The 60,000-nt window shown below is 39.6% G+C and overlaps 1 long non-coding RNA gene across 1 annotated transcript; it reads left to right on the forward strand.

Annotated features, from left to right (window-relative positions):
* Positions 1–20,910: 20,910 nt before the first annotated feature.
* LOC306860246 lies at positions 20,911–31,805 on the forward strand. Its single transcript, XR_013783368.1, has 3 exons — positions 20,911–20,970; positions 23,329–23,483; positions 28,644–31,805. It is a non-coding gene; the product is annotated as an uncharacterized lncRNA (long non-coding RNA).
* Positions 31,806–60,000: the final 28,195 nt, after the last annotated feature.

Consider the following 60,000-nt stretch of genomic DNA (forward strand, 5'->3'; position numbering starts at 1 on the left):
CGATAAACACGTTAACATCGTTCGCGGGCGCGGGGTCCGTCTCCGCACAACACCATTGGATCAACGCCACTGTGTCCGACACGAATGAGAAATGTTTTATGTCATGGCTGTTTCCAAATATTTAACGACTGAAATCTTCAGGTTCAGTTAAAAGTTCACTTGTTGGTAAATTACACCTAAGCCCGAATCTCCCCCAAAGAGCATTTAACAAATATTTATTTATAGATCTACGGGCGGGGTTAAGGGCGATTTTGTCGATGTCCAGATGAACGCCTTCCTTCTCAAAATAGGCTTTGACGTAGCACTGTTTTTCGTCATCTGTCACCACGTGCGGAGGAAAACCTGAAGCCTCTTGTTTGAATTTGAGAAACGTCTTAACGTAATCGGTGAATAAACTGTCTGAGGTCTGCGGAAAATGCCACACTTCCACAATTTTGACAACCTTATATCCTTTAACTACGGCGTGTGTGAGTTCTACGCTCGTCCAAACCCCTGAAAACGCGCGCTCTTCTTCTCTGTGTTGACAGCGCTCCTGTAGTTGCTGCTCTGCGCATGTGCGACACAGAGCAAACAATAGTTTCCCCTGTGACGATTTAAAGGGGATGAGAGGATGTAGCAGTTTATGTGGGGGTAGTACAGTACATTTAATAAGTCCGAAATACGACTCGATCGGTTCAAAATCTTTTAAAATTATTTCAGGATGACCGATCGGGTAAGTTTTACGCGACTGTACGAAAGGATACAGCGACGTAAAGTCCAGATATGAAACGCGTTCGCCCTCTGCGGTTTTATGATAAAGTTTTAGGGCATTCGTCCGGCCACCAAAAAGCGATTCCCGAGGGTTCAGTCGTTCAGGAGGTGTGTAATTACTCATAAAAGCCATAACATCAGGGTCGTTTTGTTTGGCTTTCTCCCACTGGCATTCCCATATAGTACGAACTTTGAGATTGTAAGTTTTACGTAAGACCTCCATTTTATTATCAGACTGTCTTCTGAGTACACCGTAGGGTATTTTTGATACAGGATTTAACTCGTTAGGGTTGAAACGGCAACAATGACCGTGCCAGAAACATCCCAGGAATTCCAAAGCTATTCTATCTCCGTTAATCTCATAGTATCCGTCCACATGATAAGCACCAAATCCTACTTCTCCGTGATTTAAGGCATGATGAATATCAACATTTTTGGTCGCTTTAAGGTATTCCAACCACTGGATGGACGGGGTAGAAAAAGCTTTGTACTGGTTAAGATACGCCTTTCTGTGAGTTAAGGCTACGGTGTCTTTGGGTAAAAAAAGGGTTTTAAACACCTTCATTGCACAACCGGCAAGCGTTACACAGCCAAAGGGATCCACGTTTGTGCATTCGATAAATTCCCTTCTGTATTTCATACAGCCCTCTCGCAACAAAACAACATCGTTCTTGCAATACATTGCGAGTTGTTTTTTGAAGTCAAACACCTGTCCTACCACGCTCTGGTACCAGCTGTCGAATTTGATCTGATCAGAACCAGACATCGTACTATATCCGTAATATTCTTTAGGCGGATACACACCTACATAATCTGCATTTTGCAAACGATTAAAATGATGGGGAAAGAAACCTTTTTCGTCTGTGTTTAGGTTTAGAGCAGCTGTCATTTTGGACAATTTCATAGACAAAAAATTGTAGCTGTCAATATATCGCTGTTTAAATGCGTGATCGTACATATAGGACAGTCTACATCCTTGCAGTATGATTTTTGGCGTCAACCCCTGATTTGTAAAATACTCCAGCAATATATAAGAATCGAACCCCGATGCGTTGTGAGCTATAAATGTAAAGTCAGCATATTTTGCCCTTCTGAAATGTTTAATCAGCTTGTCTATACAGTCGATACCTCCGGCAGTAAACTCCTCACCGTCTTGCGAAATGGCACACACGTAATTTGCTACATGTTTACCATTTTCGTGCATTGTCTCAAAATCATAATAGATATACTTTTCACTATGCTCGTCAGGTTTTAGGGGTTGTATATAACATGCGTGATGCCCTTCATCTACCAGAATCTCGTTGCAATTCGTACATTTGGACGGCGCGCAGACATGTGGTAATAGTTTATCGCCTGACCATTTTGTTCTGTATTGTCTGCAACACTTATCGCAGTATTTCAGGAGGTCACACCTAGATCGCCCACCGTCGATTTGCGGTTGTTTATGCATTTGATAACAGAAGTCAGATCTGCAATATTTCATGCAGTCCTCACATTGCAACCATTTCTTAGCCTGTGTGAAGCATTGAGGGGTTTTACACGTGTTACATGTAAATTTGCAATAATGTAAGTTAGGATCGTTAAAGCCTTGATAGCAGTACTGGCAGACATACCCGTATCCTAAGAATGCTTTCAAGTTTTTTATCATGTAGTAATGATCCTCGTGTAGATATAAATGCACGGTGTTCTGATGGGTTTCATTTGTGTTTTTATACACATCCAATTTACCTGAACACGATCTGTGAAAGATTACTATTTTCAAGTCTAACATCATTTCGAATTTATATACGTCATGAAAGGCAATTTTATCTTGCACCCCATAACCCAACGTTGTGTGTATGTCGTCGGCTATTCTGTACAACTCCTGGTCAGGAGTATGCGGGTTTAAAAAATGCGCTAGACATATACTGAAACACATATTGTCTGATATATTTTTTGGGATGAAAAGATTCATCTTATTTTTTTGGATGACCATGTTATGTGCCAAATCGGTTCATTTTCTACGACCCCCTCCTCGGTTATTTCTCGCCACTGATACGCATAACTGTAGTGCAGAATCGGCCCCCACGTCCGCGTTGCTTTGAGCGGCTCGTTCGATCTGATCGAGAAACGTAGCAACGTCGTGGTTATTATCCGGTGTTAGAACCGCATTAATCGCTGTGGGGAGACTCTCTCCTTGCAGAGACACGTTCATAAATCCGTCTTCACCACCCATCAGTCGTGAAAAATCAACGATCTCGTTCAAAATATCTTGCAAAAAGATATTATACGCGGCGTAATCATCAGTGTCAATTTCACGGAAATTTAAAGTTCTACGAATTTCTAATCCGTTAAATTTCGGTCTAGAAATAATTGTAAAATCACCAACACGTCCTCCTTCATTTATTAGTCTGTCTCTAAAGTTTTGACTGAGACCCATTTCTGGAGCAAACCGATCATAACCTGAGGAGTCGTCGTTAGACGGACCCGCGCCGGTTTGTTCACAGTCGTTTATAGACATACCTAGCCATTCATGTTGAATATCTACGAGTTAGTGTAATCTTTCGATCATGTTAAGCGAATCTGGTTGTAACATCTGTAACTGATTACGAATCAGATCACGTAATTGATCTGCATTATTTTGAAAATCGCGTCTGGGTCTCGATGTTCTCTGTTCCTCCTCTGACTCATGGTTATGCAAATCGTCGTGACACCTTTTACTGGTCATTTTGAAAATTTATTTTTAAATCAGTAAATACAAAAACAGTCCAACCTTAAAGACAAACGCACCCTCTTGAAAACATCACAATGGTTCACAACATAGCATAAGCAGATATGTCAACCGGTTGTAAAATGAATCAGAAACAGATAATAATAACCAGATACAAATCAATACATATGAAATGTTGATGATATAAATCAAACAATCAATGATGAGAAGAATTTGTCATACAAGCTAATAACACGAATAAAACAATGATAATCCGTTGTCAATAACAAATGGTGATTTTTGTATGAAAAATCCGATACATTTCACCATGAACTAGCTACTAATAACACGAATAAAACAATAATAATCCGTTGTCAATGACAAATACTAATAATTGTATGAAAAATCAATACCTGTAACATACAAATAATGTAAGATATATATAAAATATATATATATAGATATATATATATATATATATATGTTTTTTTTTTTTTTTTATCTTCCACCCATCATTCGATCATGCAATTCTACTAACATTCTTTGTAAAAGATTCAAACGTTCAGATATCAACGATAAGGCGTTAACAGTAAGAGATAATTCCACCTGATGGTCACGGACAGATTCCGGTACGTGGATCATAGCGCGTTGAAACTCTGAATTGATTATACAACTGTTCGTGACAGTTTCTCCAAAATTCAGCCGCGTGTCTTAAGGCGTCTGTATGTTGTTGCTGGCATTCGATTACGTTTCTTAAAATCGAAATTACATCACCTTGACTGTTAGATGCAATCTCTTCTACTTCCCGGTATGATAAGGGCTGTCCAGCCAGGTCGAAGAGTCTCTCAAAGTATCGGTTAAGACGGTTCAGCGCCTCGCGATCAAGTCTCCTATTTAAATCACATTCACGGAACAGTTCCTGGGGTAAATCCTCCTCCTCCTCCTCCTCCTCCTCAGCTTCCGAATCAGCGAACGAACCCTGATCCCAAGCATTAATCATGGAATCAGTCCAGGCTGTTAAGCTTCCTTCATCATGACCTTGTTCTGAAAACAAAAGAATAACAATAATGCTTTTATTAATTTATTAGATAAAAGCGGAACATAAGAATAATCTGATTTTCTGTTTTAATACATACCATTATTTTCTGAAGTCCTTAAAGACTTGTGCTTGGCGCATCAGCGTCCTGTTCCGGTAATCTCAGACGTTTTACCCCTTGACCGCGACCGTATATTGGCTGGCTGGGAGAACCGGTCTCTGTCCTGCGCCCACTCTCACAGTCGGTAAGCGTGTGAACTCTTTCTGTTGAACAGTCACCGTGGGAGGGATCGGACTGTGTGACATTATCTGGTTCGTGACGTAAATCCGTTCTCACCGCAACCTCCTCTGCCGCGACCCCGACCTCATCAACCCCTTCGGCTGTCAAATCATCAGAGACCGTTTGAGACCCTGGAACTTTTTTTAAGATGTTAAGAAAAAAAATCTGTATAACTCACCATTAACTCCCACGTCGTCACCACGTATAAATAGTTGTGCTTCATCAACTGTATAAATGATAAGGATTGTTATTACCCTATTATGGGCGGTTATTAGATGTTAAACTGTTCAATAGCCAAATGTAAAGACTTACATATATCTTCAAGGATTTGTTCCAAACCCTCGTCAAATTCGATATTCTCGAAAGTATCTGAAGATAATAACATAGTGTTAAACAAATATACATTAAAATATTCATTTTAAACAAAAATATCATCATAAATATCATCTGTGAACAAAACACAGACTTACCGTCGTAATTGTTAGCCATTGTCCTTAGGTCGGTGAGGTATTTTGTTGTCGTGGGAGAAACAGAGTTTACAGATAATGAAGATGTAATAGACCGTGGTTTTTTAACGTTTCAGGGAGTGTGACGTTTTCAGCAATTGTATCATAAACCGTTATCGTAAAAAAAAAAAAAAAAGATTCTGACTTTTGTAATAAATCTCATCAAAACAGTCCCGCTCAAATTCATCACCCGCAGTTACCCGTCTGGTCTTCATCAGTTTACTGAACTCTGTTGGAGATGGGTTGAAACGGATTTTAGATCTTTCTTTTTTTCTTTACAAGATAATTAGTTCGCGTTATCGTAGACCCTCTCGCGTGTAGACCCTGTTCTTCCCTTATCTAGAAGTGTTTAAATTCGACGAGAGGTTTTAACCATCAAAATCTCAGAATATCTGTTTATTGATCTCGTATGATGTAACCCATCCGTTCAAATACACGTTTGAAGCAGGGACTGATTTAATTCTTATGTCGGGAAGAAATAAAACTAGGTAAAATTAAGTAAATTAAAGATTGTTTTCCTGCAGCATACGCCGTCGTCTTTGTGGGACATGTATTTAAGTTTGTGGTTACCGCCTTCTTTGACTATCTCATCACATCCTAAAGGTTAGTTTAAAGTCGTATTCGAATAGATTATAAATTCATTATAAATACACAATTCTCAACTACATCTAACTTCGCCAGACGTGTGTCATGAAAAGGTTCAATAGGTCACACTTCCTTTGACCGGGTTGGGAAGTTTTGTCTAAACCTTCGACAGAGACGCACAGACACAGAGGCAGGCGTGCCTCATAAATGCTTAAAGCGGATATCCTTTGATCGCTGAACATGTTAGAAACACCATCTGTTTTAATCAATGGACCGCGTTCTAACAAAGTTTATGACGCCAGATCCCCTCAAAAACTCATTAGATTGCAAATCCCCAGAAACTTTAGCTATTTTACAAGGAGTCTGTTGATCAGATAACACCGTTTCAGTGCCCGTGCGACCAGACGCGCAGCGCACTTTCTCATTCGGTCGCTCTGCGTGAGACAAAACATTTACATTCGTAAGATGTTGTAGAAAAAAAAAAAAAAAAGTTTACCACCCCTCTAATTATGACTGAAAATCCAAAACATTTGCTATCATTTCAGTTTCTTCCCGCACGTGTATTTTAACCGACACAGCACACTAGAAGTTTTAAGATTGACAATATCAAAGAGTAAATAAATAAAAGGTGTTAAGTGTGAATAACTAAAATAAAATAAAATAAAACAACACTTTCCTGCGGGTTAGAGGTGAATGTTTAAAAGAAGACTTGTGTAACCTCATTTTTAAAACGAAAAAAGTCTGGGTTATACCACGGCAGAAGAGTGACAAATATCAAAACCCTATTATAGGAATTAAGACGCTTAAATAAGAACATTTTTCAAACAATGTTTTTGAAAACAACATTTTTCCCCTGTGGGGCGTTTGTTTAGAAGAATCTTAGTGAAAAGTTTTATGATGAATGGTGAACGGTTTCATTAATTGAGAAACGATAAAGGTTTATTAAAAATAACTTTGTTCTAATGTTAAAACATTACTTTAATTCTTTTAACACGCAAATCTTCAGACCGGTCTGTCCTTACAGCGTTAGAGGGCGGTGATGTGGGTGTGGCCTGACAGCGGCCCGCAGCTCATTCTCAGTTTTGACACCGAAGCGTGAGGTTGTGTAAACGGACGCTGCGTAAGATAGACATTTGTTTAACTTTTCTAAGTTGGGACAAAGACTAGGTTTTCAATTGTAATGTCAGAAGATTTTTACAGCTATCTTATACTGTTGTTTAACGGTCTGATATTTTTTATTTCACTTCACGGTAAGAGAACTCGTCTCTATATTATTTAACTTTGTATCTGTTATAAAGTCAAACTTTTTTTTTTTTTTTTTAAAGCAAGACATAGTTTTTTGATAAATATCTTATTGTTTTAACTAACCCGTCCGATTCTTTTTTGTTATAGATAAACGAACGCGCTCGCAACTCTTCTATTTATTTAACTTTGTCAAACGAACTAGTTTTTTATGAGGGTAATAAATCAACCATTTTGACACAACGTATACTACCATCTCTCTAGAGTGGCTTGAATTTCATTGGAGACTGCTTGTCTTCTTGCCCTTCCCATTCCTCTTCCTCCACCATGATGTTGTACTCATCCTCTTACTTCTCCTCCTCTTTCTCCTCCTCCTCTTCTTCATCTTTCTCCTTCTCCTCTTCTTCTCTGTATGCCTGTACTTCACCAAATCTGACTCAGATGTCAAAGCAGGGGAATAATGTTTATAGTTTAGGGAAATGGGTGTGCTTTTTTAAAAATAGCGTTAAGGAAATTTTAGTTCAAAAGCCTGGTTGTTGTGTTCTAGCAATTGAGAAAAAACGTTCAAAATTAGTGTGTGAAAATAGAGCATTTTAAGTATATTATGGAAGTTCACTTTTTTTCACCTGGGCTTCCATGTAAGGTCCGTCCGTCTTTCAGATCCAAGTGTTGCTTCCAAAGCAGTTGAACAGTAATCATAGTTGTCCTATTAAATGTTCATCCTTGTCTCCATTTATGTTGTGATATTCAACTCAATAATTAGACTTTGTTGACGCTTTATCAACTTTAATCAACAACTCTCAAATACATGTTCACTCATGTCTCTCTGATATCATTCTCATTCTATTCTCACTATATCACAACACTACAAACCTCAACACCTGAGTGTGTGCCCTATATGGGAATCGGCTGTAAACTATATATTTGCATAACTTCAATCACCTGTTTCTCATTAGCAATGGAATAAAACACAGGGGATGTATTTGTGTTTCAATTCACCATATAAACATCTGTTCACTTTGACTTTACCCTATGAGTTAGGTTTAGAACATGACGTTATCTGTTCTATGTTCTCTGTTAGATGTTAGATCTATCTGTTAGATGGCGCCGCTGATGGCAGCTATTGTGCGTTGCTCTTCAGTGTTCGTGTTGTTTTTGTTTGTTTTTCCTGTTTTTTGTTTTTCAAATAAGATCAGTTTTACCAGGGATGATCTGCTGTACATTCGGCAGAACACACCACAAAATCTTCTACCAGTTTTTGATTTTTCGGACGTTTTGCTGGACATTGTAGTTGGCGGAGCTCTGGTCAAACGCTTCAGGAGGAGGCGCAGATGGGGTAAGAGAGCCGGAGCGCTCGTGGAACTTCGTCAGCGCGGATTTCGAACAGCGTTGCCTAGCATCCATCTGGCGAATCTCCGCTCTCTACCCAACAAAACGGATGAACTCCTTCTGCTCTCCTGGACAAACAAGGACTTTTCTAACTCTGCTGCTCTGTGTTTCACGGAAACCTGGCTGAATGGCGACATACCGGACAGCGCGATTCATCTGCCTAATTACCAGCTGATCAGAGCAGATCATTTACATCAATGAGAGGTGGTGTACAGATGTAACTGTGTTAAAGAAGATGTGCTGTTCAGATCTAGAAACGCTCTTCATTAACTTCAAGCCGTTCTATTCACCGCGGGAGTTCTGCTCGTTCATTCTCGTGAGTGTTTACATTCCAATGCAAGCACACGTGAGCTCAGCTTTACAGAAATTCGCCGATCTGATCACAGAGAGTGAGCAAAAGCACCCAGACTCTGTTTTAATCATTCTAGGTGACTTTAATAAGGCAAATCTCTCCCGCGAACTGCCAAAATACAGACAGCATTTGTATTTACATTACATGTCCCACCAGAGACAGTAATATATTGGATCACTGTTACACAACAATAAAGGACGCATATCACTCTGTTCCACGAGCAGCTTTAGGACTCTCTGATCACTGTTTGGTTCATCTTATTCCATCCTACAGGCAGAAACTTAAGTCTGCAAAGCCTGTATTAAGATCTGTTAAAAGATGGACTAACGAAACAGAGCGGGATTTACAAGCCTGTTTCGACCTGACTGATTGGACTGTTTTTGAAGCTGCTGCAAATGATCTGGACGAGCTCACAGAGACTGTAACAACTTATATCAGATTCTGTGAGGATATGTGCATTCCTACCAGGACTCATTTAACCTACAACAACGACAAACCATGGTTCACTGCCAAACTCAGACAGCTCCGTCAGGCCAAAGAAGATGCTCACAGAAAAGGGGATAAAGTCTTGTACAAACAGGCCAAATACACACTGGAAAAGGAGATCAGAGTGGCAAAGAGGAATTATTCTGACAAGCTCAGGAAAATATTATCTTCCAGTGATCCTGCTTCAGTGTGGAGAGGATTGAAGGATATCACCAGTTACAAGACACCATCCCCCAGCACTCAAGGGGACCCTTGAGCACGAATTGAGTTGTTGCCCAAAAGCTCTGGGGGAAGGCCGATACCGCTGGCGTCATGATCAGGTGCTCAAGACTATCACAGAGAGCATCTCTAGTGCTGTTTCCATCTGCCAAAAGTCCAGACCTAGGAAGCAAACCATCAGCTTCATTAGAGCCGGAGAAAAGCCAGGAACAAAGAAAGGAACATCGGGGCTTCTTCAAACTGCACAGGACTGGCAGCTGTTAGTAGACCTGGGCAAGCAGCTCAAGTTCCCTCAGCATGTAGTTAAGACCTCACTCAGACCTGATATCATCCTGGTATCTGAGGCAACAAAAAATGTTGTCATGCTGGAGCTCACCGTGCCATGGGAGGAGCGAATGGAGGAGGCCTTTGAGCGGAAAAAGGGGAAATATCAGGACTTAGTCAGCGACTGCCACGAACAAGGCTGGAAGGCAAGGTGCTTGCATGTAGAGGTAGGGTGCAGAGGCTTTGCTGGACAGTCCCTCTGCAGGGCATATACTGCACTCGGCATCACAGGCGAAAGGAGGAGAAGAGCCATCTGTAACAGCACAGAGGCAGTGGAGAAAGCCTCTAGGTGGCTCTGGATTAAGAGAGCTGGTTGAGCTGCCAGGGCACAAGCTGAGGCTTGATCAACCTCAGCTGGGTCGCCTGAGTGAGGGTGTCTGATGTTCGAGAGTCCCGAAACACCCGATGACCTCAAGATACATCACTGATGATGTGCCCTGGTGCATCAGAAGATGTATCATCACAACAAAAGAGAATCAACACCTGGCAGACGACTTAAACTAGTTCTTTTGTCGTTTTGAACGATCACCCTACACCCGCCCAGAACACCTCTTCACACAACCATTCACACCTCCAGCAACCCCTCTCTCTGGTTTTGGCTTATCTGAAGGACATCACTGGACCCTTACTGGACCCCCTGAAGTTTGCCTACAGAGCAAACAGGTCTGTGGATGATGCAGTCAACATGGGACTGCACTTCATCCTGCAGCATCTGGACAGACCAGGGACTTATGTGAGGATCCTGTTTGTGGACTTCAGCTCCGCTTTTAACACCATTATCACGGAAACCCTTCAAAATAAACTAAGCTCTCCGTCCCCACCTCTGTCTGTCAGTGGATCAACAGCTTCCTGACAGACAGACAACAGTTAGTAGTGGTGGAAATTTTGATTCTTTCCAGAGACTCGTTCATTTTTCGTTCGTTCACCAAAATGATTCGTTCAGATTCGTTCACTAACTCGTTCAGTGACCATTTTTCCATATTACACAAATACGTCAGCATGTGCGGCAAAATGTGTTGTTCAACTAACGTATTTACTTGTTACAAAATAAAAACCGATTTGGCTTCATTAAAAAGTGTGCCCTTCTCATTAAATGAATAAAATAAGTCTAAATAAGTGATCAAAGTCATTACTCTTTTTATCTTTTAAATTACACTCTTTTCGGATGACCAATGCACAAGTGTTTTTTTATTTGTTTGCATACTAGGCTAGTTAACATTTAATTGTTTAGGCAGAGATTTACACGTTCAAATCTGAGATTATGTTAAACGAGGAGTTATTCTGTATGTAAAATATGAATATAAACAAGCGTGCACAGTACGGATACCTGTGCTTTGCATCCGCTTTCTGCTGATTGATGAACTAGATTGACAGAATGGCCGACCTACCCGGTCAACGAACTAGGTATAGCTACCAGTTCGTTCAATTCGTTCACGAACGGGAGATCTCTCTCTCGTTCAGACTCAAAACAGAGCCATCTCGGTCAATGATGCTATTATATTCGTTCGTTCGTTCGATCCAACCAATTACATGCCCCTTCTAAACCCGAGCTGAAATGTTATTTGCTGACGTGAGTCACGTGACGCAAATGAGATGGGATGACGTGACGCAAATAATCAATACTGCCATATTTTTTTATGTTTCACAGTTTTTAAACAAACAAAAGTGCATGACATGACTAACATAATGAAATATTTTTTTATTTAAAAGTATGTAACTGTTCAAACATAAAACAACAATAATATAAATAAATAAAACAAAATGATAAATAAAAAAATAAATAAAACAATAATATAAAAAAATAAAACAAAGAACCAGTTGTTCGAACGACGAACGTAATAATGAGACGAGATGTATGTATGTAACAGTTCATTTGACTCTTTCAAACTCAAAGCAACTCAATGAAGGGCGTATTCGTTCACTAGATCCAACAAATCACATGCTCCGTCCTCGTATCATACTCGAAGGCTATTGGCTCGAGGTTTAGTCATTCTTTGACAGATGAAACGGTCCAGAGCTACGCATGCGCGCAATAGCGGCGCGCTGCGGTGGAGGGAGGAATTTCAGTGAACGAGAAATATGAGTCAATGGATTACGTTAACGAGAATGATTCGTTCACCTAAAAGATTCGTTCAAAAAGAACGATTCGTTCACGAACGTAACATCACTAACAGTTAGTAAAGCTTGGTAAATTCACATCCAGCACTCGAACCATCAGCACCGGAGCTCCTCAGGGCTGCGTTCTCTCCCCACTGCTCTTCTCCCTCTACACCAACGACTGCACATCTAAAGACCCCTCTGTCAAGCTCCTGAAGTTTGCAGATGACACCACACTGATTGGCCTCATCCAGGACGGTGACGAGTCTGCTTACAGACAGGAGGTTAAGGAGCTGGCTGTCTGGTGCAGTCTCAACAACCTGGAGCTTAACACGCTCAAAACTGTGGAGATGATTGTGGACTTCAGGAGAAACCCCCCTGCTCTCCCCCCACTCACCATCATGAACAGCACTGTGACTGCAGTGGAGTCATTCAGATTCCTGGGCACCACCATCTCTCAGGACCTGAAGTGGGACATTCACATTGACTCCATTGTCAGGAAGGCCCAGCAGAGGTTGTACTTTCTTCGCCAGCTGAGGAAGTTCAACCTGCCACAGAACTTACTGAAACAGTTCTACTCCGCCATCATTGAATCCATCCTCTGCACCTCAATAACTGTCTGGTTCAGCTCAGCTACCAAATCTGACCTCAGAAGACTACGGAGGGTAGTCCGGACTGCTGAGCGAATCATTGGTACAACCCTCCCCACTCTCCAAGAACTGCAGTCATCCAGAGTGAGCAAAAGGGCTGGCAAAATCACTCTGGACCCCTCACATCCAGCACACAACCTCTTTGAACTGTTACCGTCTGGTCGACGCTACAGAGCTCTGTGCACCAGAACGACCAGACACAGGAACAGTTTCTTCCCTCAGTCAATACATCTCATGAACACTCAATAATAAACGTGGAACACACAACTAATACATTATCCATTCACCACACTCACTCACTCATTTCATTTTTATTTTTCTCATTTACATTTCTAATTTGCACATACTTGACCTGTACATACATAGTTGTCTATATTATATATTGTTTATTTTTATTTATTTTATTTTTTCTGCTTTGTACATTGGTTATTGGCTATTTCTTGTTATTTTGTTTTTATTACCTGTGTCCTGTGCTGTTACTGTCTTTCTGTTGCACTGTGGAGCTTCTGTCACTACAACAAATTCCTTGTATGTGTAAACATACTTGGCCAATAAAGCTCATTCTGATTCTGATTCTAACATACAGTGTGTAAGCATTTGTAAATTTGGCAGGAAAAATCCATTGTTTTGGTCTTGGTTGAACTTGAGTGTAAAATATGTTTTACAAAGCATTTTAAATTTGTGTTAACTGTATGCATTTTGTGTCAAAGCAACAAGACGTATTAATTGTATAGCCTACACAGACAGATGTGTTAACTGTGTTAAGAGTTTAGGAAAAATGTTAAAAGTGTTGAAAAAATTGTCATAGCTATCGTAAAATCTGTAAATACTAATGCAAATGAGGGTAATTAATGGCATGCAACAGGTAATGAAATCAAATCAGTGACCATGGTGACAGGCAGGCAGGAAAACAAGCTCAAAACGTTACTGTGCCAGGGACATGCCATCACCGCTTTTAACTAAATTTTGTCTTTTTTTAAAGTCGATTTGGACTTTTGGGACAATAATTTACGTAAAGCAATCAATGAGCAAATTTCCATAACCACTGAAAGGACTTCAATTTCAGTCTGTTCCTCCTACAAAAGATTATTGTTCAGTAAAAAGATCTCATAAAATTCAATGATTTCATATAGATATTTTTATGTTACAGATAGTGCCATTGTAATAACAGAAATTATAGTGAATAGGCCAATTATACTGGTCAAATCTTTCAAAAGCAATTTCAAATATGAATCCTTTTTAATTGGGCATCAGAGAAGATACTGTATGTGAAACACCTAGTCACTCTCAAACACAGAAACACACACACGTTCCCATCAACTTTTCTTCATCTAGAAGCACAGCATTTCATCTTCATTCACAGTGACACTGGAACAGAGAATGTATTCATTCAGACTGATGGAACTGAACAAGACTCATTAATTTGATTTGAATAGAGTGAATGGACTTTTGTGTGTGAATGTGAATGTGTGTATATACATTCACATTTATGTGAGAACATCTATGTGTAATATACAGTTGGGCAAAAAAGTATTTAGTCAGCCACCAATTGTGCAAGTTCTCCCACTTAAAAAGATGAGAGAGGCCTGTAATTTTCATCATAGGTACACTTCAACTATGAGAGACAGAATGGGGGGAAAGAATCCAGGAAATCACATTGTAGGATTTTTTATGAATTAATTGGTAAATTCCTCTGTAAAATAAGTATATGGTCACCTACAAACAAGCAAGATTTCTGTCTCTCACAGACCTGTAACTTCTTCTTTAAGAGACTCCTCTGTCCTCCACTCGTTACCTGTATTAATGGCACCTGTTTGAACTCGTTATCAGTATAAAAGACACCTGTCCACAACCTCAAACAGTCACACTCCAAACTCCACTATGGCCAAGACCAAAGAGCTGCCGAAGGACACCAGAAACAAAATTGTAGACCTGCACCAGGCTGGGAAGACTGAATCTGCACTAGGCAAGCAGCTTGGTGTGAAGAAATCAACTGTGGGAGCAATTATTAGAAAATGGAAGACATACAAGACCGCTGATATCTCCCTCGATCTGGGGCTCCACGCAAGATCTCACCCCGTGGGGTCAAAATGATCACAAGAACGGTGAGCAAAAATACCAGAACCACACGGGGGGACCTAGTGAATGACCTGCAGAGAGCTGGGACCAAAGTAGCAAAGGCTACCATCAGTAACACATACGCCACCAGGGACTGCTGAAAGAAAGAATGCTGAGTTGCATCCAAAGAACACCATACCTACTGTGAAGCATGGGGGTGGAAACATCATGCTTTGGGGCTGTTTTTCTGCAAAGGGACCAGGACGACTGATCCGTGTAAAGGAAAGAATGAATGGGGCCATGTATCGTAAGATTTTGAGTGAAAACCTCCCTCCATCAGCAAGGGCATTGAAGATGAAATGTGGCTGGGTCTTTCAGCATGACAATGATCCCAAACACACCGCCCGGGCAACGAAGGAGTGGCTTCGTAAGAAGCATTTCAAGGTCCTGGAGTGGTCTAGCCAGTCTCCAGATCTCAACACCATAGAAAATCTTTGGAGGGAGTTGAAAGTCCGTGTTGCCCAGCGACAGCCCCAAAACATCACTGCTCTAGAGGAGATCTGCATGGAGGAATGGGCCAAAATACCAGCAACAGTGTGTGAAAACCTTGTGAAGACTTACAGACCACTGTCATTGCCAATAAAGGGTATAACAAAGTATTGAGATTAACTTTTGTTATTGACCAAATACTTATTTTCCACCATAATTTTCCACCATAAATAAATTCTTTAAAAATCCTACAATGTGATTTCCTGGATTCTTTCCCCCCCATTCTGTCTCTCATAGTTGAAGTGTACCTATGATGAAAATTACAGGCCTCTCTCATCTTTTTAAGTGGGAGAACTTGCACAATTGGTGGCTGACTAAATACTTTTTTTGCCTAACTGTATACTCAAAGGATCAAACGTTATGAATATTAGATTTATCTTTGTCCTCATTTCTAAATATGTATGTATCAATATATAGCCATATATTGTCAATGCATATATTGCTGTATACTGAAAAATATAGGCACTAGTTTCCAGTATATGGAAATGTATTGTTGTTATCTTAGCACAGATAAAGTGAAAGCATTACTCTAAACATGGTTTTTGTTTATTTCTTTTTCACGTTTGAATATGTAAACATCATTTAAATATGTACATATTCAAATAAGAAAAAGTGGATTCACCTGTGCAGGTGTTTTACACACAGCCGACCTTGTCAAAAGTGAAACTGTTTCAACAGGCAACGTTTTGTGAAAAAAAAAATATCAGGAGAGAAAAGCTGTTAGTGTATATTGTGAATGACACACATGCACATCTATTGGATCAGAAATACAGAGAAAAAAAACCCCTGAAATTTTGTGAAAGATTATTGCAATTTAAAATAACGTGTTTCTATTTTAATATACCTTAAAATGTAATTTATTCCTGTGAATCTAAGATGAATTTTCAGCATCATTACTCCAGTCTTCAGTGTCACATGATCCTTCAGAAATCATTCTAATATGATGATTTAATTTAGAAATTAGAAATGAATACGTTTACTCAGCAAGGACGTGTTAAATGGATAAAAAGTGATAGTAAAGACTTATATTGTTAGGATTTATTCAAAATATAAATCTTTTCTGTTCAAAGAAATCAAAGAAAAAGGTATCACAGGTCCCAAAAACTGATAATAAATGAGCATAAAAGAATGACTTCTGAAGGATCATGTAACACTGAAGACTGGAGCACTGGCTGATGAAAATGTAGCGTTGTGTCACAGAAATAAATTATATTTTAAAGAAAGCAATATTAGAAATTGCAATAATATTTCACAATATTGCATTTTTGTACTTTAGATCAAATAAATGCAGTCTTGATGAGCATACGTGACACCAGTAAACACAAATTAAAATCTTACTGACCCCAAGGCTTTTGCAGCCTGGGTGGATTATGGGATAGTTTCTTTTAAGGATCTTTACATTGATGGCACATTTGCATTATTCAAACAACTGACTCAAGTTTTTAATTCGCCACGGTCACATTTTTCCAGGATTTTGTCTGCAAGAATTTCTCTGGGTTGCCTTGGATTTCACCCTCTGCTCTGATTGATACCATTTCCAATATCAATCCTTATCATAGTGGAGCCATCTCTAAGATTTATACAATTTAGGGATCTTAACATTGAGACATTGAAACAGAGACCTGGCAGTTGGCTTTGAAACGTGTCTATACATCATTTGTTGCTCGTCACGGGGTTGTACAGTGCATAGTCCACTGGTCAAAATGTAAACTAGCTCGTATGTTCCGTGGCATTGATCCAAGTTGTGACAAACGTCATGTAGAACCAGCTAATTTAACGCACATGTTCTGGGGTCTCATGTATAAACCTCTCCGTAGATTTCATCCTAAAAGTGTACGTACGCACAAAAGCTCGATTTTGCATATGCACAAAAGTTTTCAGATTTTATAAAAGCATGCGTATGCCAGAACACCATTTCCATGCATATTCCCATCCATGTGACACCGTGTTAAAATAGTTCTCAGAAAAATAATTTAGAATAGACTTGATCTCATTAATTTCCACTGGCCAAATAATATATTAAAAAATTCAAATTCAATTAATGCAGTTGTGCTGATAAGGTGAACATCTTTTAGCTACTTTTAGTGGAAAAATATAGGCCTATATTTATTGCAGTGTACAGTGGTATTTTTCATAATGTTGTGGAGATGCTTTCACACGACATCAACACCGCCGTACAGCTGCGGTTGTACAGTAAGCTATTGTCATTAGACATATTCAAACTGGAGAATGGTTGTTCTGTTGATTTGATATGTGTTTGGTTGTGCTTGTTTTATCCTGTGGATCATTAAGGAACTCTCTTGGATGATACTCCTTTGTTGTGCACCTTGTTTAACACACCAACCCGTGACAAGATAGCAGACCTTCAAATTGAGTTTAGTTTGGCGATGTTTTTCTTTTGTTTCATTTCCTTTTTCCACCCCTGTCCCAGAATGGACCTGCCAGTCATCCAGATCCTATGCCTGGAGCAGTTGGACCATTTGCTGGAGGACTACACCAGGGACTTTCTCGTTTTTTCTGGTGTGCCTTATCCACTTCCCGGACCGCTCGCTCTGTGTTTTCTATCACACCAGCCTGAGCGAGCGGTGTAAGGCACACCTGGAGAGCTTGGAATCTGATTGATTGCTTGCTTCTGTGGACAGGTTGTCTTTTAAACAGGTAACAAGCTGAGACTCCCTTTAAGAAAGTGCTTCTAATCTCAGTTCCTTACCTGTATAAAAGACACCTGGGAGCCAGAAATCTTGCTGATTGATAGGGGATCAAATACTTATTTGACTCATTAAAAAGCAAATCAATTTATAACTTTTTTTGAAATGCGTTTTTCTGGATTTTTTTGTTGTTATTCTGTCTCTCACTGTTCAAATAAACCTACTATTAAAATTATAGATCATTTCTTTGTCAGTGAGCAAACGTACAAAATCAGCAGGGGATCAAATAATTTTTTGATTAAAAAAATTAGTCTCTGATTTTTAATGTCCACCCTATTTTGTGTTAATTTCAAGCCAGCCATATAGTTATTTTATTCGTTAAGCCATAATAACCGTTAACCGACAAGATTATGTTAAATTGCAATTAAATTCAATTTAAATTGATAGGTGGCTTGACCCGTTACAAATACCTAAATTAGTTTTCCAGGGATTAATTTTATAAACGCAAAAGCAGCATAAACAACATGAACATGAGGATTCACGCATCTGCAGCGCTTCTGTTAACGGAGAAAAACATAAGCTTTGTGTGCAAATGATCTTATTTAGTTGAAATGTGCAAAATACACATTTTATTCCACCGCTCAGGTGCTAATGGTATGAGCCATTCAGGGCTTTAGCCAGGGCTTTATAGTTACCGAGGTCCCAAAAAAAACACATAAAATAAAAAAATCATATAAAAAAATGTACGCCCTCTTGTGGCCTCAGGAGACAAGCCAAAACCTCCCCTCCCCTAACTGAAATTATGCCTTTTTAAATTAAATTCGAATTTAGTTTTTCAGCCATTTTGACAGCCCTGATGTGTACATTTTAAGACATTTGAAGGCCATACAATAGAATAACAACTTAAAGCCTTGTCAGTGGGTAGCATATTGTTTGTCAATACACAATCTTTGCTTTGAGTCTTTTCACTTTTCATATTTGTCAGGGAAATAAACCATTTTCTTAGACAAGTTACATTAAAGGCTAATGTTATATAAATTCACAATATTTGCACATTGATTATTAATCATATGCCTAATATATGATGAAAACAGGTTTGTTAATACTGTTTATTGTCCCCTCACTTTGAGTTACAAATGACATTAATCATATCAATATAGGGCTATTTTCCATTCAAAATGGTAAAATTAGACAAAAGTTTATGTTGCATTTCTTGATGATTTTTTTGTCAGCTGTTTAACATTTCAATCATAAAACAAATGTCAAATATGATACGTTCGGCTACTTACATCTTATCTCGCTCTTTATGTCCATTATAAATATCTAAAAATTTACTTTATTGTCTTGTTTTCTGAAAAATTATCAATTTTACTGGTTTTTGCTAAAAACAAACAAAAATATCTGTTAATGGGCCAAGAAAAATAATCCTATTTAGCCTTTGAATTAAGATTTTTTTCATTGCGGAAGTGCTGCTGACGATGATCTGAAAACATTAAGACAGCAGTATATTGTGACTAAAAACACATTATGAGGACAGTGTTGATATGAAGCATGCTCCTATTTAGCCTAATTAAGAGAATAGACATTTCCATGGGTCTCATAGGCTATTCTGATATATCTAGATACCACCTAAAATGTTTGCTTGTGCGTTATTTCATTCACAGCGCAAATGTGTGTAACAGTGGATTAAAGCCCCACGTTTAAGCATGGGTGTAGAATACACAGGCGACGTGTCCCCCAGGCAAGTGTGTTCATGTAGAAGTAGAAAGGGCCAGTGTGAATACATCTACATTTATTCATATGCAAAACTAGACGATGTGAACATCATGGAGGCTAAACACTCTAATGCATTCATACCTCTCTGAATCACTGGAACCGGAGGAGCAACGAGAGACGACCCGTTAAAATGAGACGGAGAAGAATAAAAGCATTAAAAGAAGCGGAAGATCATGTTGTCCATTGCAATGACAAGACCGACGCACTGGAGGCCAAACACATAAACGATTATAAAGGTAGGTTTGTAGAAACTTATAGATGTTGTTGTGACTGGATTGCTGAAAGCTAATTATCCGTGATTAATCACTAACGTTACGGCATCCTTCTCTAGCCTTAGCTGTCTGAGTCTGGCTGTGAACCAGGGTTTGTCATTGTTACACTGCCTCCAAAACTTTCTTCCGTCATGAAAAAATTCAGATCAGGTTCGATTTTCTGTTTTCGCATCTGTAGCATGCATTTTCATAGGAAAGGATACGGAAAACGCATGCGAAAATGACGGACTCAGTGTGAAAGGAGCTTTCCTATTGATTTCATTAAAAATCTGTGAAATTGTCCATTTTGAATATATTTATACTTTACATTTTTATTACTTTTGCTTTCATTTATCTTATTATTATCTTCTAAAAACGTTTTTTGCCATTGTATACATTTTTTTTAGGTATTTCATCAACTTTAAATATGCGCTTAATATTTACACTTAAGTGCACATTTTTTTCATAACCTGAGAATTTTACATTTTAATCTAATTTAGATCTGGTATAAATCATTGCACCAAAACAGTTTTTTTTAAGACAAAATCTGACACTGTTTCATTAGCAGTTCTTAATATTTTTATCACATCATTGGACAACACATATCACCAATAATTCAGCTCTTTTACTATGTCATAATAATTCAGCTCTTTTACTATGTCATAATAATTCAGCTCTTTTACTATGTCATAATAATTCAGCTCTTTTATTATATATCATAATTCAACTGTTTTATTATATATCATAATAATTCAGCTCTTTTATGTCATAATAATTCAGCTCTTTTATTATGTCATAATAATTCAGCTCTTTTATTATATATCATAATAATTCACCTCTTTTATTATATATCATAATAATTCAGCTCTTTTATTATATATCATAATTCACCTCTTTTATTATATATCACAATTCAGCTCTTTTATTGTATATCATAATAATTCAGCTCTTTTATTGTATATCATAATTCAGTGCTTTTATTATATATCATAATTTATCAGCGCGCGAACAGGACTTTTATTTTGGTCTGGTGATGTGACGTCATAAGCCTGCGTCACGCTCCAGCATCAGAGCTGCAGAAAGGTTTGTGTTTTTAAATCATTTTGTTAATGTGCTTATCCATATAACTTACACCGTTCAATCAATTCACAAGCAGTGCAGAAAGAATTATTGAGGGCAACACTGCAATGCTTTATTCTGTTGTGATATTTAATCTAATCCTGTATCGTGAATCTGTTTAGTGTGAATAAATTCAGTCCGAAACAGAGGCTGTTTCTCAATTCCAAGAACGGACTTGCGTTCTCGTGGAGACCGGTCTTGCCAAGCTTCCTCGGAAGGACGCGAGAACACAGAACGCACACTTATATGAGAACTGAGATGTGCTGCGTTCCTGCTTAACTGACCGCATAGTCTCAGCATAAGCAGCGGCCAATGAACAATATTACACAATGTCATATTAAAACATTTCATACTATTATAGATATTACTTTCATATAATTGTATTGTGTTTTATTTTACAGCGTTATATGTTTTACTGTTAAGATTCATTTTAATATGCCAATAAAAATGCAGACTTTCTCCGGGTCTTATAACTTTATTAAAATTAACCAAAACAAAACGATAAATGTTTACTTTCAACTTGAAGAGCCGTTAAGTATTTGTGAGAGCGAGTTTAAAGCTTACAGGCTTCCGTACACCGGCCACCCACAGCGTCTTCTGGGATTTCTAACGGCTCGATTCTCTCAAGTCTGCACTCGATGCATCCTCAGTTTCAAGAACACATCCGGGTACTTTCATGCATCCTCTGTACTTGCGTTCTTGAGCATTGGAACTGAACTTCGACGGTTAATGATGACGTAGAACGAGAACAAAAGGACGCAAGATCGCTGAAGAACGCATATTGAGAAACAGCCAGAGCTTTTCAGAAACTCAATTGATTCACAAAAATGATTCAGTGAATCGACTCTCTTGAATCACCGCGCGCGAGACACAGCTGCCCAAAACAACGAAAGTGTGATGATAACTTTTACAAACCTGCTTTTAGATCAAAGTGTGATATATAATAGAATTAAAAAGGAAATTAATTCCAAATATAAGTCATAACTATATACAAAATGTCTGTATAATGTGTTCTTTTATTTAATTGTAGTGCTACTGAGTGTTTTTAATCAAGTGATTTCATGTGATTAACTCTCACTTTGACTCCCTTACTAGTGCACTGACCACTGAACTAGTGAGCTGACCACTGAACTAGTGACCTGAACACTGAACTAGTGAGCTGAACACTGAACTAGTGCGCTGACCACTGAACTAGTGCGCTGACCACTGAACTAGTGATCTGACCACTGAACTAGTGACCTGAACACTGAACTAGTTACCTGACCACTGAACTAGTGAGCTGACCACTGAACTAGTGCGCTGACCACTGAACTAGTGCGCTGACCACTGAACTAGTGCGCTGACCACTGAACTAGTGAGCTGACCACTGAACTAGTGATCTGACCACTGAACTAGTGATCTGACCACTGAACTAGTGAGCTGACCACTGAACTAGACCTGACCTCTGAACTAGTGCGCTGAGCACTGAACTAGTGAGCTGACCACTGAACTAGTGCGCTGAGCACTGAACTAGTGAGCTGACCACTGAACTAGTGCGCTGACCACTGAACTAGTGCGCTGAGCACTGAACTAGTGCGCTGACCACTGAACTAGTGCGCTGACCACTGAACTAGTGCGCTGACCACTGAACTAGTGCGCTGACCACTGAACTAGTGAGCTGACCACTGAACTAGTGCGCTGACCACTGAACTAGTGACCTGACCACTGAACTAGTGAGCTGACCACTGAACTAGACCTGACCACTGAACTAGTGCGCTGACCACTGAACTAGACCTGACCACTGAACTAGTGAGCTGACCACTGTGAGCTGACCACTGACCTAGACCTGATCATTGAACTAGTGCGCTGACCACTGAACTAGTGCGCTGACCACTGAACTAGTGCGCTGACCACTGAACTAGACCTGACCACTGAACTAGTGCGCTGACCACTGAACTAGTGCGCTGACCACTGAACTAGTGAGCTGACCACTGAACTAGTGACCTGACCACTTAACTAGTGAGCTGACCACTGAACTAGTGCGCTGACCACTGAACTAGTGAGCTGACCACTGAACTAGTGCGCTGACCACTGAACTAGTGCGCTGACCACTGAACTAGTGAGCTGACCACTGAACTAGTGAGCTGACCACTGAACTAGTGCGCTGACCACTGAACTAGTGAGCTGACCACTGAACTAGACCTGACCACTGAACTAGTGCGCTGACCACTGAACTAGTACGCTGACCACTGAACTAGTGCGCTGACCACTGAACTAGTGAACTGACTGAGATGCATTCAGTATTTAATCTGCATTGTTGTTTTCTCTCATAATATTGAACAGGAAAGTGTTGAAACACACAGAAAAACTCCTGCTGAAGCGACTGAGATATATGTGACTCACGATTATAAAGATGATGTTTATTAAAGAGGAGAGTGAAGACATACAGATCGAAGAAACATTCACAATCAAACAAGAAGAGACTGAGGAACAAACAGGTTGGTTTTCATTCTCAAAGCCGAACGCACTCATTTGATCCTTATTAAAATGTCCAGCTCTACAGAAATGAATGATGTTTTTGAAGAATGTTGTAAAGACAGATGTAAATTAAAGCGTTGCTGGAGGACTAAATTCAGTCAAATACTTTAACAGTTTTGTTAATAATGTGTATAACCAGATGTATCCAATGAATGCAACACTTTCACTTACCTAATCTCAGGTGGATGTATTTAATGCGTAAATGAACAACTAGTTGAAGGCACAAAGGAATGCAGTGTCCTGTCTTTGATGGAAACATGCTTTCCTTAAATGCAGCTCTCACGAGCTCAGTAGGAGGAAAAAAGAAGACCCAACAGCGACCGGTTTCACATGTTGTTCCAAACATGTAAGACCTTTGTTTATCTTCGGAGCACAAATTAAGATATTTTTGTTGAAGTCAGAGAGCTATCGGAGCCTCCATAGATAGCAACGCAACTGAAATGTTCCAGAAACGTAGTAAATACATTGGTAAAACAGTCCATGTGACATCAGTGGCTCAACTTCAGTTTTGCGACGCTACGAGAATACTTTTTTTGTATGCAAAGAAAACAAGATTTCATAATTTACTCAACCATTCTTCTCCCCCAAGTTACGTCTTCCGTCATTTTGGAGAGTACCTAAAAACGTATTTGACGTAATCAGCGTTGTTTTCGTTCGGGGGGAAAGCGCGCGCATGTAATCTGTGTATTAACTGTTGTTTACGCTTAGGGGAAAGTGTGCGTTTTATTTTTGGTTTTGTGCCGGTATTGGTATATTTTGCATGCTAGTGATAGGAATCGATCCCTTGATGTGATTGGTTATTGCTTTGTGACTTAGCAAACCGAGGGCTGTTTCAAACGCATTTCTACGAGTGCCAATGGGAAACTACAGTTTTAAGGAGAAAATACTCAGCAATGATATTGAATAATGGATTGGGAAATGGTTTGTCTAAAAGCATATTAAAAACACCACACAGAGAAAAAAAACTACTTGATTTTCACTACAGGGGGACTTTAAGTAATTTTACTTGTCAAGTAAATGCATCCTGATTCAACACATTTTAGATATTTATACTAGAAAACAAGTTAGCCCAGAGAGGGCTCCTGTCTCCACGTCAAGCCCAGGGAGGACTGCTGTTCCCACGTCAAGCCCAGAGAGGACTGCTGTTCCCACGTCAAGCCCAGAGAGGACTGCTGTTCCCACGTCAAGCCCAGAGAGGGCTGCTGTTCCCACGTCAAGCCCAGGGAAGGCAGCTGTTCCAACGTCAAGCCCAGGGAGGTCTGCTGTTCCCTCATCTAGGCCAGAGAGGGCTCCAGCTCCTGAGTTTAGCCCAGGGAGGGCTGCTGTTCCCACATAAAGCCCAGGGAGAGCTGCTGTTCCCACGTCAAGCCCAGAGAGGGTTCCAGTCCCCGAATCCAGCCCCGAGAGGGCTCCTGCCCCCACGTCCAGCCCAGAGAGGGTTCCTGCCCCCACGTCAAGCCCAGAGAGGGCTCCTGTCTCCTTGTCAAGCCCAGGGAGGGCTGCTGTTTCCCTGTCAAGCCCAGAGAGGGCTCCAGTTCCTGAGTTTAGTCCCGAGAGGGCTCCTGTTCCTGAATTTAGCCCTGAGGTGGCTCCCAGAGAGGGCCCCTATTCCCACATTCAGCCCAGAGACTGCTGTTGTTTCCTACGTCTGACCCAGGGAGGGCCACAGTTCCCGAGTCTAGCCCAAGGAGGGCTCCTGTTCCCACGTCAGGCCCATAGAGGGCCTCAAAGACCATGATTTCTCTCAAGGGATTTTTTTTGGGGGTGGCTATAGGGTCCCTGCTCTAGTGGCCGGGCCGAGTGGCGAGGCAAAGGCCACAGAGGCTGCCCAGCCGTGGCTCCCTGGACTACCTGCTCTGCCATGGCTCCCTGCTCCGCCATGGGACCCTGAACTGCCTGATCTGCCATGGGTCCCGGAACGAATACCGCCCTGGAGGCCTTCAGTCCCGTGTAAGCCTGTCCCTAGGGGCCTCAAGAGCTGTAATGTCAGACCTGAGTTCCTGTATTTATTTTTCCTTCTATGCCCATATTTGGTTATCTTCCTGTTGGGACAATCACATTGACTCTATTGCGAAAAAGGCCCAGCAAGAGGCTGTATTTCCTCCACCAGCTAAGGAAGTTCAACCTGCCACAGGAGCTGCTGAAACAGTTCTTCTCTGCCATCATCGAGTCTGTCCTATGTTCATCTATAACTATAACTGTTTGGTTCAGCTACCAAAACAGACATCAGAAGGCTACAACGGATAGTCAGGACTGCTGAGAGGATAATTGGTGCCCCTCTGCTTAGCCTCCAAGAACTTTACACCTCCAGAGTGAAGAAAAAGGCTGGCGCTATAGATCACTGAGCACCAAAACAGCCAGACACAAGAACAGTTTCTTTCCCCAAGGCCATATCCCACCTGAACAACACATAACACACTCCAGTACTGCACATCTGTAAATAACTCTCAAACCTTCATCTGTACAAAGGTCTCATGTACATTCACTGTTCTGTCTATGGACATTTTTCTTTTTCTGTATATTTTTAGTTTACTATTGTTATTCATAATTATTGTCTATTCTCTTCATTATTAGTGTTTTTTATTACCTTAATTATTTGTTGTCTGCACTATGTTTGTACTTTCTGTACTGGACGCTCCTAACACCAAGACAAATTCCTTGTGTGTGCAAACACACTTGGCAATAAAGCTCTTTCTGGTTCCTCTCCTCATTATAGTTAATTAGTTTCCACATGTTTGATTATCCTCATTTTGTTCCTTGTTATTTAAACCCAGTGTTTTCCAGTGTCCTGTGTTTGGCATTGTATGTCTACCAGGGGCCCGTTTCAGAAAGGAGGTTAAGTGAAAACTCTGAGTATGTTAACCCTGAAATGAGGGAAACTCTGGGTTTTCCGTTTCAAAATGGGAGGTTTGTCAAACCCGAGAAAGCAGAGTAAGCCAAGCCCGTTTCTGAAAGAGAGGTAACTTATACTCAGAGTCTGAACCTAACTTGGTCGGGAGCAGGTTTTCTTCGGTAAACCCAGAGTTTCTTTCAGTCTCCTCCCCCTTCTAACTTGGTCGGGAGCAGGTTTTCTTCGGTAAACCCAGAGTTTCTTTCAGTCTCCTCCCCCTTCTAACTTGGTCGGGAGCAGGTTTTCTTCGGTAAACCCAGAGTTTCTTTCGGTCTCCTCCCCCTTTTTATAGTGTTAGCGAAGTTTAAATACCTTATTCATTCATTCACGCTTCAAAACTGAGTATTTTTGTCTTATTTCAAGTACAAAAAAAAAAATTCTTAATATGCATCTTATATATGAAAAATTGTCTATATTTAGTCTTTTTTCTGGGGGATTTTCCTTTTAAGTGCCTTTTACATAAAACAAGTAAAATTGTCCGCCATAGGGTAAGAAAAATAATCTTAATGCAAACGGAAACAAGAATACTTTTCATTTCTTACCCTATTGGAAGATAATTAGCAAAAAAGAAAAATGCACTTTAAAACATCGGAGATGCAGAGCACATAAGTCCGCTGTATGCAGATTCTAAGGAAAGTGTGCATCCCTCTCACACCCATTTTGAGATTTTTTTCCTGGGCACAAATCCGTGAAAGAGGGGTTTCACAGGACTGTAAGTCAGTGGTATAAAAATTGGTTTAAATGAGGCTGATCTGATAAATGATGTTCACTTGATAACATCTTTCTGTGCCGTCTGGAAGTAACCCAATAATCCAAATTTCCTTCAGGACTTCCAGTGTGGAAGCTTGGATGCATTGGTGACAAGCATATCCCCACCATCGCCCCTTCTGAAAATTAAACTGATTACTTTATGGAATGGAAGGATGCCAGATGGAGGGGTAACCACCACCACAGCTGTTAAATAAACACATTCTTCAAATTTTTTTTGGTCATCTTTATTTCCTAATACAAAAGCAAAAATTATTCTTTTTACTTCAGGATTTTTAGAAATCTTCCAATACTTGACCATCTCCTCTTCATCTGTCAGTGGTGTAGGTGCAGGTTCTCCCCCCTTTTTGGGAGCCTCTGCCTTCTTGCTGTCGACAAGTCAGTAGTTAATTTTATTACTGTAATTAAGAAATGTAACTTGGATTAGAGAATATTTAATTATGTGAAAAGAGTGTTAGACTATGTGGAAAAATCTGCAGCGCATTGAAATAGACATTGAATGATATTTAATGTCAAATGTTTGTAAAGTCATTCAGCCCACACCCATGAACCTTTCATGTTTAAAGCTTTACCTGGATTGAATTGTGTTTTTATACTTCATTTTTAGCTGCTGCCACGTTTGTTTCTTTTTTTGTCTTTTTCCGGGGGTTTTTTGTGGCCATGGGATACCATTAAAATGAATATTAGTTCAATAATTTACAGTTTTCACCTCTGATATTATAACAGTTATTAAGTTATAGACAGTTATTAAGAATTAGTTACGCACTGACGGATACACATGCTGACGTCTTTTTGGCGGGAGCTGTTGACATGGTGAATCGTAATTTCGGCGCTCCGCTGATCATGACTTTTCATAGTCGCGGTGCACGCACTAAACTCTGAGTCAACCTACTTAGAGTTGAGTAAACTAACACAATTCAGCTGTTCTGTAACCGAAATCTCTATGAGTTTCCCATCTCAGAGTAAGTCAACTCAGAGTTCAAGTTTAAACTCAGAGTTGGTTGAACCTCCTTATTGAAACGGGCCCCAGGTCTCCTGCTTTGTTCTATGTTTGTTTTCCCTTTGGTTTGGTCATTAAATGCTGTTTATTTAAGGTATTCTGCGTCTCCTCGCTCCTCCCTGCTGTGTGCAACGTGACAGCCTGAACCATTTTATATTTATATTACTAAAATTTTAAACATTTTACATACCTGACTTAAAATGTAGTCAATGACATATATATTGTTAGTTGTTCTCATTACAAAAATGTTCAATTTGTGCAAACTGTAATGTTTAAAAATAACATTTCAAATTAAATGAACGCATCAGTATGCTCATATTTCTACTGTTATGTCAGGATTCACATGTCGTTTTCCTTTCACATTTCTCTCTGATTTTTAGTTTAATTTCATTAATTTATTTTAGTAATGTTTTAGTGATTTGCTAAAAATCTAACTTTTGAAACATTTGACTTTCGTTTTAGGTCTGATAGAAAAGAACAAGGAGATTGAAGAACTCATTGAAGCAGGGGAGAAACATCAGGTCAAAACTGAAGAGATATCCTGGAGCTCCTCATTGAAAAACGACAATATATGTTTCACTTGCGCTCGCTGTGGAAAGAGTTTCTCATGCAAGCAGAATCTTGATCGTGGAGGGAAGCCGTATGCATGTGATGAGTGTGAGAAGATTTTCACAATAAAAAGAAACCGTACCAAACCCGTGAAATTTCAAACTGCAGAGAAGCCACACGTATGTGATCAATGTGGGAAGAGTTTCCAACATAAAGCAAACCTTGACAAACACATGAGGCTCCACGCTGGAGAAAGGCCACACGAATGTGACCAATGTGGGAGGAGTTTCCAATATTTAAGAAACCTTAACAAACACAAGAAAATCCACACTGGAGATAAACCATATGCATGTGATCAATGTGGGAAGTGTTTCATACAAAAAGTTACTTTTAATGATCACATGTGGATCCACACAGGAGAAAAAAAGCACAAATGTGATCAATGTGGGAAGAGTTTCACGCAAAAAACAAACCTTAATGCACACATGAATGTCCACACTGGAGAGAAGCTGTTCACATGTGATCAATGTGGGAAGAGTTATACAAAAAAAACAAAACTTAATGCACACATGAAATTCCACACTGGAGAGAAGCTGTTCACATGTGATCAGTGCGGGAAGAGATTCCCATATAAAAGAAACCTTAAAGATCACATGACAATTCACACAGGAGTAAAACCATATGCATGTGATCAGTGCGGGAAGAGTTATACACAAAAAGGAGGCCTTAATGAACACATGAAAATCCACACTGGAGAAAGGCCACACACATGTGATCAATGTGGGATGAGTTTCAGAAAATCGTGCATTTTGAAAGTACATCTGCTTACTCATTCTAGAGAAATGCTATATAGCTGTGATCAATGTGATAAAAAGTTTTTTAGGGAAAATGTCCTGAAGAGACACCTAAACATTCATACAAAGGAGAAGCCTTATGTGTGCTCTTTATGTGGAAATGGTTTTCGTCTGATGGATACTTTAAAACAACACCAGAAAAGACACAGCGCTGTGAAGGATCATGTTTGCTCTGAGTGTGGGAAGGCTTTTTTTACAGATATTGCACTGAAATGGCACAGGAAACTTCACACGAGAGAAACACCGTACAAGTGTTCACACTGTGACAAGAGCTTCAAACGCTCAGATTATCTGAGAATACATGAGAAGATCCACACTGGAGAGAAGCTGTTCACATGTGATCAATGTGGTAAGAGTTTCATACAAAAAGTTACTTTTAATGATCACATGTGGATCCACACAGGAGAAAAAAAGCACAAATGTGATCAATGTGGGAAGAGTTTCACGCAAAAAACAAACCTTAATGCACACATGAATGTCCACACTGGAGAGAAGCTGTTCACATGTGATCAATGTGGGAAGAGTTATACAAAAAAAACAAAACTTAATGCACACATGAATGTCCACACTGGAGAGAAGCTGTTCACATGTGATCAGTGCGGGAAGAGATTCTCATATAAAAGAAACCTTACAGTTCACATGACAATTCACACAGGAGTAAAACCATATGCATGTGATCAATGCGGGAAGAGTTATACACAAACAGGAAGCCTTAAAGAACACATGAAAATCCACACTGGAGAAAGGCCACACACATGTGATCAATGTGGGATGAGTTTCAGAAAATCGTGCATTTTGAAAGTACATCTGCTTACTCATTCTAGAGAAATGCTATATAGCTGTGATCAATGCGATAAAAAGTTTTTTAGCGCAAATGTCCTGAAGAGACACCTAAACATTCATACAAAGGAGAAGCCTTATGTGTGCTCTTTATGTGGAAATAGTTTTCGTCTGTTGGATACTTTAAAACAACACCAGAAAAGACACAGCGCTGTGAAGGATCATGTTTGCTCTGAGTGTGGGAAGGCTTTTTTTACAGATATTGCACTGAAATGGCACAGGAAACTTCACACGAGAGAAACACCGTACAAGTGTTCACACTGTGACAAGAGCTTCAAACGCTCAGATTATCTGAGAATACATGAGAAGATCCACACTGGAGAGAAGCTGTTCACATGTGATCAATGTGGGAAGAGTTTCACTCATTCTTCTTCTCTAACCAGTCATAAAAAAAATGCATGTCTGAAATTAGAGTAATTACAGAGTAGTAGTTCGAGTTAAATGATAACTGATTAATCAAAGATTATTAAACAAATAATGAACAGATCGTTGATTATTTCATATGAGTGTTTTTTAATTAATCGTTTTATTGTTCTACTCATTATCATTATTCAGTTTATCATTCATAACAGTTTTCATATCCCACCTGAACAACGCATTACACACATCAGTATTGCACGTCTGTAAATAACTCATCAAACCTTCTTCTGTAAATAGCACATATGCACATTCACAGTTCTGTCAATGGACATTTGTCCTTTTTCTGTATATTTTTTATTACTATTGTCTATTCTCTCTAATATTACTGTTTTATTACCTTAATTTGATTTATGTCTGTACTATGTTTGTACTTTCTGTACTGGAAACTCCTCTAAAACTAAGATAAATTGCTTGTGTGTGTAAAGATAAATAAGATGTTATGTTTCCAGTATGTGCTGTATATGAAGAGCACGAATATGAATTACTTTGAGGTTATTAATAATATGCTTATGAAGTTTGTTTGCAAAGAAATGGTTGATGTCAAGGAGATGCATTTTGCACTTGTTGAATACATTACATGCAGAATGGACCTTCTTTTCAAAATAAAGTCATGAGGTGTTAGTCATATTTACTATATATGAAGTGTATGGTTTTGACACCTACATTTGTAAAAATGGAGAAGTAGTTATTTTGTATTTGAACTGTTAACCCTGCCATGAGTAGTATCTGGGTGAAAGGTCTCTGCCAGCTCGAGGAACTGAAACCAACCCAGACAGCGAGGGGAGACAGAGGACAAGTGCAGAAATGATGCAGGTGGATGGAAGACTATAAAAGGCTGAAGGTAACGATGGACGTGGCCAGCAAGTTGCGTGGTGAAGACATCTCGTTTGTTATTTGCTTATGAGTTACTGTATTTTTGAATAAAACGAAGCCATTGTGTTGGTGATTCGTTAAGCTTTTGAATCAGTCTCTGAGTAATTAATTCTTAAATAACTAGTTATCAGAACCTAAATAAATCCGTACATAGAGTTTCAAGTGGTCAAAACTTGACTGAATTAGCACGGACACCGGGAACAGAGGGGTGAAGCTACATCTAATATCCATTCAACGAAGAGGTGAGTATAGAATGGTCTATTATGAACTTATCAGGAGAAATATGGATACGATTATTGGATTTTAATTCCCTGTACCGGTATAAAAATACTACACCACACACACTATTTCTGTCTTAGTGCGTCTACAATATTACAATATGTGGCTGATTGAACAATTTTATTTAAACCTCCGCGCTTGTAAATTTAAAGTGAATCCCTAATTGAGATTTAAATCTGAGTTTGGACATATGAGAGCAAAAGGATTAAAGTTAATCTATTTTAAATATAAAATAAATCCAGGTTCAAAATGATAGTTTAAATGTAAACCTGCAACAAAATGATTAGATAAGCCTCAATTTAATCCAGATTTAATCCTTACTGGTGCAACTCAGCCTTATTATTTGACTAATTTCCTATCTCTCACAATGCTTGCTATTGTTGTATAATCTTGTGGTTGTACAGTTTGTAACTGTGCGTTCACACCGCCGGCGGCGAGAGCGTCAAAGTGGCCGGAAGTCATTCATTTTCAATGAGAGCCGGCAGCGAGCTCCGGCGAGAGCGGCGCGGCAAGTCTTGGGCGGTGAGAGCGTCGAGGAGAGTTGAAATCAGGTCAACTTTATGGTAATGAGCTATGACGCGGTTGGGCGGCAACCAATCGGAATGTAGAAGTCCTCCGCTTGAGAGGGTTCCAGAGAACGCAGTCCTGTAAACTTTGGTTCCGACCACATTAGTTCCCAAGCAAAATGGAAGAGAGATTAATTATTGCTGTGGCGGGTTTCCCGATAATATTTGACGTGTCACTGTTTGTGTACAGGGACATAAATAAATAAAAATTATAGAGGACATTTTCCCGAAAAACGTGTGTTTTTCAGCGGGAATGCAATTTATTTGCTCAAAACAACACCTTCAATCTGGACAGTTTGTAATGTAGGCTGCACACAAATTAATGTTAATTAAAGACCAAGGCTAGTAAATGTCTCCTATAATGTTGAAATTAGATTAGCACTTAAACAAGAACACAAATCCACATCACACAAATGGCTTTTAATTGGTTTATTTGGTTAGCAAACATGTAACTACAATTAAGTTCTTTCCATCGATCAATTTCTCACTTTCACATTTCAAATATTAATTTATACTCTACTTGTGGTCAGTCTGCACAAGATCAACCTGCTTGTTTCCTTTGCGGCTCCTTTAAATACAAGACGAGCATACGATCTACGTCAGAGCGTCAGAGCGTCCACAAATCTTTTCTACAGCGTCGCAGTCAGGGCGGCCAGGGCGAATTTTGACGCTCTCGCCGCCGGCGGTGTGAACGCACAGTAAGAGATTAGAGAATGTCTTTCTTCACAGTAAATTCTGCAGTGTTAAATCAACACTGTGTTAAACGTAACAACAAAGCAGTGTTAGAGTTAATTAAGTAGTGGTTACTTAAGTGATGATGCACTGTTAAAAATGTTCCTGTATTTTTACAGTAAGTTACTGGCAGCATGGTTACTGTATTTTGTTTTACAGCAATTTACTGTAATGCAACTTTACAGTATGTGGAACAATGTGCTGTATAACTACAAAACAGTATCGTACTGTATTTTTTCAGTCCTTTGTAATTTTGTCTCTACTGTAATTTGCTATTGTGTAATTATTATTGTGTATTGTGTAGTTGGAATAGTACATACAGTTGGGCAAAAAAGTATTTAGTCAGCCACCAATTGTGCAAGTTCTCCACTTAAAAAGAAAGAGAGGCCTGTAATTTTCATCATAGGTATACCTCAACTATGAGAGACAAAAATCCAGAAAATCACATTATCTGATTTTTAAAGAATTTATTTGCAAATTATGGTGGAAAATAAGTATTTGGTCAATAACAAAAGTTCATCTCAATACTTTGTTATATACCCTTTGTTGGCAATGACAGAGGTCAAATGTTTTCTGTAAGTCTTCACAAGGTTTTCACACACTGTTGCTGGTATTTTGGCCCATTCCTCCATGCAGATCTCCTCTAGAGCAGTGATGTTTTGGGACTTTCAACTCCGTCCAAAGATTTTCTATGGGGTTGAGATCTGGAGACTGGCTAGGCCACTCCAGGACCTTGAAATGCTTCTTACGAAGCCACTCCTTCGTTGCCCGGGCGGTGTGTTTGGGATCATTGTCATGCTGAAAGACCCAGCCACATTTCATCTTCAATGCCCTTGCTGATGGAAGGAGGTTTTCACTCAAAATCTCACGATACATGGCCCCATTCATTCTTTCCTTTACACGGATTAGTCGTCCTGGTCCCTTTGCAGAAGAACAGCCCCAAAGCATGATGTTTCCACCCCCATGCTTCACAGTAGGTATGGTGTTCTTTGGATGCAACTCAGCATTCTTTCTCCTCCAAACACGACGAGTTGAGTTTTTACCAAAAAGTTCTATTTTGGTTTCATCTGACCATATGACATTCTCCCAATCCTCTTCTGGATCATCCAAATGCTCTCTAGCAAACTTCAGATGGGCCCGGACATGTACTGGCTTAAGCAGGGAGACACGTCTGGCACTGCAGGATTTGAGTCCCTGGCGGCGTAGTGTGTTACTGATGGTAGTCTTTGTTACTTTGGTCCCAGCTTTCTGCAGGTCATTCACTAGGTCCCCCCGTGTGGTTCTGGGATTTTTGCTCAACGTTCTTGTGATAATTTTGACCCCACGGGGTGAGATCTTGCGTGAAGCCCCAGATCGAAGGAGATTATCAGTGGTCTTGTATGTCTTCCATTTTCTAATAATTGCTCCCACAGTTGATTTCTTCACACCAAGCTGCTTGCCTATGTTGTGGCCCGCCGCGGTTGTTGCTGGTCTGGATCGCAGTCAGTGAAGTCAGAAAGGCTCAAAACAGCAGAGTTTCAGGTGTCAAAGGAAGACTTTATTACAAAGTAACAAAGCCGAAGAGTCAGCCGCCACGTCCACTGTCTCTCTGGTCTCTGTTTGTTCAGATGCTCCAATTTATACACTCTGACAATGTATTGACAATGTATTGACCTTGGTTCTTTCTATTTTTACTTGCCATATCTTTTTTGGCTCGCCACCAATATTTTGCCGTCTCCTCCATCTTTTACCTAATGGTGGAATACCACGGAAACTCCCTTTTTATATATAGGGCCTCCCCTTGTCTGGAGACCATTTTATCCTTTTTGATGTCTGGTGGCCTTCTCTGCACCTGGCATCATGTAAACTCACAATGAACTACCATGTGAACTCACAATGACCCACAGTCTATGCTACTTTAACATATTATTAAATACTTTGATATTACATTCTCTTTTCAGTAATATTAATAAGATAATAACATTTCTGTATTTTACTACTGGATTACACAATATATTCCCCCCTATGAGACTTTACTAAGTCTCACCATCAAATCCTTCACCTGGAGTGCAGTTCCACAAGTCCACCCATCCTTCTATTCTTTCTATGAACCAATAATGGTCCTTCATTCCCTCTTACCAATTGGTTTCTTTATGATACTGCACTCCAGAGGAAGCCAGACCCAAACATCTCTCCTCACCCTTGACTAGAGAAGAGTAAAAGAATCTGTCTTCCTATCTATGCACTCTTTGGGGGTCAATAATGCAATCATCATTGTGTATGTAAGCGTGTGCACAAAATATTCTAGCCTTGCCCATGGGTATCATGGTTATGTAGAATATATGAATGATTAATTAACACATCTAATTAAAAATAATTAAAAACACTGGTTTGTCCCACGTAGCCAGATGAACTCTAGGCATTTCCGGTAGCCTAGAGCGCTATCTGGTGATGTTATCCTTCGTTGCCAGAGGAGCGTTCTTTAGCCCTGTCTGGTGTTGGAGTAGATGATGGGTTTTTAAACCTCCAGTTGAATCTACTCATGTTGCTAAGCACTGAGGTGCTCATTGATCATTCTCTTTTCCTCTTTCTTTCTGATGACATTTCCCAGTGTATAAAGCAATCATCGTTATAGTAATAAATGAAATGTTAGTATATAATGAACTAAATATAGAGAAAAATACATAATCTTTCTTTATCATGCCCTTTTTCCGGTTGCAGTGTCTCATAACCTACTTAAGACCCTTATCGTCCCCTTTTCTTTCATTAATAACATTATACATTTAAGGTTAGTAAATTAATAATTTCAAGATAAATGATATAAGGAGTTAATGACTTCAGGAAGGGGCATATGCCAAAGGAAAATACATAATACCCCTACCTGTCTCCCTACACTATCCAAACTATCTAATATTTCTACGAAAGGTTAAAATAAAAAATTATAAAAAATTAAATGGCACCCCTTCCCTACCACTCCATTGTTATTCAGGAAGGGTTTACACAACGTCGTCCAGGTCAAAGTCATCCAATTCGTCCAGTCCAGGTCCCACAGTGTATCCGTGGGCATATCCAATGTCAACTCCAGTTGGTTTTATCGATATGTTAAGCATCTGTTTGGCTGCAGCACTGGCCAGCATGGATCTGATGAAAGGCACAACACAACAGAACAGTACAAAGAACACAACAATAGCAATGGCTATTATGATGCCCACTCTAATCAACCACTCCCTCCAGGACCCAAAAATTGAATTTAACCAGTTTCCAATTTGCTTATCTGCTCCAGCATTCTTGGTCACTTCCTCTCTCAGATTTTTCAGTTTCTCCATTGCTTGGGTGAAAGATCCATCCGGTGCTGTATCATTTGGGATATAGGTACAACAGTCAGAACCAAACATTACACAAACTCCTCCTTTCTCGGCTAATAGCCAATTCAAAGCTTGTCTGTTTTGCCAAGCCATTTTACTTGTGGGACCTAATTGTTCTCCTAGAGCTCTTAAAGCATCATCAGAGTAATTGATGAATCTTTGTTGATTGTAGTAAATATAATTAATCCATTCTGCGTTCTTATTTGGGGTTATCCATACAAATATAGACTCAAATCCAGACTTTATCTCATTTCTTGCTTTAAATTTTTCTGGTATGCCTCTAGGTTGGCCAATTGCATCCAAATACACATTTGGGTCTGTTTTGTAAGCTCTTTTTACCCTGTTTCTTTTTGGTTGGGAGTCCTTTACCCCATCTATGTCTTCTTCTTCAATTATTGTTATTCCTTGCATCAATCTTACTCTAGTACAGATACCCTTCCATTCTTTAGGGAGTGCGGGGTACAACTTATTCCCTCCACACACCCAATAGTAATCTGCCACTGTCTCGGTTTGGTTGTACATTAAATTGCTAATGGGAAAGTGAATGGTTGTCTCTGAACAATTATCTTTCAGCCTTATGATTGTCATGCTTATCTTTATAGTGGCAGTAGCATACATTATGTCATCGTTTGTGATTACATTTGGATCTCGAAACATTGCTTTGTCTAGATGCCATATAACTGCACAGTTTCCCTTGAATTTTCCCATATCCTGTTTCCCTTGTGTCTTGTTGAAACATTCAAAGTCTAATGTGTAATCAATGTCATAGGCTACTGGAGTCTCTCTCTTTCTTTCAGCAATTCTGATGTTCATTTGTTTGCATTCTTTTCCCCATCTTGTTTGCTTGTAGTAACTGTGGAACCCTCTATTTCCCAGCATAGTCAAACATTCTGCTGGGCAATACAGGGGATCATTATCGTCACCTTTGCAATATTGGGTGTAAAATCTACCACAGTGCATGTAATCATAGGGACTTGGTACAACTGTTAGCCTTTTGAGAGGGGATGAGGAGCAAAGAACACAGCTGGACATTCCTGCTCCTTTTGCAGTATATTCTGCCCATCTAAACCATTCATTATGACGAGCTGCTTCCCACAATCCATCTTTTCGTAGATTTGATTATATTTCATACATTAGGGTGTCATTCTCATTATGGTAAGTCCACCTTGCTAACCTTTTTCTAGCGTGTTTGTTTGCATAAATACCTGGCTTCTGATCAGTCACTTTAAGAGAATAGTTCCGCAATGGTGTTGGGATCGAGTGTGAGGAATTCATCAGGCTGATATCTGGATTGGGCACTAGTTGATGGCTGTGGTTCGAATGGTCCTGCAGATTGCCCTGAGTCTTGGGCAATCTCTGCATCAGATATATCAGCACCAAGATCAGGATCAGTTTCACCCTGACCTTCACTCCCCACTTCCGGAGGCCGCACCCCATCTTCAGTCAGTGCTGCTGCCTCAGCGCGCTCCGTTTCCCTGAAATGAGGTTCATCAATATTACTATCTTCTCCCTCCCCAGAATTATACCCTTCTGGACTCTGCTCTCTTGCAGGAGGTTCTACTTGCTCATTTCCTTCCCCTGCTTGCTCATTTCCTTCTTCTTCATCACTTTCTATTTGCCCTTCTATCTGTTCTTCTCGTCTTCTGGGTCTTAGTCTGGGTACTCTGGTGCAGTGATTTAAATGATACCACGTAGTACTACCTTCTACCTGTACTGCTGTTGGGGTTGCTCTTTCAACTGTATATGGACCTTCCCTTCTTGGTTCATTCCATTTTCGCCTAAAGACCCTCAAATATACTTGATCTCCAGGTTGAATAGCTCCAGGTGTTTCGTCTTCCTCTCTTGGACCTCTATTTTGCTCTTGTGTATGAATGGCTTCATGAATTCTCGTTAGTTGTTTCATATATGCTTTTAATTCCATTTGTAACTGTTCGAGAGGCGGTCCTTCATATGGACCCCTCAAATATGGGAATGGCATTGGTCTTCCTGTCAACATTTCATGTGGTGTCAGGTTTGTTATCCTATTAGTTTGCATACGGTAGCTCATTAATGCAAGAGGCAAGGCATCTACCCAATTCAACTTTGTATCAGCACAAATTTTGTTCAATTTTGCTTTAAGAGTCCCGTTAAGTCGTTCAACCATCCCCTGAGCCTGTGGATGGTAGACGCAACCTAGCCTTTGTTTTATCCTTAACTGTTGTATTACTGTTTTTACTGTTCTTTGAATGAACGCTGATCCATTGTCTGAGCTAATTTGGGATGGTATACCAAATCTGGGAATTACTTCTCTTGTCAAAAATTTTATCACTGTTTGGGCTCCTTGGTCAGCTGATGGAACTGCTTCCACCCATCTACTGAATCTGTCAATTATTACCAACAAGTATCTTTTTCCTCTGACAGTTCTTATCATATCTGCGTAATCCATGACTAGATGTTTAAATGGACCTTTGGGACTGGTATATGGCCAACTGGAGCTGATGTTCCTTTTCTTACATTATTTCGGGCACAAACATCACATTCAGACAGATACTCGTCCACCATTGCCTGTAAATAAGGAGACCAAAAACCTTGGCGCTTTACCTTTCTAATCACTTCCCCCCTCGCGCAATGGTCAAAACCATGCGTGTCAGAGATCAGGATTGTAAGCAATGGTGTAGGAGCTATCATCTGTCCCTCATGTGAACGCCAAAGCCCATTCACATCTCTTGTTGCAGCTCTTTGTTGCCATACACTAAGTTCATATGGAGTAGCTTGTTGTTGCATTCGTGCTACATCTGCTAATTGGGGTTGAGGCTGAATTAGAACAGAAGGAGCCATTATTGCTGTAGTGCACCCAGACGCTTGTCTAGCATATTTATCTGCTTCATTATTGCCCTTAATCACAAAATCATTGCCCTTTTTGTGTGCTTGACATTTAATGATGGCTAATTTCTTGGGATACATCATGGCTGATATTAAGTCAATTATTTGGTCACCATGCTGGATTGGAGTGCCATCACTTTTCTTGAATCCTCTCTTGTTTCCAAACTGCTCCAAAAAGATGGCATACGCCATGTGCATAAGCAGAATCTGTGTAAATATTCACAGTGAGATCTTTAGCTAATTTACAGGCTTCAGTGAGAGCTTTTAACTCTGCCAGTTGTGCTGAGCATGGTTGGTCGCAATGCTACACCACCACTGGAATAAATTCATCGTTGTTACGCCTGACAATTGCAAATCCAGCATGATTACCCAGATGGTCTCTGAAACATGATCCATCTACAAAATAATCAGCCTGTGCCTCAATGAGTGGTGTTGACTCTAAGTCTGGTCTTAGTCTAGTAAATGCTAAAGAGTCAGCTACACATTCATGAGGTATGCCCTCATCTTGTAAGGGAATGAGGTTAGCTGGATTGACTGTTGTGCATCTCTTTATTGTCACATCTGGGAAGGTCAACAATGTTGAATATGCCATACATCTGGAAGGAGTAAGAAGAAATTTGCCTTGTTCCAGCAGTTCTACTATTTTATGGTGTGTATAGACTAAGACTGGATATCCCATAGTTATTGTAGAGGCTTTTTCGTACGCAAAGTATACTGCCGCTAATCCTTGCTGGTAACAGGGTGGATATCCCTCAGCCACATTGTCTAATTTTGTGCTATAATAGGCAATTGGTTGTTTTTTCCTTCCACTACAAGTGTCTTGCATCAGTACTGCAGATGCATATCCATCTTTTCTGTTTGCAACATACAAATGAAATGGCTTGTCATAAGTGGGTGTTGCTAATGCAGGTGCAGTCTGCAATTCTCTTTTCAATGATTCGAATGCTATTAATGCATCCGTAGTCCATGTCAATGGTGCCCTAAGATTTTGATGACCCATCTGTTTCATTAAGGCTCTTAATGGAGCCGTTTTAATGGCATAATCTTCAATCCAATCTGCACTAAAACCTGTCATCCCCAAAAAAGTCATCATTTGCCCTACTGTTTGAGGTTGGGGCACTTTGCTAATGCCCTCTAATTGACTAGGTGATATAGCTTTCATCCCATGTGATATTGTGCCTCCTAAGTACTCAACCTGTGGCAGGCAATATTGGAGTTTTTCTTTTGAGACCTTATGCCCCCCTTCAGCTAATTTAGTAAGGACCTTAATTGAATCAGTATGGCACTGTTCCAAAGTCATAGAACAGATCAATAAATCATCCACGTATTGTATCAATGTACTATCAAGTCTGAGGTCTTCTAAATCGGTTTTCAACGCTTGATTGAAAATGTGGGGCGAATGCTTAAAGCCTTGGGGCATTCTTGTGTACATTAATTTTTTACCTTGGTAGGTGAATGCAAATAATGGTCTGCTTTCGTCTGATAAGGGAACACTGAAAAAGGCAGAACAGAGATCAATCACAGTATAATAATTGGCAGTAGTTGGAACATTGGTGAGTAGCGTATGTGGATTTGGAACTTCAACAGGCCAGTCCTCCACAATCTCATTCACTGCTCTCAGGTCATGCACCAGACGCCATTTTGATTTATCTGCTTTAGCTACTGGGAATATTGGAGTGTTGCTATGGATATTTGTTTCAATTAGCACTCCTGCAGTCATTAATCCCTCAACTGTCTTTTTTATTCCCTCTATTGCTTCTGGTTTCAAAGGATACTGTATTTTCCTGGGTATTTTAGCTCCAGGTCTAAGTGTTATTCTTATTGGATTAGCTGATTTTACTAGCCCTACATCTGTATCATGTTGTGACCATAATTCTAATGGCACTCGTTTCTCCATTTCTTTTATTAATTCAGTCTGTTTTGTTTGATGTTCCTCAACTTTTGGTTTATTTTTTGTATTTACGACCATTCTAGGAATTCCCATCATTGGAGTTGCACATAAAATCTTAAGATACATGTTATCTGCTGATTGAAATATTAGAGGATTTTCTGTAGCTTCCCATTCACTTTTTTTGTGCTTCTTGCATCATGGGGCCTAAGTCTTTGTAAAAACAGTCTTTATTTACATACAGAGTAACATGGGGAACTGAATTGGTTACCCCAAACCATTCATCAAGAAATTTTCCTCTATCTATCTGCAGAGCTGCGCCTTTTGGTCCTATCACTATATATTGTGACATCATAGGGATTGTCAGTCCTTTTGTGTCTTTCAACCATCTTTTTTCAAAATCAGGGTCTTTGCTTTCATCATACTTCATAGTACAATGAAATTCAGTTTTTGGTAGACTTGGTTCACAAAGTTGTTCTCTTATATATCTTCCCCATTTGCTAAGTGTTTTTTCTACATCTTCATTCAACTCACCTAACCAATATATGTTAGCACATGGCTCTTGTGTTTGTTGTAATTCTGTAAGATTCATTTGTCTCACTGCCCTATCATTTATATAAATTCCATCTGGAGTACACCATATTTGCATTTTCAATTTACATATAGCATCCCTACCTAACAAGTTGACAGGTGTATGTTCTGAAACTAAAATTGGTAATCTTATTTCAGTGTCTTCTAAGCTTATGCTCACAGGGGCCGTCATAGGAAGTAGCTGAGTTACCCCCGAGAATCCTACTGTTTTTATATATTTTCCAGACATGGGGAGGTGCGAGGTATATCTTGGATTCAAACAGGAATACGAGGCCCCCGTGTCAAGCATGAGAGTTATTGGCTTTCCTTCGATATTAACTCGCAACATTGGTTCTTGATCGGCATCAGAAGATATCATTGGCAGCTGATTCCTCCCCTCAGGATTCTCTGGGCAGCCCTAGTAACCTTGATCAGGACCACGCCATGGGTTGACAGGGCCCTGAGCTTGGGTCTGCACTGGTTGTTGGCCATAATTGACTCCTGGTGTCATTGGCAGGTTCTGTGGCCAAGGATTGATGTGACACTCGCTTCTGAGGTGCCCAGGCTGATTGCACCCCCAACATATTCCTGGTTTCTGTTGGTTATTGTTGAACTTGCCTCTGCCACGTCCTCCTTGTTGTTGTTTGTTCCAGTTCCTGTTGTTTGCTTGCTCTGGTTTGAGATATATGACCACAGGTGGTTGTCCTTGTGGTATATTGCTTGGTCCAGCAGGTGGCGCCTGTGCTGTCACAATCTGATTTGCTGGTGCAGCCACATTCATTGGTGCTGGTGGATTGACTGGCACTGAAGTATTGGCAGGTGCCATAACAGCTGAGGCGTCTTCCTTTTGTACTGCTTGGATCTTTTTCTTCTTGTTGAGCAGTTCTTCAAGTTGCATCTGAGTCAATTTTCTCTGTAACTCTTTTTCTTGGTTTCTCATCTTCAGTTCTTGCTTTCTGTATTGTTCCACAGCATGAACCACATGGTCTCTGAATTCTTTGTGTGACTTTGAATTCAGACCTACCACATCTTCCAGTTTCAGCTTTACTGATGCAGGCATGGCTTCCACAATGGCAGTTCTGAAGAGTGCTGTCAGTACTCTATCTTGCTCTGGATCTCTTTCCAGTTCTTTCCATCGTCTCAATTGTTTCTGGATGTAAGTGGTAGGGTTCTCAGCTTCCCCCATTGGCTCCCCCTTCAGGCAGCTTGGGTCAGTTTGCATCGGGTATTCAGCTCTCAGTACCCTCCAGATGTCATGTCGATGTTTGTCAAAAGATCTGCTCCAGGCTTATCCACTGCATGAAGAAAGCCTGACTGCTTGAGGATGTCATTCATCTTGGAGGCTCCTAGGCACTTTGCAAGCAAGACTTTGATGTCACCTAGGGCCAAAAGCTTTCCTGTTGTTTCTTCTTCCACTGTTTTGATCCATTTTCCAGCTCCTTCATGGATATCTGGGAGGCGGGAGACTAAAGAGTCCAAGTCTTGTCCGGCCCAAGGTATGTATTGAGCATGTCCTTATTTGATGAGGATAGGACACTCGTACCTTGCTTCAGCATTTTCAGCTTTTCTTGCTGATCTCGTTGTTCTGTGTTCTTCTTCTTCTCTTTGCCTTTGTTCTTGAAGTCGGTTACCTGGAGGCTCCATATCTTGCATGATCAATGTCCCATCTATTTGCTTGTACTGCTTCCGCTGGACAGGGTAATGTAGACTTGAGTGATGTTGCATTGATTGATGTTGCAGCCATTCATCCAGGTCTTGTTGTAGTGATTTCTTTATTTGATCATATTCTTCTTTTGTCATGTTGATAGCTTGCTTGATCTTTTCTCTTGTCCTGTTGCATCTTTCCTCCATCTGTGCCAGTTCTTCCTGGATTGAGTCAGCGGAGGGCGCTCCTCCTTCAGATGATTCATCAGACTCTCCTTCTTCACAGCTCTCCCTGCCTCTACCCGCTGATGTCACTTGCCTGTGGCATTCTTCCAAATCTTCTAGCATTGCTGTAAGATGACGATGTGTGAGAGGCTCACCTGATTTCTTTTTTTCTTTGTAGTTCTTGGTCCCCCTTCTTTCAACCCTTGGCTCCTCCCTGTAGGTTGTTTTCTCTCTCTCTCGTCTGGATTGTGGCAATGGTGTGGATGTCCACTGCCCCTCCTCCTGTGGCTCCAGCCCCTCCTTCAACGCCCTGTGAGCATATAGTTCCTCCCTATTTTCTACTGGCAATTGTTCTGTGCAGCTCTGCTCATCTAATTCTTCATTTACGTACCCCTCAAATTCTATAGGTCCCTTTATATCTATTTTTCCCTGTACTAAAGGCATCTGGTTAACAACCTGGTCACAGCAAGGTGCATATGGAGGTGGTCTTTGTTCTTTTGATTCAGTCTTTTTCTTTTCCTTCTCCAATTTGATTAATTTGATCCCATGTTGTTTAAATAAAGTCAACACCCCTAATTCTTGTTCCCTTTTATCATTTCTCTTTTTAGATTTATCATTGGTTTTGTGATTTTTAATCAAAACCTCCATGTCTCTACACACAGCCATATCAAATGTTCCCTCCATCGAACACTTAGTAGCCAATTTTTTTTGTTCTCTCTGCCCATCTCTTTGAGAGCTCCCTTATTGTTTCTTTACATACTGGATTCTCAGAGGCCAATGCCTCTACTGGAGTAGACATTGTAAAATTTAAATTATCTTATTTGCTTGACGAATTGTATTAATTTAATTACTTCTCTTTTTTTTATTAGGTGATTTACCTCTCTAATCCCAGTAATTTAAATTTAATAGCTAGTCTTCACCAAGCTCATCAGACGAGGACCACTAAAAGTATCCGACCCCTGATTACACCTGGACTTTTACTGGGCTGAGGACTTATCACCTTATTTATAGAATCTGATTGGTTTGTCTCAAATATTTCAAAATAATCACAATGTGTTTTCTGGTTAATAACTTAAAAGGTAACCCAAGGCCTTTTGGTTCTTTTATCTGAAGATTGTTTTTTGTCCAAATGATGTGTTCCCCCAAGCTGAAAGCTTCAAAACTCCACAGTCTCCTCTCATGAAATTTGCGACCTGTAGCCGTCAGTCCTCCTGCCCAAATTGAGTAAGTGAGAGATGGCATTAATTCTATGCAAAACTCTTTTATCTTGCATATACTGATACTCAATGCGTCTCTTGTACACCACATTGGGTGTAAGGGCTCCATATAATTAATCAATAAACTTTTTTCCTGCATTGTTAGAAGTTTTCTACCCCTTTTTCCCCTTTTCTTTTTCCTTTTTACTTCAACCTCTGTCATTTTACCCCCCCCCCCCCTTTTTTATCTCTCTCTAAATTAATTGTCTATCTTTTTCAACAGTTCAAACTGTGATGACTCTGTTCTTTCCTGATCCTTATGAATCTCCACCCACACATGCTGTGTATTCTGTGGCTGACATTTTTGCTCAATTGTCACCAGTAAACATCTCAAGGTTCTGCCAGTCACACAGAGTGGCTGTACACTTCCTGTCTCTTGTGATGTGAACAGAACCCTGGATGTCCAGTTTACATTCCTTGTGTCAGCCGACACTCGGAGATGGATATCACCCAGAATTGTTGCACCCCCTTCTAGTACTGCCCACTGGTTTGTATAGTTGGTTTTAAGATAGGGGGCCACAACTGGTCTGACTGGGATTTCAATTACACTTAATGTATTTTCCAGTTGGGAAGGTGTTGGATCACAGAGCCTAAACAAATTATTTGTCAATTGTCGAATTGTTATATGTTTGTACACCACATCTTCCCAACATATTCCTGGCCATTCAATTGATTTTTCTCTCAAATTTGTAATTTTGATCAATTTTCTAAGGAAATTATTTTTCTTGTATTCTGTCAGCTTTTGTACCTGCCCATCCAAATCAACAAAGCTTGATTCCAACCAGAAATGGTTGTGGATACCTTGTGTTCTTACCAAAGTTTCCTGAAACTGATTTTCTCTCTCACTGTCACATTCATTCGATGCTTCAATGTGTTTCTTTTTCTCTGTTCGTTTCATTCTTTTTTGGATGAGACAGGCACAAAATAATGGCAAATCTCCCTTTTATTCCTTCCTCCTTAGCTCTTCCTTGCTTCTCACACACACTTGCACTCTGCCCGGGCACATACACGCACGCAGTCTATTCAGGTATCTTCTCACTCTCTCACTTACACACACACTTTTGGGGAAGTCGTGGCCTAATGGTTAGAGAGTCGGACTTGTAATCGAAAGGTTGCGAGTTCGAGCCCCCGGCCAGCAGGAATTGTAGGTGGGGGGAGGGAATGTCCAGCGCTCTCTCCACCCTCAATACCACGACTGAGGTGCCCTTGAGCAAGGCACCGAACCCCCAACTGCTCCCCGGGCGCTGCAGCATGGCTGCCCACTGCTCCGGGTGTGTGTTCACGGTGTGTGTGTGTGTGTGTGTGCATTTGTTCACTACTCACTGCTGTGTGTGTGCACTTGGATGGGTTAAACGCAGAGCACCAATTTCGAGTATGGGTCACCATACTTGACAATACGTCACGACTTTACGACTTTACACACACACAGCCACAGCCGGCCCCCTCCTTTGTTGCTCTCCTCTCTCTCTCAACAGTGAGAAGTCAAGCGCTCAAACTGTCTCTTCTCTTTTTACCGAAATCAACCAATTCTTCCTCCTTTTTTAATAGCAACTGAGTTTCACGGTTTGGATCACAGCGTTGACACTTTGGAGAATGTCCAAATAATCGACAAAGCCAATTTTTTGGAGTATTTTTCGTTCGTTCGACACTTATTATTCCATTAACATACTCCATTCATTATATTGTCTTCCTCAACACATTTACAATTATTTACACTGGTTCTTTCTTTCTAATTCTACCAAACAGTATTTACATATTTATATGTATCCAGCAATAACAGCGCAATATTGCTGGCAGAGTTAGTGATTCAAGCAAACATTCAAAGCTTCAGTGTATCAACACTCACATATAACAAACAAAGACTAACAGTTAAATCTGCAGATACCCGTCCCTACGGGTCTTGGTGCCTCAAACTGGACACACACTACTACTTATACCCGTCCCTACGGGTTTTGGTGCCTCAAACTGGACACACACTACTACTTATACCCGTCCCTACGGGTTTTGGTGCCTCAAACTGGACACCGGTGCCGCAACCTTGACACCCACTACTTATGCCCGTCCCTACGAGCTTTGTCCCTCTGGACACTTATACTACTATCTAGTACCCGTTCGAGCAGACCCTACACTCTGGAGGCGGTAACCACGGGAGTTCCTAATCTACTCAACACTTCTTGTGTTATCTATTCTACTAATGACCGTATCCTTTGACACCTGAAACTCATCAATCTATACCCACTTATTTTATGTTCAACATTCTTGAACTGGTCGATTGGTGAGGCCCACCCTAGAGTACCATCACAGGCGCCACCCTAGTCAACCACGCAAACAATCTTATATCCAATATAAGCAAAAATTGCTCACCTGAGGCGCCTTTAATTTCGGAATATTTGCGTGTTGACCCAGGCCTCCCGCCCGCAACGGCCCTCCAGGATGCCGGACCCCAGTCCAATCCTGTTCGTGACGCCAAGTTTATGTTGTGGCCCGCCGCGGTTGTTGCTGGTCTGGATCGCAGTCAGTGAAGTCAGAAAGGCTCAAAACAGCAGAGTTTCAGGTGTCAAAGGAAGACTTTATTACAAAGTAACAAAGCCGAAGAGTCAGCCGCCACATCCACTGTCTCTCTGGTCTCTGTTTGTTCAGATGCTCCAATTTATACACTCTGACAATGTATTGACAATGTATTGACCTTGGTTCTTTCTATTTTTACTTGCCATATCTTTTTTGGCTCGCCACCAATATTTTGCCGTCTCCTCCATCTTTTACCTAATGGTGGAATACCACGGAAACTCCCTTTTTATATATAGGGCCTCCCCTTGTCTGGAGACCATTTTATCCTTTTTGATGTCTGGTGGCCTTCCCTGCACCTGGCATCATGTAAACTCACAATGAACTACCATGTGAACTCACAATGACCCACAGTCTATGCTACTTTAACATATTATTCAATACTTTGATATTACATTCTCTTTTCAGTAATATTAATAAGATAATAACATTTCTGTATTTTACTACTGGATTACACAATACCTATTGCAGATTCAGTCTTTCCAGCCTGGTGCAGGTCTACAATTTTGTTTCTGGTGTTCTTCGACAGCGCTTTGGTCTTGGCCACAGTGGAGTTTGGAGTGTGACTGTTTGAGGTTGTGGACAGGTGTCTTTTATACTGATAACGAGTTCAAACAGGTGCCATTAATACAGGTAACGAGTGGAGGACAGAGGAGCCTCTTAAAGAAGAAGTTACAGGTCTGTGAGAGCCAGAAATCTTGCTTGTTTGTAGGTGACCAAATACTTATTTTACCAATTAATTCATTAAAAATCCTACAATGTGATTTCCTGGATTCTTTCCCCCCATTCTGTCTCTCATAGTTGAAGTGTACCTATGATGAAAATTACAGGCCTCTCTCATCTTTTTAAGTGGGAGAACTTGCACAATTGGTGGCTGACTAAATACTTTTTTGCCCAACTGTACATATAGTTAGTAAAATTATAATAGTACTATAATTCAGAATAACATTACCAATCAAAAGACAATCCAAACATATTTACAAAAGTATTTTTATTAATTGCTACCCAGAGTACAATGCATCAACAATTTACAGCCACGAAAGCATTTTAAGTCTGCAAGAGTATGAAACAAACACATGCATCATGAGGGCTGGATTGGGAATCGATGTCCTAAGAAAGAACTTGATTTATTTTAAAACTATCTTAAAATTAGCAAAAACAATAACAAGTTTCTCATAACTATCACCCCTAAATGCAGGGCATGTGGGTGGTGGCAAACAGGGCACTGAGCCTCTCTGTGAAGTCCTCCATTTAAACATCATTTTGGACTGAATGAAGCTGTTGACATGCGGGGTTGATGGCCATCACTCTGCACCACCGTCCTGATCTTCTGCTCACTCGCTGTCTGCCAGTACATTTATTCCCATCAGTGGTGAAACTGAAACAGTCATGAAACACACACAAAGACAAAACCTGTTTTCAACAGCACCAATAAAGATGAACAGACAGCATGGGGAAAATTGTGAATGCAAATTCTGTAGCATAGATGAAAAATTAATACAACAAATGAGGAGTTTGGTTCCAAAACGCGATAAACGCCATTTTTAAAAAAAATGAGTTCTCGCTAAAATCAGTATTGTATCTAGTCGGTATTGAAAAGTCAATTTTTTAATTTACACAAAATGCGATATCTGCCGTGTTATTCTGTCATGTTTTCTCCCTTTTTTTCCAAACCGCGACAAATGCCAGTCTCCCTTCTCTGCAGAATGCGATATATCCGCTCAGCCAATCACAGCGCACCATTCCACGCACTGTAAACAGTAACGGCGGCGCTTTGAAAAAACCCGCATCCTAGTTTTCCTCATCCAACCTACTTTGTGATCAACAAACAAACAAACAAAAAATGAATAATTTTGACGGCATTGATGAACCTGTGGTGGTTTCAGTGGTGGGGAAGAAACGTAAACCATCGAAATCTAATCATTTACGTGAGGAGATTAAGAAAATGAGGCACTCGGGAGGAGGAAAAATGGCGGCTGTTGCTTGTTCTCACACGACAGCATCAAACTTCTGTCACGCTGACACATTGACTTCAGGGGATCTTTTGAGAAACTTTCAATTGTTTTACTCAAAGTCGACGAAAACAGAGCAGGACCAAGCTATTTTGCAGCTGATCGCCGTCAAAAAAGTTCAGCGGCGACGTCCCAAGGTTGACAACAGCGATATGCAGAAGAATAGGGAGGTCACAAACGAATACCATTTGCTGACTGAAGATCATCCGACAAAGATTCCTGTCTGCAAGGCCACCTTTTGCAGCGTATTGGGTGAGTTTATTTTTTATTTATTAATTATACTTTTCATACGGCCGCCTGCTCTTTAGACGTGTGCATCATTAAACGACACTATGTTGATGTGATTATATTTTGCCTAGGCTAACGACAGCTTAATTGAAAAACAACCACATCATTGGCTTTTCAATGTAGGCTATATCATGCAGTGAATGAGGCGCCACTACACTGGTGTGCTTTGATTTCAGCTTATTGATAGTTTTCGCTATAGTGATGCAGCGAAAGGGGGCGTTCCCTCCGCATGCGCCCGTCACTGAAAATTATCAATAGAAGCTTAGCCTACTATATCACATCCTGCACTTAGTTATCATCATAGTAACATTATTGTGAAGATGTTGGCATACGCCTATGCTGGCCATCAGCCCTGCAAGATGAGACATAAGCTTTTCTGTTGAATCTTTAATGTTTGTTGCTAGTTTGTTTGCTTGTTAAAATATGAAGTATTTAAATTAAGCAATGAATGAATGAATGAATAAATAAGTAGATGAATAAAAAAAAAAAATACATACATACACAAACACATACTGTACATACATACAAACAAATAAATAAATCTTTTTACTTATTTTTTTTGTCATTGCAGGTATCAGCAAAGATTGTGTGTCTCGAGTGGCAAAGTATTATGCACTCAATGCTACATCCAGAACAGAACACAGGGGTGGTGCTCGTAAGGTGGCTGAAAATGAGGCCAAGAAGCAGGTCGTGATGGATCACATCCAAACGTTTACGTGTAGGGCTAGCCATTATGGAAGAAGGGGAGCACCTGGCCGGAAATACCTACCCAGTGACCTCAGTGTGAAGAGAATGCACGAGCTATTTGACCAGCAAAATCATGATTTAGTTAGCTACTCCCTGTATTATACTGTTTTTCGACAGCACTTCAACCTTGGATTTGGGCATCCTGCCACAGATGCCTGTTCTTCATGTACCAGGTTTCAACTGAGAGTTAAAGACCCCAGCTTAACTGAAGAAGAGAAACACAGTGAGTCCGCATCCTACATTTTACACAGGAGACGAGCACGGGTGTTCTATGATTTGCTGGGGAAGGTAGATCATGATTCAGTGACACTTTGCTTTGACATGATGCAGAATTTGACACTCCCTAGAACCCCCATTGGTCAGGCATACTATTCCAGACAGCTGCATTTGTATGTCTTTGGTGTTGTTATTCACCATGGAAAGGGCAGTAAGCAAGCAGTAGATGATGTTCATCTGTACACATGGATGGAGCATGAGAATAGAAAAGGTAGCAACATGACTGCTTCAGCTCTGGACCACTGTTTACGTCAACAGTTGAGTGGTGTTGTTCACCACACTCAAAGGCTGCGATTGTTCAGCGATTCTTGTTTCGGTCAAAATAAAAACATAAATCTTCTGTCCATGCTGTTTGCATTGATGAAGGAGGCATTTCCTAGGATTAGTGCCGAGTATGCGTTTCCTATAAGGGGGCACAGTTTTCTGCCCGTGGACCGTGTATTTGGAAGGATTGAGCAACAGGTTCGAAAGAAGGATACCATTCTTATGCCGGAGGAATATTACGAAATTTTGCGCAACCATGGAAATGTTCACATCTACGGGCAACACTGGAAGGCTTATGATTTCAAGGCGGAAACACAGGTTTTTGTAAAGACACAGAAGTCATTTAAGCTAAGTGATGCAAGAATGCTGGAATTGAGGAAGGACAAACTGGGATTCAAGGCTGTGTATAACAGTGAATACTGCTATCACTCAATACTGAAGAGAGGAAAGAAGTGGGCAAACTTCAAGCCAAGTCAGCTTCCCAATGAAAGCACAGTGAAAGATGCAAAAAGGAAGGATGTGCTGAACTTGCTCTCTGAAATTGGTGTGAGTGCCAATGTGCATGCCTTCTATGATAATGCACTGTCTCAGTCACAGACAAACGATGTTGACTTTGACAGTCATGAAGAGTAGCTGCCCATTGTGTCAGCCTTTTGAGAGTGACCATTCACTGATTTCTTAATGAATGATAAGTTGTTGAATGTTTTTACAAAGAAATATTGTTATATTAATGCAATGGATTTATAGTATGCACAAGACAATCAACTCAATACAACAAAGATGTCTTAAATATGAATGTAATTTTCTGTAGTCTAATACAAGAGGTGTCATGTGCAAATCAGTTTTCAATCTTCTTTACAGTTCTATTTTGCACAGTTTTACAAAGATATTATATTAATGCAGTGGATTTATAGTAGGGCTGTGCAATTAATCAAATTCGATTCTCATGCGCATTTTGTCATTAAGGCCGGTTCCGTGGTTGGCAGTAAATCTCCATCACCTGTTTTCAAACGCAGCAGCAGTTAATACACAGAACACAGACAAGCTACGCAATATCGCGTTCATAATCGCAGATAAATCGAATTCGATTATGAATGTGAAATTGCCTAACTTGTCAGTGAACTACGGCTCTGTGTATTAACTGCCGTGCAGTTTGAAAACAGGTGATGGAGATTTACCGCCAATCACGGAACCGGCCTTAACCCTTTAAAACCTAAGGGTAAAATAGGTCATTTTTACATATTTTGTTTATTTGACTGTAAAATTCTTACAGAATGTGCTATTTTCAAGTGCAAGGTGTCATTTTTTTCAGAAAACAGACGGCTTTCAAAAAAGTACAGTTTTTGACCATTAATGTCGTGTGTTGAGTTTGTAAACAGAATTTAAATAGACAAAAATAAAAAACAACAGTAAAATATTTTCTGTTTTTTATTTATAAAAAAGAGAAAAATCGTGATCGAAATAATCCAACACTTCTTACTTCAAAATTCAACTATATTACATATATACAAGTAGTTTTGGGACACTGGGTTGCACAGTTTTCATTCAGGAGGCTTTTTTGTTCATACACGCATACATTTATACATGCATGTAAATGCGTGCACATGCATACACCCATACATTTACATGCACGGACTCATTATAGCGATGCACACACTACATGTGAAAAAGTCTCACTCAGACTGCTCCCAAAGTCTCATCAAAAATCATCCCAATCGACTCTTATGCTGTTTACTCCTCCTTCACCATGTTTTTGTTTGTTTCGTTTATTATTTTATGCAATCCAAAACTCCGCGCTCCCTATCGCTCCATTCAAATTCTCCCTCCCCGCTCTCCCGGAAATCAGCCGTCATTTGTCGACGGAGCGCAAGAAATTACCGTAATAAGCAATATATTGCCGAAAAGCGCATGTAGTTTTCTGTCAGGAGCAATTTGAATTATTGTGATGGTGCAAACGGTTGAAGAGTTACGGTAACATGAATACAGCTTGGTTTAGTGTGTCGGCGACGACACAGCCGGTCTTAAAGGGTTAATGACAAAATGCGCATGAGAATCGAATTCGATTAATTGCACAGCCCTAATTTATAGTATGCACAAGACAACAAATTCAGTGTTAAAAATGAATGTGATTTTGATTCATTGTTTAAAACTTGAAGCATAACTCGGGCATTATTCAACCCATAGCCCTGTTGAGAAAGGTCACTGTGAGCTATTGATAGCTTGTCCTTTACCTTTTGGAACCAAACTCTTCATTTCTTTATGTCATATTTTACGTTTTCCCACCATTGTCTTTTGTCTTCGTTGTACATTGGATCTTCTTTTCTTTCATCTAATATATTTTCTATCTCTTTTTTAAAACTTTCATTCTTTAAAACTTCAGCGTTTAAAATCCATACCCCAGGTCCCTTCGTGTCTCTTTTAAAATCCATCCTCATTAAAACCATTTTGTGATCGCTTAGGGTCGTTTCATTATAAAATATTCCCTCAATAAAACATTCCAAATTTCTGGTACTTAGTCTGGTACTTAGTCATGTGCCAAACCAGAATAGTCTATTCTGGTTTGGCACATAAAATTCCCAACCAACTGTCTTCTTGTACATTCTTTCTTTTTCCCATTTCTTTCCCTCCACACATCGATCATATTTTTTTCTCCCATCAACGACCTTAGTACTTTTCTCCCCCCATCCGATTTAAAAACCATCCCGTTTGCCATATCCATTTTACTATGAACAGTGTTAAAATCCCCTGCAATCATTGCCTTCCTCCATTTTTCAATTACGTTAGCTAAAACATTAAAATACCTTTTCTTTTCTTGTTCTTCATTGGGCGCATGCACGTTCACTAAAATAAAATCATCCTCTTCCATCTTAATTTCTACAGCCATGCATTTCTCTTTTGTGTCATTATACATTAGTTTTGCCTTGATACCTCTGTCTTTTCTTACTAACACCGCAACTCCTCCTCCTATTTTCCCCTCTCCATTATTAAAAAAAAAATCCCCTTCCCATCTTCTTTTAAAATCCTCCATTGCATTTTCTTTCCAGTTTGTCTCTTGCAATAAAATCACATCTTCATCTCTGCACAGTTCCTTAACTTTTTCAAATTTCACACCATTCATTAATCCTCTTGCATTAAAAGTCACAATTTTCAACACCATTAGATAAAAAAATATTTTGTTTGCCTATTTTCCTCCCCTTCCTTTACATCTCTTCCACAGTCTTGTTTCTCCTCTGGATTTTTTTTCCACACTTTACTTCTAGCTTTCTCTAAATTTGGTGTTACCTTGTCTTTTCTTCTTCTTTTGTTGGTTATTTCCGTAGTGTCTCCTTTGTTAATATTTTCATTGTCTTTGTCCTTTCCGTCCTCCTCGCCAGTCTGTTCTTTCTCCTCTGGCTCTTCCGTCTCTATTTGTCTATTCTCGTTTATCTCCATCTGTTCCTCCATTTCCTCACTGTCCTGTGTTAGCTCAGTCTTTTCGATCTCGTTGTCATTGCCTATACTTTCATTGTCCTCTCTTTGTGTCTCTCCAGTGTCCTCACGTTGCTCCTCTTCGTTGTCTGTCTCATGCATCTGCCCGCTCTCCCGCTCTTCCTCCTGTTGTAGCAAGGCTGTTGGGACGACAAGTTACAAAATAACAAAAAAGTACTAAAAAACAAAACACTTATTTAATCCAAATAAAAACAAATATAACACAAAAGTTTGGGTGAACCTTCTTCACCCTACTATAGCCGACTCACTTCCTGTAGCTCACGAGCTCCCTCTAGCGTACCCAGGGTGGTATGGCCGTAAGCGAGGGCTGCTGCCAAGAGTGGGCTTTTTAAAGATCAGCCACCATAAAGGCCAGTGTATTAGATCAGAAGTGAAGAAAACCCAAAAGCTTACAGCACCTGGTATTCCCAGGCGGTCTCCCATCCAAGTACTAACCAGACCCGACCCTGCTTAGCTTCCGAGATCAGACGAGATCTGGCGCACCTTTTTTTTTTTTTTCTTCTTTATGGGGAGAGTATGTTCCAACCACTTTTATAAATAAATTATAAATTTATATAATTTTTATAAATAAATCATATAATGAATCTTAACTTAAAATAAAACAACAGAGTAGGCCCACATAAATAAATAAATAAAATATGAAAACTACCAATCCAACATCATAAAAAACATTCAAATATATGCTCTCTCAACCGTAGTCATCAGGCATTTTCCAGTTAAGATCTTCAAAAATCTTACACACATCATCTGTAAAAACTTTATAAAAAACATTCAGTTTATCTTCATATTTGAAATAGCAGTACAGACATTTAAGATAGTTTTCAAGTTTTCTCTTAAGAATACCTCCCACATTCATTACTGTTTTCTCTTTTTTTGCCACCACCCTTCTTTCCCATGTGGCGCTTTTCATAAGCATAACAAGAATGTTGATGACTTTAGAGTTTTTACAGTTTCTGTGTTCACCCAATAAAACTGTTTTGTACCACCCCTCTTCATTTTCGTCAGCTTCTCCTTTTAAGCATTCCAAAAGTCTTTTGCATTCCATATTAAAGGTGTCCAGCTTTTTGCAATTTAAAAACAGGTGTGGAAAGGTTTCATTCTCCTCATTGCATACTTTACATAAGGGGCTTTGTTCCCTTCCGATCTTGTAAAGTAGGATATCCGTGAAAATGGCTTTGTGCCTAAAGAGATATTCAGAGTTTGCCAGTTTTGTCTCGACAAATTTTCCTTTCATGTTACTCCATATGTTTTCTTCTGTCAGGTCTTTGTATTTCTGAAGCCAATAATCATTAACTTTAGGTTTCTTAAAAACCTCATCTCTAAAAACACCATAAAAACTTTTCAACGTACATTCTTTAAAAACATATATTTTTTCCCCAATCATTGCATACACATCTTTCTCATTTTTGCTCTGTTCCATACTTTCACTTTTCTCAATCCAATCATAGGGTATTGCATTCTTAATAATCTCATATTTGTTCATAATCTCTTGTTTCGTATATTCTTCTTTAGCTTCTTCCATAGTGTCAATTACATATTGTACAGGCAAAAATCCTTTTTTAATTTCATACAGTACATCTCTCACTCTGCTGATCCCCACATCCCACCACTTTTTAAAAAACAGCTCTCTCCCATTGTCTACCATGTTCTTGTTTAAAAACAGTGGTTGGTTTAAAATGTCTTCTCTTTCTTTAGGAACATATTGTACATACTTTAAAAACTCTCCCCAGGCACACATCAGTTCTTTGTAAAAATCAGGCAACTCATTACACATCCAGCTTTTAGTTTTCATCCACAGAATGCTCTCTCCCAGTTTAAAATCCCCACATTTGTTTAAAAAGTACAGCATTGTCTTTTTCCATGGGGTTTCGACTTCAGCATTTAAAAACTTTTTGACAATTTTCACTCTCATCCCTTTCTTTCTCTGTACCACATCCATTAGTCCCAATCCTCCTTTCTCAACAGCCCCTATGAGCGTATCGTAAGCTATTCTAGGTGGCTTCTTTTCCCACAGGAATTCCACAAAACACTGTTTTAACCTCCTTTCCGCCCATATGGGGACCCTTGACACGTATAAAAAATACCACAACTTTGAAACCACTAGAACATTTAGTATTAAAACCTTCCCTTTCAGGCACAAAGTTCTCAATTTCCACAAGTTCATCGTTCTCTCAATATTGCCTAAAATGCCTTCCCACATAATATTGTTTGTTTTCTTGTCATCCTCTCCCATTAAAATTCCTAAAATCTTCATCTCTTTTGCTTCTTTGAAATTAAAATCATCTGTTAAAACGGGCGCCCCTCCAAACCTCATATATGCTGTTTTGTCTTCATTTATTTTCCCTCCCGATTTCTTGCAAAAGTTTTTAACGACATTCAGTGCTGTTTTTACGCTATGCAAATCCCTCAAAATTAAGGTTGTATCATCAGCGTATTGAAAAATGTTCTCTACTTTCACACCCCCCTCCATTTCTATACATCTCGCATTTTTCTCTTTTTTAATGGCTAGTCCTAAAGGTTCCGCCACCAACGAGTATAAAAGTGCAGAAAGTGGACATCCTTGTCGCACTGATCTTGTAAGTTTAAAACATTTAGTTAAAAACCCATTGCATTTAATTCTAGTCACGACCCCCTTATATAAAATTTTAATCCATTGAATAAAATTTTCCCCAAACCCAAACCTCTTTAAAACCTCAAATAAAAATGAATGTTCCACTCTATCAAATGCTTTTTCAAAGTCTAGACTTATGACGTAACCTTTCTGTTTTTCCTCCTTCATGTAACTAATGATGTCTTTTATGCTTAAAGTAGTGTCTGAAATATCTCTGCCTTTCACCCCATATGCCTGGTTGGTCTTGATAATTTTCGGCATCACTTCCTTCAATCTGTTGGCTAAAACCTGCGATAAAATTTTAAGATCTGTATTTAACATTGTCAAGGGTCTATAATTTTTAAGATCAGTTTTGTCTCCCTTTTTCTTATAAATTACTTTCATCAAACCCATGCTCATTCTCAAGTTAATTTGTCCCTTCATAAAAACATCATCATACACCTCTTTTAAAATCCCAATTAAAACATCCTTAAAAACTAAATAAAACTCACTTCCCAGACCGTCAATCCCTGGGCTTTTCTTCTTATTCAGCTCTTTTATTGCTATTTCTATTTCTTCTTCACTTATCTCATCATCACACATATCTTTATCTCCCTTTTCTAGTTTTGTTTCGATCACCTTAAACCATTCTTCACTATCTTCATCCTCTCCTTCTGTTGTAAATAATCTCTCATAGTATTTTCTCATCTCCTCTAGTATGTCTTCATTATTTGTTACCATCTCTCTGTTTTTGTTTTTCACCTCTTTTATCATTGCACTTTTCCCTTTCCTTCTTTCTAAATCAAAAAAGAACTTTGTGCATTTCTCCCCCTCCACAATGTGTTGAGCTTTACTTCTTAATCTTGCGCCTTCATATTTTTTCTCTTCTAAATCTTTAAGTTTGTTTTCTAATTCTTTTATCTTTGCCATATTTTTGTCATTCTGTTTCAGCTCTTTTTCTAAGTTTTCTCTTGTTTCGTTTAATATACACCTTTTGCATTTCTCTATCAATCTACAATACTGTATTGTATGCTTCTTGATTAAAAACTTTACATTTTCCCACCATAACCTTTTATCTTCCTCGTACATTGCATTCTGCTTCTCATTTTCTATTAAATCTTTAACCTTTCTGAAATAACTCTCACTTTTTAAAACCTCTGCATTCAGCACCCACACCCCTGGTCCTCTTTTAATTGTACACCAGTCTAACTGCATATACATTGGCTTGTGATCGCTTAAACTTGTCTCTCCGTACTTCACATTATCTATAAAACCTTCTAAAATCCTTGAGCACAAAATAAAATCAATTCTTGTTTGACATATAAAATTCCCAACCATTTTTCTTCTTGAGTACTGTCTCTTTTTTTCATGCCTCTCTCTCCACACATCCACTAAATTAAAGTCTTCCATCAATGATTTCAACTCCTTTCTCCCTGTATCCGTCTTAAAAACCATCCCGTCTGCCATTTCAATTTTACTTAAAACAGTATTAAAATCCCCCATTAATATAACATTTTTGTATTTCATAAAAAATCTCCTTAAAAAGTTAAAAAAAACCCTCTTTTCTTTCTCTTCATTGGGCGCATGCACATTTATCACTGTTACTTTGTTATTTTCCCATGTCATTTCTACTCCTAAACATTTTCCTGCTTCATCCTTATAAATCACATCACACACAACATCCGTATTCTTTCTTATTAAAAATGCCACTCCTCTTCCATACCTCTTGTCCTCATTGTTATATAAAATGTCCCCATCCCATCTCTTCCTCAATTCATTTATATGTATATCTTTCCAGTTTGTTTCCTGTAAAATAATGATATCCACATTTTTAAACATTTCCTTCACTTTTTCAAATTTGTTAAAATCCAAGAGTCCTCTAGCATTGAAAGTAACAAAACTAAAAACCATAAAAAAGAAATACATAAAAAGACCTAAAGACCCCATATCATTAGTCCATTTCACTTGAGTCTTTTAATTGTTCATATCTATTTTTCCATAACTCTCTGTTCGAAGGTCTTTTCCTTACTCCTTCTAAGTTTGGTTTTACCTTGATTTGACGCCGCCTTTTACTTGTGCTCTCTGTTCTTTCCTCTTTTCCTTCACCTTCACTGTTTGAGTCGTTTTTAACTTCCATCTCTTCTCCCAGACCTTCAGATAAGTCCAGTTGTTCCAGTAATCCTTTATCCTGCCCCGTTTTCTCTGAACTTCCTTTATCCTCTTTATTTTGAATCTCCTTTAACTGTTCATCACTGTCCTGTTCCTCCATCATATTCTCTGCGTTCCCATCTGTAATGCTTTTCTTTTTGGTCTCTGCTACTTGTTCTAAATTTTCATCACTTTGTTTTTCCATCTCTATCGTCTCTTCGTGACTTTTGTTTGTTGTCTCTTGTTCTTCTCTCCGCTCTGACGCAGCGTCATTTCCAGCCTTCACCGTGTTGTCTCGTTCCTGCACCTGCCCGTTCACATGAGTCACATCTTGCTCAAACCAGCACTCACATTTATTTAAAACTTGTTGGCAATCCGGGCATCTCTCTGCGTTACACTCTCTTGCAAAATGCCCTCTCTCCTCACATTTAAAGCACTTAAAGTCAGGACAGTCTTTCATTATATGTTCTGGACTCATACACAGCCGACAGGTTTTAATCTGATGGCTGTGCATCACCCTGAAATATTGAAACCCTTC

Source organism: Barbus barbus (genome assembly GCF_936440315.1).
Source record: "Barbus barbus genome assembly, contig: SUPER_3_unloc_3, whole genome shotgun sequence".
In the NCBI taxonomy this organism is placed as follows: Eukaryota; Metazoa; Chordata; class Actinopteri; order Cypriniformes; family Cyprinidae; genus Barbus; species Barbus barbus.